The sequence below is a fragment of the Phyllostomus hastatus genome, unplaced genomic scaffold (assembly GCF_019186645.2).
Source record: "Phyllostomus hastatus isolate PE091 unplaced genomic scaffold, TTU_PhHast_1.1 phas_scaffold_760, whole genome shotgun sequence".
Lineage (NCBI taxonomy): Eukaryota > Metazoa > Chordata > Mammalia > Chiroptera > Phyllostomidae > Phyllostomus > Phyllostomus hastatus.
In genome coordinates, this window is record NW_025334040.1 from 600355 (window position 1) to 672045 (window position 71691).

The 71691-nt window shown below is 49.2% G+C and overlaps 1 long non-coding RNA gene and 4 gene segments (V, D, J or C); all 5 read right to left on the reverse strand.

Moving 5' to 3' along the window:
* Positions 1-26368: 26368 nt before the first annotated feature.
* Positions 26369-27036, reverse strand: LOC123810977. The segment is given in 2 exon segments: positions 26369-26798; positions 26918-27036. Coding segments are annotated over 2 exon segments (417 nt in total).
* Positions 27037-29163: 2127 nt separating this feature from the next.
* LOC123811003 lies at positions 29164-30053 on the reverse strand. The segment is given in 2 exon segments: positions 29164-29801; positions 29924-30053. Coding segments are annotated over 2 exon segments (417 nt in total).
* Positions 30054-37859: 7806 nt separating this feature from the next.
* LOC123810849 lies at positions 37860-56540 on the reverse strand. The segment is given in 2 exon segments: positions 37860-38203; positions 56465-56540. Coding segments are annotated over 2 exon segments (390 nt in total).
* On the reverse strand, positions 50669-51073 carry LOC123810970. The gene is made up of 2 exons (XR_006784327.1): positions 50961-51073; positions 50669-50829 (listed from the first exon to the last, which is right to left on the reverse strand). It is a non-coding gene; the product is annotated as an uncharacterized LOC123810970 (long non-coding RNA).
* Positions 56541-68171: 11631 nt separating the features above from the next.
* Positions 68172-68798, reverse strand: LOC123810850. The segment is given in 2 exon segments: positions 68172-68542; positions 68664-68798. Coding segments are annotated over 2 exon segments (417 nt in total).
* Between the last annotated feature and the right edge of the window lie 2893 nt (positions 68799-71691).

Consider the following 71691-nt stretch of genomic DNA (forward strand, 5'->3'; position numbering starts at 1 on the left):
CCACCCTGGGGCTGCCCAGCCCCTTCTTGAGCCCTGGAGCTGGAGCTCAGCTCATGCCCCAGACAAAGGGAGTTGGAGTTTGGTTTCACCCCTTGAGGGAACCCTTGGGGGAAGCACCTGCTCACACCTCACAAAGGTCCTTGCTGAGGCGACTCTACAAGGTCAGAGTGAGAACAGCTGCTGAGTCCCCAGTCAGAAGCACAAGCCACACCCTGAGGCCCAAGCTCCACTGAGTAAATGCTCCTCAGTGAGCAGCTGTGAGGGGGACTCAGGACAGTCCTACAGCGCGTCCTGCTGGTCACAGGGCACACACCTCCCCATGGCCCAAAGTCCTGGGACCACAGCTGGTTTCCATACATCACCAGGTCGCTCTTTCTACACACACCCGTGTTCTGATTCCTAAAAGCGGACCTCACGTATGATGCAGAGCATCCACTTCTGGAATTTATCTGAAGCAAAGGAAAACACTACATCAAAAAGAAACATGCACTCCCAACACCATGCCGGTACTGTTTATAAGAGTAAGGTCATGGGGACAATGTAAATGTTCATCAGTGGGTGAATATATATGAATATTATTCATCGTAAACACAGATAGACCTTCAGGATGATAAGCCAAGTAAAGCAAGGCTGACAGAGGGTGACAAACACCAGATGATCACAGTTACAGGTGGAATTAAAACAAAGCCAATAACCCAAAACAAAAAATGAAAAAAATCCACAACCAAACTGAACTAAAGCGAGCAACCAACCAACCAAACTAACAAACAAGCGAAAAGCTCACAGACACAGAGAATGGACTGGTGTTTGCCAGAGGCTGGGAGTGGGAGGTGGGAGAAACGGGTGCAGAAGGCCAAAGGGCACGGACTCCCAGCTGGAAAAGGTGAGACCGTGAGCAATGGGGACCTGACCGTTTGTGTCCTTTGGTCCATCCTCCTTCCAAATCCCCTGCAGTGAGTGACTGTCACTAGGTGCCCAGGAAGGGAACCACTGTGTCTAATCCTCCAGTGACAAAGGTTTTTCAAATACCATGGATAGCTTCTTCATGTCTATAACAAGCTCAGAGAAGGAGAAAATCGAACCTATGCATCAAACTGTCTAATGATATTGAATTCACTGTTTCACAATAAGATGGCCTATTCCATGGTGGGCAATTAATTCTTGTTTCTGGAAAATAGCAGTGTATCCTTTATTAACAAAAGTTTATGCAAGTGAATTAGATAAATTATGGGGGTTTATCTGCCTTATAGAAATTCTCAGGGAATTAAAAACATCAATCAAGTTTTAAATATATATTTGAAACACATCTAGTATATTAGAAATGCCCATGATTTACCCTGTGAATTATGGAGACAGTTTCTCTGTCCTATGATTTGAATTCCCAAACCCAGAAAATAGGTGACAACCCATGACAGTCCATTTCGTGGCTCAGGAACACCGCACGTGTAGCTCAGAGAAACAGCAATTTTGGCATATAGACACTAAGTACATAGATTTATTAATAGGTTCAAGTAAAGTATTACTAAACTTATACATCTAAAGAGCACACTGCAAATAACCACCATACTATCAAAATCTGTGAAGAACTTAAAAATGTGGTGCAATAGGCCACCTCATACTCTTGAAACTGCAACCCTGTGGCCGAGCCCACACACTGTCCCATGCGCCAGCACAGCCGACATCCGATGGGCGAGGCCCTTCTGAATCCTCTCTGTTTCCAGGCCAGGCCGTCTCTGCTTTATACATGCACTCTGTTTGTTACTAGGTAACTGAGATATCTAAATAACAAAACATAACTTCAAAGCCCCTCTAGTTTCCAGGCAGGAATGTTACTATGTGACAAATGGCTCCTGGTTTTGAGTAGAATTGGTGGCATGCATGAGAGAAGGACACAGGACTTGAGAATACAGACAGAGACGAGTCACTGCATGCAGGCGTCAGCAAGGGAAATGGAGAATCACCTTCAGGCGTGACCAGGGCGCTGTACCTGCGGGTGTGGGCTCTGCTGAGTTCCCTCCCAAATAGCTCGCCAGAGGGCCCAGGCCAAGAAGTGCTCAGACATGGATTTACTTCTTGAAAAAGCAGGTGCTGTTTCTCTCTCAAATCAGGGGGAAGGAAGAAGGAGGTGTAATAAGCAGCACCAGGGATGGAGGAGGAGGGTATATTTGGAGTCATAGGAATCTTTAAAGTGACACAGATGCTGAAAATACACAAAAATATGTTTACTGATGTTTTCTTTTACTGTAGGTTCGTTAGGTGCTAACACACACCAGTGTCACCGTGACCACTTTGTGTTGAGTTTGGCCTCCATGTCCCTGAGACTCTAGAGGTGGGGAGGAAAACTGAGATTAGACCCATTGTAAACCAGAAGGTACCTGAGAGTATATTTACATACACACAAGTTATGTTCATACACACAAAAATGTCAATTGTCTTCAAAGAAAACTCTGCTAGGTTAAGGTTTTTGTCCCACTTCCCCCTCTGTGTGTGTCACTGTGAGGAGTACCACTGTACCCAGTCATACAGTTATAGTCGGCCTCATTCTCAGGCTGCAGCCCAGAGATGGTCAGGAGCCCTGCATTGGCCGAGGCATCTTTGGATACAGAGAAGTGACTGGGGACCTCGGAAGCCTGGTGCTTCTCTGAGTCTGATTTATACCACAGGAGGTACCGGGGAAGGCTCCCTGGGTTCTGCTGCTACCAGTGTATGTAGCTGCCACCAACACTGAAGCCACTGCTGAGGGTGCAGGTGAGTCTGGCTGTGGTTCCCAGAGATGCAGAGAGGGAGGGCGGGTGAGTCAGCACAGCCTGAAAGAGGGAACCTGCAGACACAGACATTCACAGGTGCTGGGGCAGGAAAAATATTTAAGCTGCATGAGGGTCTAAGCCTAAAGGGCTGACAGAGGATTGGTGGGTGACCTTGGGCATCTGAATACTCGCTGTACCTGTTCAGTGGCAGAGAAGCACGAACAGGAGAGGGGTCCAGGCCATGGTGCAGGAAGCCTCCTGTGGCCCCATATGAGGTCTGAGGGGGGCCGGGCCTCTTTTATCTCCCCCATTGGCTGGGAAAAGGAGGAGCTGTTCACTCTTATTTGTTTCCCCCAATGATGATGAACCTTTTCCACCCTGAGAACCAGCCAAGTGAGAGCCTAGCTGATTGGACAGAGGAGCTGGTGGGTGAGACTGGGTTTGCCCCCTGGGAGGGTCCAGGACAGGAGCAGGTGCAGGGACCTTACACAGACCAGTGAGCAGCAGGCTCTGCCCAGCCCAGTCACAGGGTCCCCATCAGTAACCACAGGCCCCAGGGCCCCCGCCTTGGGCAGTCTGGGAGTTCACTCAGTGGGAGGCACCCACTCTCTGACCTGGGGTCCCCACAGCACCCCTGCTGCTCACTGCTCAGAATTAACCTTGGATGGAAATGATGTTGGAGAAACTGCCCTGAGAGTGGTCACTGTCCGTTCACAAATACTCCCGGGGACACCACTTCTATACTGCCAGTCTCTGATATCAATAAACAACATTTTCCACTGTTGGGATCTGGTTTAGGAGGAGAAAGAGACATGGAAATCAGGGCGACTGTAAAGTGTGGGCGAAGCTGTGGGAGGGGAGAGTTCAGACACAGGTGCGGAGGGGCCTCCCTCCCTCTCCTTCAAGGCTGGTGCAGGGAGACCCGGGAGGTCCCTGCTTCCTCAGGGTTCTGCGAGGAGATGGATGTTGGAGGGATGATGAGGGGCAGGGAGCAGAGGCATCATGAGAGCTGAGGGACATGGGCGTGGCACAGACTCATGGCTTTAGGTGAAGATGTAGAGAAATCCCCACAGTGCAATATACCAGGGAAGACAGAGATGAATCACCCACCCCAGGAAAAGTGGACGGTCACACCACCGTCTCACAATTCAGAAATGCAGACACTCCCCAGGCAAGAGTTCAGGACCCAAGAAGATGTGTTGTGGTTGGCCAGGTCACTGAGCTGGCTGGCTGGCTGAGTCTCTGAGAAAAGAAGGCGGGGCAGAGCCATGTGTCAGAGGGGAGAGAAGGGGAGAGAGGCTGAGAGGGTGGGCAGAGGGGGAACCAAGTCCCCTTTAGGAAATACCAGATGGCAAGTCTAAGTTCACATATGAAATCTCGACGTCCTCCTTGGATATTTTCTGTAAGTGGAATCATGTTAATGTGTAGATTTTGGTCACTGGAGAAGAGAAATGCAAAGCTGTTAGTTTTATTACCCTTTCAAACAGGAATTATTTTATCTCCAACACACATACAATTTGCATCATTGGCCACATATTGGTACAATAAATATACTATGTTTTCAAAATATATTTAGCAATTGTTCACATTCCTAGTGGTCCTGTGAGTAAAATATGAGTTACACGTAACTTTAAAAACATGTTCATGCTCCATTTGTATGAGATTCATGGGAGAAACTTTCTCAAGATTATTTTTTTGACATGCTGAGGTAGTCACTGAGATAGTGAAGTGGATTTTCATACATAATCTGTTTACACTGTGGTGACTGAGTTCTGAGTAACAACTCAGTAAATTCCTTTTTCTAGATCCTTGAGTATTTGCCAAAAACACTAAAATTCTTCTTTGCTGAACCTGTATTTCCCCAGAAATACACACAGCACACACACTGTTTTTCTGACAACAGGCTGGAGATAATTCTCATTGGCTGACTGGTGAAAGAAGATGAGAACATGAGGGAGAGTCTTGAACTTGGGACGACGACTGACCTGAGGCCCAAGGACAGAACATGACATGACAGATACAGATGGATGATTCCAGAGTACAGGGACATAGAGAGCCAAGATGGGGGAAACCGGAAGTGTCCAACTATGGCTCTCACAGTGGCTTTCAGTCCTGGAGGGCAGAGTCACAGTGGAATCAGAGTCAGGCCGAGTTCAATGTCACTCTCTGTGACTGGGACCCTGACAGGCAGACATTATCTGTAGTGGGGCAGAAACGTCGGAGGGAGAAGCTGCTTTGTGGTGGGAGCAGGAGGAGCCCCCATATGGAGTGTGTAGACATAATGTCGTTTCGGGTGCTGGCCTCTGTCTGGCCCTGTCCCCCAGAGGGGCAGGAGGAAGAGAGGTGCCCGGGTACAGTGTACAAGTGACTGTGTGTGAGGGTTCTTAAAATTCCTTTACCTTCTTACTGCCTCTGGGAAGAGAAGGCGATCTCGGTCTGTCATCACAATACCTGCATGTCAGTCACACACATCACGGGTGGGCGTGTGGGCGGGCCGGAGTGGCCTGTTATAGGAGTTCTGCATGGTCAGGGAGCTGAGCTGCAGGTTATGAGATGAGAACAGCTGACCTGTGTTCCTACTCAGACCAATCATGGTGTCCTGGTGTGGACCAACCATGAGGGTGCTTAGAAGGGTGAAATTTAGTAAATTTTTCACCATTTTCTTATCCTATTTGGACTCCAAATGCCATCGGTCACTAGAGGAATACAAATTAAACTGCACTAAGAATCCTGACCAGTGTGGCTCAGCTGGTTGGGTGTCGTTCTGCAAAGCAAGAAGGTGGCTGCTGTGATTCCCAGTCAGGAAACATGCCTGGGTTGCAGGTTTGATTCCTGGGTGGGACAGGCACGAGGGCGATCCATTGCTGCTGCTCTTTAAACCTGCGGTGAGGTGTCACTCATCAGGACTAGTAGGGCGGTGATAAAGGAGACAGGTTAGAAGTTGTTGGGGAGATGTGGAGAAATCAGGCCCTGGCATCTTGCTGGTAGAAAACCCAACCATCAAACTGTACTGACCAACATCTAACAGCCTCTCACAATCATAACGGAAGGTTGTCATGTGTCTTGGTAACTCTACTTCGAAGTGTCTCCCCCAGACAAACAAAAGCATTTCCTCTCAAACAAAAAAAATCATAACTTCTACACAGATTTTCCCAGCAGCTCTGTGCACAGCAGCCAAAGATACAAACAACCCCAAGCCCATCAGCAGGTGACGGGCAACAAACACCAGCATGCTCACACATTGCAGTAATATTTGACCAAAAAAAGGGTACTGACCCATGCCTGGCATGCATGGGACCTCAAGGACATTGTTCGAACGAACTTGAAAAGACACAAGATAGCCACCAAGGACCACCTATTTCCTACGTCCATCTACATGAGTGTCCGGAAGAGGGAACGGACATATAAATGCAGAAAGTGGGTCGGCAGTGGCTTGGCACCCACACAGGAGTGATGAGGGGTGATTACTGATGTGTGGGGACTTTCTCTGAGGGGTAATAAAAATGTTCTAAAATTAGAATATGGGATGGTAATACCACTCTGTAAATATGCCAAATGATGTTGTGTTGTACAAATGAACCAGTGAAACTTACGACATGCAAGTTATATCTTAACACAGTTATGATAAACAGTATGAGAAGAATCAGCTGCCACTAACTCTTTAGGTGGGTTTTTATTCACAAAGTCAGACCCTCAGAGTCAGACGTTTTAGGCAGGGGTGTCCAACCCTGGCCTGTGGGCTGCAAGTGGCCAGGATGGCTATCAATGTGGCCCAACTTTAAATTATAAATTTACTTAAAAAGTAAATTTTTTATGAGAATTTTTTTTGTAATTAGGTGTCCCAGTGTATTTAATGTGCAACCCAAGACAACTCTACTTCTTCCAGTGTTGCCCAGAGATGCCAAAATGTGGGACCCCACTCCCTAGGGTCTGCCACACCACCCTCTTTATGAGTCACAGGCACTCAGGGGCTAATCATGGGGACAGGGCAGGTTTTTGTCTCAGTTCCCCATGGGGCTGGAGCACTGTGTGATTGCTACTTAAGTCAAATGATGAACAGTAATAATCAGCCTCATCCTCAGGCTGCAGGCCCGTGATGGTCAGAGAGGCCGTGTTTCCAGACTCAGAGCCAGAGAACCGATCTGGGATTCCTGAGGGCCGATTGCTTCTGAACATCACAGTTTTGGGGGCAGCACCAGGAACCTGTTGGTGCCAGCCTGCACCAAAGAGTCCAACACTGTTGCTGGTTCCAGTGCAGGTGAGGGTGACCTTCTGTCCCACAGACCCTGACACCGAGGCTTGCTGTGTCAGCCCAGACTGTGCCCAGGACCCTGGAACGGAAAAGTGGAGACACAGAGACTTGAGATGAGGCTATTTCTCACAGCGTGTTCTCAGTCGGAGAGAAAAAAGGTGACCCAGGTGTGTCCCAGAGTCACTACTCCAGCTTCCCTCAGTCAGTCACCTGAGCAGTGAGCAAGGAGGGCGAGGAGGAGAGGGGTCCAGGCCATGGTGGAGGTGCCCACAGGCTGCTTCTGAGACCATGAAAGAGAGAACCACGCAAAGTCTCTTATGTTGTCCCCTCCTGGGAGGGCAGAGAGGAGCCTTCATGCAAATTGTTTCCTCCTCCTGGGTCCCTGGGGATAAAGCTGGTGAAAGCTGAGAGGGGGTGGGGCAGCTAGAGCCTCTCTGGGGGTGGGGTCGGGGAGGTCACAGCTGCTGGTCCCCAGTGAGCACAGAGCAGAGGGCACTGGGCCCAGGCCCTGGTTTCCCAGCTGAGATCCCACACAGACCTTCAGGGGTGGGCCCACAGCGCCCCCTGCTGTTTCACAGTCCACACTCACTTAGGACTGGGATGGAGAGGCAGGAGCTTAGGGGAGAAAGAGTGAGGCTTGGACTTGAGTCCTGCCTGGCACCCCAGGCACTCACACAGAATAGGGGCTCCTAGACCCCCTGGCCTCTTCACTGTGTCGCAGGTGTCCCCACACCTGACTCCTTACTGTAAAGAAGTGACCTCCTCTGCATGAGGACTTCCTCCTGTTCTCCCTACTGTTTTGATAACTATGATGTTGGGACCATATAGGTGCCTGAGCCCTCAAAGTGAATGGGTCCTCCCCTCAGGGAACTGATGGGCCAAGGGCATGAAGACCCCTGCACACCCTCTATTTCAGGGAGACTGGTTCCTATCCCTCTCCTCACTCTTTACTTCCCACCATGGGGTCCCAATACTGTAAACCACATCAATTGTCCTGTTGTCACCTGAGATGGGGCCAGGGTCCATTGATAACCAGTCACAGGGGACGTCTTCAGAAAGAGGCCAGAATCATTCAGAACTGAGATCTGCTTTCTTACTGCTTCCCCGAGACAGCATCCACATGACACGGTGACAGCACTTCCCTCCCAGGACAGAGTCAGGTCCCCACAGCCCCTCAGGGGTCCAGCAGGGTAAATGGGTCTCTGTCACCACATGCGGCCTGCATTGGGATGGGGTTGGAGCTTTGGGGATGTGCAGAAGCATTGAAGTTGCTACAAGAGTGTCCAGTATGATGACACTGATGTCCCCGGGGTTCCTGTCTGAGCCTCCCTCACTGTCCACAATGCCTATTCGTTCACTCAACACACCTTCTCCAGACCCTACTGCGTGAGAGACTTGCATTCCACTCATGAACAGAATATCAGCACAGTTGCTTCCCCAGTGTCTTTACCTAATCAATGTCTGTGATAATAATGCTGTTAATATGAATGGTATATATTTCAATATGAAAATGTGTATAAATTTTTTAATCCAGTCACGTCCACTCTCACTTACTAACTTCACAGGTGCATATTGTACTCCTTTGAAGCCTCAATGCTTCCCTCTGAATAAGTCACAGAAACCCCCCCTCCCCGCATCGCACAGGGACCACACGGAAACCAAAGGGTGCCCGTGGCCCTGACAGTTTCTTGTTGGCTTATTGTAACACCGATTGTCTGCAGCATAGTGATATTTATTTGTGGTTCTGTAATTCATATTAATTCCCCAAAAAGAAAGTCAGTGAATAAAAAAGAAAATAAAACACAGATATTCACTGTCCTTAACCCATGGTCCACACATGTTTGCCCCTCTTGCGCACGGCCATGCTCATCCAACCACATCCCAACCAGGAACATGGAGCCGTCCTAAACCCATTGCACCCCCACACTGACCTTCCAAGAAGGCCCTAGGCCTGCATTTCCCCAAGGAAACCATCTGGAATCTTCTCTACTGTCTTCATCTCCACTACACTCACCCAGATGTGGCCACTATCTTCCCCTCCGGGATGGGACAGACTGACCCTAACCTGTCTCTCTGCCCTGCTCACTGTGTTCTCACATCAGCTGGACATGGAGTGAGCAGACACTAATGTGTGCACATCACTCCCCACTGACGGCCCCTCTGTGACTATGCTTTTGCTTCTCAACAGCAGTCATCCCAGCAGTCTGGCCTCTCCTACCTCTTCAGCTCTCCTGCTGCTTCCTAAGGAGCTCCTCCTGGTGCCCCTGCTGACTCCACTAACCCAGTGCGTGGCCTAAAGCAACTTTCCCCTTTTACTGGTGTGGCTGATACCTCCCTGTTTGTGTTCTTACCTGTTATTAGAACATTGTGCCTCTCACCCTTACCTCCTTCTTATTCTCAAAATCCCAGATTGGACACCAGTCCTATCCATTGAGTCTCTTGGGTCCAATGCCCTACCACATTGAACACCCAACCTACACAGGCACCATGTCACTTGGGTGCTGGTGTTTCACTTGATTTTTCTCTCATAGCAAATATTCTGTGGCCAGGAAGAAGCAGATAGAGAACTTTAAGTACACAATTGGCATATTTTTGGTTTGGGTTGTAATTAAGAAGAGATTTAAAAGTCCTTCAGGTAAAAATTTATTTTTATCACATCCCTGGAGCATCCCAGTATTTTTCCCAGATTGAAGAATTCAGACCCCTCTTCTCCTTAGGACAGCCCCACAGCGCCCCCTGCAGGATGCTCATTACAATCTCTCCAGGTCCTGTGACCCCCCGTGAAAAATGGAGATCCTTGATTTGGATTGTTTTATTCATCACTCTGGACCTCACTGGTTAGGGGCCCTGGGAGAGTTGTTCACAGGAAAGAGAAGAGACTGTTCTGTTTTCTCCAGGATGTGCCTGTGGGATCTTTCCAAAACCTTGAGTTTCTGGCATCTTAGATTTTACTACAATGTCAAGTTTTTTAAATGGAATACCTCTCTTCACCTGAGGGAGAAGGTTAAAGCCTGAAAGGAAAGGAGGTGCATCCTAAACGTGCACACAGACCACTGGTTCATAGAGGCTCAGAGTGCCCATGTGAGGGGCTGTGGATCCCCTGACAAGGGGGTGTGACTCCCTGAAACCCACCCTGTCCTTCTTCTAAGACTCTCTTCTTCCTTGGGCTTTGCCTATCAGTGACTGTGATTGGGTCACGTTTTTTAAAGTATTGACTACATTTCCAAGTGTGTATGTAACGCAGAGTGATGACCAGATAAAAGCCACTCTGAGGGTGGTGTTGGGGCTTTTGGTCAAGATCTGCTACAGCTGCTTCACCACCACACTCCCCAGGGATCCCCTGAATGGTCACTGCTCCAGCTGGGAGAACTGAGGCAGGCAGGGGAGGGGTCTGACACTGTCTGTATAAATTTAATACCCAAAAGGTTTGTAATCATTCAGAGCAGTAAAGAGCTCAAATCTCTTCTCCATCCTGTGTCTCCCACCATTACTAAGGGTGCAGGAATCTTGAGATACTGGACATAAGCTCATTACCACACAATCTGTGTCACTTGCTGCCAATACAGTGTCTCTAAGACAAGCAAGTAAATTTCAGCTGCTTCAAGAACCCAAACTCAGAATCCGGAGGAGTATTATTCTCATTTGGCTCCACCTGCAAATGCAAACACTCCAATGTCCTGTGGTGTCCCCCCATCAGGCTTTATTGGAGACATTTATTACAGTGGGCTCGGCATTTCCATAGCCCTTCTACAGTCTCCTGAGCCTCGTGAGTAGCAGACGTGGTCAAAGCCAGGGGCAGCTGGATGGATTTGGGGTCCCGCTCCTGGAGAAGCACTGTAACCCCAACCCCCAGAGAGGTTCTCTCAGTAATAAATGATGTCGGTGAGAGGTGGTGCAGGGACAGATGATGGAGGAGAGTCAGCAGCTGCTCAGGGAGACACAGGGCGGGGACTCCAATCTGTGTCCATGGCACGTGGAGATTCTGTAGAGTGAGATCCCTGGGGGAGGCCCAGATGGCATTCCCAGGGGGTTCAGGTCAGGCTGCACCGAGACACATTTCAGCTACCTACAGAGAGTTGTTTCACACAAGTAGGATCTGAAGCCACACAAATTGCCAAACTGGTCCTAGGGGACGGGAAAGAGGAAAAGGGATGTGCTCCTGAGGGCCCATGTCCAGGATCCCCTGAGCTGCTCACATGTGCAGAGAGAAGGGTGAAGACGGGAAGACTCCAGGCCGGGGCAAGATTGTCCCCAGACAGGAAGAGTGGCTTCCTGAGCCATGGGTATAGGACATAACTCCCCCACACATCTCTGGTCCTCATTCACATGTTTTATTGGATGTGTCTTCTCCAACTGAGTGTCCCCAAATTCTGCATGTCTCCAGCCTCACAGCATCTGGGCATGACCCTTCTTAGGATGGTATGAAGAGAAAGGTGGAGATTAAACATCCTGCCTTAGTGATGAGGGGTCTCCTTTATTCAAATGTGACCTGAGTGTGTTTATTGATTTGACAGACAGAGGAAGGGCACAGGAGAGTGAGAGACGGAGAGAGACACTCATGTGAAGATGAAACGTTTGATTTCTTTTCTCTCATAAAATCAAAACTGCAAACCAAATACGTGTCCTGAGCAGGAATCAGACCTGCAAGCTCTCTGGTGCATGGGATGATGCTCCAACCAACTGAGCCACCTGGTCAGGGCATGAGGAACCTTTTGCTGACATCCTGGTGGGCACAGAGAGGTCACACATAATCATATTTCAATGTGGAGGAAGTTCTGGTGGCTCAGCATGTCTGGAGCCACAGAAACCTGCTTCCCCTGAGCCCTAGGAGGAGAGAACAGACCCCAGAAACAGGCCACAATGGCCAAGGCAGGTGCAACTAACTCACTCTTGCAGCAGTTTCCTGGGAGATGGGCCTACGGCATGATGGGCACACCTACCCACCACTGACCCACCTGAAGCCCTCAGCCCACCCAGGCCTCTGATCTAGGCCTAGACCCTCGTGCACACAGGTGGGTTCAACCCCTTCCTTCCTTGTTTATCCTGCCCCTAGGGAGCTGCGCACCCACGAGTCCTGATTTAGGCCTGTGTAGACATGAGCAGGCTGAAAAGATTAACCAGAGAGAAACAACATTTTTAACTACAGACAATAAGTAAAAACCACACATCCAAGGGTACTGGGAAAAGAGTTGCCCACTGAAGAAGGGACAACAAATGCCACCTGAGTTAGACTTGTTCCCAGGCAGATAAGAAGTGACAGCCACAGGCAGAAATTGCACAGTGAGGGTTTTAGTCTAACTTCCCTGTGACCCTGGAGCACTGTGTAAGTATTACTGTTGCTGTGCCATGTAGCACAGTAATAGTCGGCCTCGTCCTCAGGCTACAGGCCAGAGATGGTCAGGAGCCCTGCATTGGCCGAGGAGTCTTTGGATCCAGAGAAGCGGCTGGGGACCCCGGAGCCCTGGTGCTTGTCTGAGTCGGATTTATACCACAGGAGATACTTGGGAGGGCTCCCTGGGCTCTGCTGGTACCAGTGTATTTAGCTGCCACCAACACTGAAGCCACTACTGAGGGTGCAGGTTAGTCTGGCTGTGGCTCCAGAAGATGCAGACACAGAGGGCGGCTGAGTCAGCACAGGCTGGGAGAGGGAACCTGCAGACACTCAGACACGTGGAGTGAACACAAGGTCAGGGTGCAGGTGCTGTGGGTCTCTGGGGCCCATCCCTACCTGTGCAGTGACAGAGCAGCACGAGGAGCACGGGGGCCCAGGCCATGGTGAGCAGGCTGCTCCTCAGTCCACACAGCTGGGGCTGGGCTGCCCAGGCCTCTCTTATCCCCTCCCAGCTGGCTCCAAGGAGGAGGGGCTGCTCATGCAAATGAGTCCCCATCCCCTGCCTTTTTCCCAGGTTCACCCACAGGGTCTGGAACCCTTACTGGGGGAAGCCAGCCTGGCACATTGGTTTCCCCCTGGGTAAAGCTGGGAGCCAGTCCTTGTGGGATCACACAGAGGGCCACATGCACAGAGCTGAGCCTGGTCCAGAGAGGAAATGCACCATCTTGTCATGACTGAAGTCAAAGTGCCCAGGGCTGAGGGTTCCTGTCCCTGGAGGGCTACCTAGCCAGGAGCTCCTGTTTTGCAGAGAGGTCTCATGGTGCCCTCTGCTGGTCCCCAGGCAAACCACCCTTTTTTCAAGCTGATCCAAAGTCTAGACTCAAGTGTCTCCTTGCCTCCAGTGTTTCTCATACTTAACAGTCATCAGTACAGGGGACCAGAGTCATCGTTACACAGGATCAAGCAGGCACAGTCCTGGTGTGACCATCATGGATTCAGGCACACATGACTGCTGACCCAGGAGAGCCTGGGGACTGCTTCAGACTGAGTTCATGTGAGGGGAACAGAGAACAGAGTTGATGTGGGACAGGGGGCCAGGCCAGAGCCCGGATCAGTGCAGCAGGGGGACCCTGAGAGCCTGGCAGAGGAGCACAGAAGGGGCTCCAGAGGATTCCCGGGCCTGAGGGCTCCCTGATGTCTCCCACAGGAGTCAACGGGTAAGACAGTGGGTGTCTTACAGAGCCTTCCTTTCAAGTATGTGACTAGGGCCGGTGGGCAGTATCTCTGTGGATGCAGGGACCCATGGGAGGAGGAGGGCACAGCCCCTGTCTGTGGGTGGGACACAGCATCACAGTCCCTAGTGGTGGCCTTGGAAGTGCACCACTCAGATCTTCTTCCCAGACACCCTGCAGGGGACAGCAGAGGCCACCTGCAGTGCCACAGCCTCATTGTGGCTTCAGGCAAAGAGGGGCAGCACAGAGGACTAGAGCCCAGCTTTCCTGCCTGAAGCAATGTCCTCTAAGGGGCCTCCCACCTGCAGGAGACTTCCAGGCACTCAGCCTGCCTGAGTCCTCCCAGACCTGGGCTGTGGTCAGAGCTCTTCCTGCCCCACCCCTCCTCCTCTCCCCTTTCTGGGGCAGCGCTGTCCATGATGACTCTGCCTCCTCCATCCCTTCCCGTCTTTCTTGCACCAGCTTTCCCACCTCCAAGCTCAGTTCTCTGCTCATTGTTTGTCCTCTACTTCTCAGAGTGCACAGTAAGGAAATTCCAGGTCAGAGAGAAATCACTCCACAAGAAAAATATGGCTGTGTTGTTAGTTAATATAGTAAATCAATTTGTTTATTCATTCAGTTAAAAGTATGTACTTTAAAATTATCTTATTGGATTACTGTATATGTACACATAATTGTATGTATGTATACACACACATACATGTATATAGTTACGGACATGTACAGATAAATATACACATTCACATACACACAAATGTTTATATTTTATTCCACAGGCCCAGCACTGAGGTGCTGTCCCTTCTACAAACTCCTCTTAGATCAGGTTCAAGCCCAGAGCAGTGACAGTCCCTTGGAGGCCTGTCCCTTCTGTGCAGAACCGGGTTCTCTCCTTGTGTGCAGTTCTCCCCCGGGGGCCCGGCTCTCCTCCTTGTGGATCCCCTGCCAGCCCGAGGTTAGAACTCCTGAGGTAGAACTGAGCACATCTTATTATTCTGTGACACAATTTAACTCATTTTGTTAGGTAAGAATTAACCTTTCTTCCCAAATTGTACCTTTTAAAAATATTATAAAATTTAAGAATATACTCAAGTTGCTTTTAAATAAATCCAAAAAATAAACATTTATAATCTACAAAATATGTTTTCCTTCTCTCTCTTTTTTTTCCTTTCAATTAGTTGAAACTCATGTCACCTCAGACCTTACATTCCATACAGATGTCACTGCTATTTTTGGAACATAAGGTCATTGAATTCTACTCTTCCTGGACAAGGTCCTCCCAAATCATGTGTGATGTTTATTACTGTTCTCACAGGGAATGGGAGACAAGGCTGACCCTGTCTCTCACCGTTTCTTAGTAGAGGGTGGACATCAGGCTGCCTTGAGAGCACAGGAGTCTGGTCATGTGATCCCCATGTCAAGGAACCACATTTGTCCCCAGGCTGGTGACAGCCGGGAGCTATGTCTTGGTTCCCCATCTTGGTCTCTCTGCCCGCCGGGTTCCACTGCAGGGCAGTGAGCAGTAGCTCGGCCTCTCCTTCAGGCTGGGCTCTAGGGAAGGTCAGGGCAGCTTTGCCTCAGAAGTGGGAGTCTGAGAATCAGGCAGGGCTTCAGGGGAGTTTATTGCCTGTGTCATGAATCATTGTTCTGGGGACTTGCACAAACTCCTGTTTGATCATCTAGGAGCAGTTACTATTGATGATGGCTCCTGTGCCGGAGCCACAGGTCATATTGAACATCTTTCCTGGGGACACAGTGAGAGCTGGAGAGTTAACACAGCCTGAGAAGTTTACCTTTAAATGAAAAGAGACACAGGTCAGGAATGAAGGAGAAAAGCACAGGGATCTCGGCAAAGGCTCCCTCCAGCAGTGAGTAGGAAGGGGAGGAGGAGACCACATCCAAGCATGGACTTTAGACAGTCCTTTGCGTCAGGCTGATGCTGGTCTTTTAGGTGTCCTTCTCCCTCCTCCCCCAGCCTCTGGGGTAAAGGGTGTGTTTGGTGAGGCATTATGCAAATATGAGCCCACAAACACCCTCATTCTGGGTCCTCTGCCCAGTTTGTAGCTCACTGTCAGGAGGAAGCTGTGGTGCTTGTGAGCTCTGAGTGTGTCCCTTGAGAGGAAGCACCTGCTGTCACCTCTAACTCAGGCCAGTGAGCATGGCGCAGGGCCCAGCAGTCAGAATCATTGAAGTTGTTTCAGGCCTTGCAGCTCTGAGAACATTCACAGCACCCCCTCTTGACCTTCCAAACAGAATGTTAATTGTAGAAATTCAGCAGAACACAGGGCTGGTCGGACAGGGTTGGGTTTTCTTGAAGTCCATTCCTGTCTTCCCTCCTGCTTTCCTGTCACCCTATGTTCCGGAGGGCCAATTCAATGCCAACTAGGACCCCAGTGTCAGGTACTGACAAGAGGGAAACTTCACTCAGTACCAACAACAGCGATACAGCATGGCTATGGAAACAGCGCTGCTGTGGACCAGCCCAACTGTGATGCAGCAGAGCTGTGGGAACAGTGGGGTATAGATCAGCTCTGCCACCAGGTGGCACTGGACCAGGCCACTCTGGCTAGATAGCTCTGCTGGGTTCCTCTTCGTTGCTGGCTTTGTGCCACCCTGGTTTACTCCACTCTGCTCTGGTCGGCTTCACTCTGCTCTGGGGAGACCACTCGGTGTTTCAGAAGAGCTGTTCAGACAGTCTTTATTCTTCAGTGGCAAGTGCACTCTCTGTGACAAAGGGAATCCAGCTCATCTGAACAGGAGCCTCTGATCCCTGGTGTCTCATTGGTTCATCCACAAGCAAATTCTTGAAGTTGTCTTGGCCCAAAAGGCACTGCCATGACTGGTCAGAAAAGAGCTGCTGTGATTGGATGTAGGAAACCACAATCCTACTGTCTGACACTAGAATTCCAGGAAACCTCCCTAAGGGCTGGCGCAGATGGCAGAAACACAGGGCAGGCAGGCAACTTAGCCCAGAAGCAGGAAGTTCAGTAAAGAGGTAGTTTGTATGAAACGTTGCTACACAGAAAGGCTGCACATTTTTCTGTGTTCACAGTGAAACCAGGAATCCAACTGTGCCATAAACATTACAGAAAGCAAGGATACAGACAAATTCATTATATATATTCCTAACAAAGTATATGTAATGCAGTTTCTCCTTTAAATTTAATTTGTATTGACTTAACCTGAAGTTTCCCAATTGAGACATTTAGGGAGAGGAAAAAATCAGCTAAATCATAGTGTCACATGTCTCCCTCCCCGGGCTCATTGCTGGAAGCCTCGGGGAGTCACGCAGTGACACACCTGCAGCCTCTGACCTGTCCCCGCACTGGGGCAGTCAGCCCAGGTATCAGCGGCTCTGGGAGCCAGTTCTAAATAAGATGTGTTTGTTACAGAAGAACAACAAGGTGGGCTTGGGATGATATATTATTACTGAAAGAAGCCCCCAGGTCCGTTATGTCTGCCATCAAAGGAAAGACGTCTGTCTCTCAATGCCAGAGATTAGTAAAAAAAAAAAAAAAAAGGAAATGTTTATGTAATGCTATACAAACTTAAAGTAGTGACCTAATGTCTTCATCAAAATCCTAAGGTCCCTTAAAACACCCACAAACACACACAGTCCTTCCTTCCCCCCTTTGCCCAGTCCAGAGTACCGTATCTCAGGAAAGGAAATAGAAGTCTGTGGCTCAGGCAGCCCGCAGTTCTTCCCAGTGATCCGTTTTGACTGGGAGACCTCCCTCGGTTCCCGGCACCCTCAGCTGTGTTGACGGGATCTCTGCTAAAGCCAGGTGGTGGTTTCTCCTTCTAAAGCTGCGGGGGCCCCCACTCTGGCAAAGCTGCGTGGTCCTCTCTCCACTGCTCCAGCCATGTGGTCCTCTTGATAGGGGCTTAAGACTTGGGAAAATTTCGCTTAAGATAAATAGTCATAAATCTAGCAAGTAATGTGTATGTTAAGGTTTTGTTTCAGTAACTACAGATAAGGCCTACCTTGGCACCTAAGAATAAGCAGATGACCTCTTGGAGAGGTCTGTACCAGGAAGAAGCAAGCAACTACCCTTCCCCCTTGGAGGCAACTATTGAATTTCAAAGGCTTTCGCTGACACCTTGTTTGCTCTACCCTAACCCCCTTATAAAAGATCTGGCTGGGAAAGAAAGAGGGAGATGATTTGTTAGGGTATGAACCCGCCATCTTCTCAGATCGCCGGCCATCTGAATAAAGCGCCTATAAAAGATTCAATCACTGTCATTGCTTATTGGATTTGGTAGTGACGGGCAGCCGGAACGCCGGTGTCTTTTCTAGTTACACTCTCTCCCAAGGCCAAGGGAGTCCCCACTCAGCCAAAACCATGTGCTTCTCTCTCTGCATAATGGCTGCAAAGGGGGCGGGGTAGCCACTCGGCCAAAGCCGAGTGGCAGTTCTCGGCTAAAGCCGCATGGTGATTCTCTCTCCCAGGGCTGGGGAGTTTCCACTCTGCCAAAGCCACGTGGTTCTCTCTTCTCAATAGCTGTGATCCTCTCTGCAGTGTGTAGCATCCAGCAAACTCAAGAACAACTAACGGAGACCTACAGGGTATCAAAGATGTTACTTTATTGGCCAAGTTTAACCTGCGCAGGGGCGAACTCTCAAAGTGTCCAGCGACACAGTGCCCACAAGGAGCTGCAAATGAGAGCTGCGCCGAGTGCTTACAACTACGTTCTTATATAGGGGCAGGCAAGCAAGCGTTATACAGAAGCAGACGTGGCAGTTAGTAATTCGCTTACAAAGACCGCACGCGGGAATTTCAAACCAAGCATACTTTCATAAGGCAGGAAGGCAGGATGTTTGTTCATTAACCTAGTAATCTCCTGGCTCTAGCTAGCTAGTTTTCTATTTTCTCATTAAAAACTACAAAGCACTGCTTATCTAGCCTACCCAGGGGAGAGCGTCTGCTAGACACAGGATGTTAGCTTTAACTGTACTTTGTCTCTTTTATCATTTCTTTTTAGCTACAATGTGGTTCTTGTCTATTAAGGTTAAATTTAGTTCTTAATTTCCTTGTTCCCAACACACTGCCACAGCCACTTGGTTCTCCCTCAATGGCTGCCAAGTCTGGGTTTAAATCCCCGCACCAATCTTCCTCTGCAGCCCAATTTCCAACTCCTCCTACAATCGGCTACACATGCCAGCACTCATATCTTTCTAGCTTTACTGGGCTGCTATCCTGAGTCTGGGCAGGTGTGGCCCCATGTCATGGAACCAATCACCTCCAAGCTCCCACCCAGGCACTGTAACTCGGGGAACCTGCCCTGCAGTTACATCTTGGTGGGGAAGTTGTTTTCCATCCCCCTGGCCCAAAGCATGGCCACATCTATTTAACATATCTAAGTGACCAGCCAAAGCCTATAGATATGTTAAATGACCACCCCAGAGGTTAACTGCAGGGCTGTGGCTATGTGAAACAGCTCTTGATGGCCCTGCTCCATTTGTCCCTTCCCCCATCCCACACCTTGGGGGTGGGGGTGAGGACATCCTAAAATCTCCTGGACACCTTGAGTTCTGGACCCCATTCCAAATCCCTATTTGCCATCCCCCCCTTGGCTGCACCCTGTAACATGTTCTCATGTATAATCACCCCTGTGAGCCAGAAAATGCACCTTAACATACAGGTACAAAAATTCCTTCCAAGTTCTGGTTGTACTTTGAAATCAAGTCATAATAATAATAGTTTAATATTTTAAATCTGTTTATTACTGTTTCTGGAGTTTTGAATGGTGATTGGAAAGAGATTGTACCCTGAGGCGTGAATCTGACTGAATTTTAGCAGAAATTCTCAGGAAGGATTTTAGACAAATAGCAGAGGAGGCATTTTTCAAACTTTAATAAATATAACAATCTCATGAAGCGCTTGTTAGAACAATCCTCGCAGCAAATACAGGTGTCTGTCTCTGTGGGTCTAGCCTGGGGAACTGCATTCCCAGCCAGCCCGAAGGTGAGGCTTCCACTTGAGAGGGAAGCGACCTATGTATGTGGTCTGAGCGTCAAATCAATGAGAGAAAACCTGTTCCTGCCCTTTAAACAGAAGAGTCTTCGAGGGAGTAGAGGGATCTGAGACTCACTGATGGTTAATATATTTGGGGTCCAGGTCCTCCCCAGCATCACCTTAGGACGGAGGAGAGAGAAAACCCGCCCTTCACGGAGTCACTCGGGGAGAAGGACACACCCTGGGAGTCAGGAGGAGGCACATGGAGATGAGGCACTGGATAGAACAAAAGGCCATGGAGCCAATGCCCATACTGTGAAAACCATTTTTACTCTCTCTCCTTTCTTCTTCCTATCATGGTTCAGGCCTTCTGAATTATGTGCAGGTGTTGAGTGCACTTCCCCATGGGTTCACATCCCTGTGTAAGTACCAACACTAGTACTCACATACAGATCACCATAATAATAGGCCTCGACCTCAGGCTGGGCCCCTGTGATGGTGAGGACGACTTTGTTGCCAGAGAGGGATCCAGAGAAGTGATCAGGGACCCCAGAAGGCCAGGTATGTGTGTGGTAGAGGAGTGTGCAGGGAGCCTCTTCTGGGGTCTGTTGGAACCATCTGGAGTACTTACCACTAGAGACTGACCCAGAGTTAGAGCCCCAGGTGAGTGTGGCTGTCCCTCCTGGAGACAATGACAGTGACCTCTTCTGGGTCACCACAGTCTGAGAATCCACACCTAACACCAACAGCAGAGAAGAAGGGATGCTATTAGACAAAATGGGTGCACCTCTGACCCTGCTTTTATTTGCCCTCCACCTCCAAAATACACATGCCCTTTCTCTCACCTGAGCTGTAATTGAAGAGCCTGAGCAGGAGCACCGTCCAGACCATGGTGGGGACACTCAAAGATTGAGTCTCCTCAGGCTCCTGGGCTGGAGGGTGGTGTCCTTTGGGCCTTTTCATGCCTCCCAGGCCCATGAGGAGGAGGAGGTGCTTCATACAAATCAGCATCCCCTCTCCTGTCCTGCCCCAGTGTCACCCTGATGGCCCCTGGGGGTCATCTTGAAAGAGGCAGATGCTGGCACCACACACAAGCCAATGACCACTCAGTGACTGAGATGCCCTGTATGCTGGGCAGCTGACATCTTCCTCCCAATCAGCTTCCTCATGACTCTAGTGGCCATATTCCTGAGAGTCTTACCTGCAGTGGCTGAGGCTGAATGGTGAGATGTGTGTGTTTACCTTTCGGCCCCAGCAGTCTAGTTCATTTCAAATCTAACCCCCATCCTGAGAACATCTTCTTCCTTCCTCAGTGAGAACTCTTTCTCTCTTACTTGGACAGGCTTAGCACTTACTCCTTTCTCTTGAGTGAGTTCCCAGGACCATCACAGTGCCTGTGTCTGGGGTATAGAAGGAGTTTCTACCTCTGCCAACGTCTTGTAACCTTCTCCAGTAGCAGTGGGGGACCAGGCCTTGGGCTGTGCACTCACAGGGCTGCACCAGCAGCCTGGGGAGGGCAGACCACCTGTGCCCTGGGAAGACACAACTCTATGGGGTCTCTACACTGTAACTGTGGGTTTTGAGGAGCAAAACTCAGAGGGTCACCATGAAATTATGAGACACCTGGCAACATCAGATCTCAAAAAATAAGAAGACACTGTGTCATGATCAGAAATATAAAAAATCCAGCACTCTATTCAAACAAGTTAGAGTTAACATCATAGAACATTGAAACACTCATTTTCTCCACCTTTTGCTGTGGAATAGAAGGAATGGGCAGAGTGGACAGAGAGGTTTGTGATGGAAGAAACATGATCAGGAAGGTGAAGTGTCTCAGGTGACAGGTCCTGGCTGGTGTGGCTCAGTTGGTGGGAACACCGGCCTGTGCTGGGAAGGTTGCGGGTTCCATTGCCCTTCCAGGTGCCAACGGGAGGCAACCAATCGATGTTTCTCTTTCCCATCCATGTTTCTCTCTCTTCCTTCCTATTTCTCAAAGCCCTGAACAATGTCCTGGGATGAAAATAAAAAAAATGAAAAGGTCTCAACTACTCGGAACAGAGGAATTACACAAGTGGTGTTTGGCATCATTGAAATAAAAGTATGATTTGGTATTCATTTGGAAAGTGTTATTAAATTTTGAGTTTAATTAAATTTGTATAATATATTTTCTTTCTCTTTATACTTTATGAGAGTCCCAACTCTGTTAATATTAAATATTCTCACTGAAATGTTTTACAATTATACAACTATAGTTCTGGTAATGTAGAAAAATAAATGATATGATATCTATGAACTATTGACATGAGGAGTATTAACACAAGAGTAAAAGAAAAAGTGACAAAGCTGAAAACACAAACAATATCAGTTTTCCTAAGTCATTAGAATATATTGAAAAACAAGAAATAAAATAATAAGAAGAAAACAACTGATATGATACAAAAAAAAAACCTGGCTATTGAAATTACAACACATTTCATCATGAGTCCATTGGAAGCCATATTAGCAGTAAGGATCCCTGGAATTTGTTGCCCATACAGATGTCTTCAGGCATTTTCCAAACATCAAGGGTCATTTAGTGAGCCCATGAGGCAAATCAATGTGGGAATTAGGAGCACATCGATACTTACGGAGTGAGGAGGTTGTGGTTAGACTGGATGGGAGACACACCAGGGGTGCCCCAGGAGCACTTCACATGCAAGAAGGAGATAGAACAACTCCCCCTGTAGGTCCTTGTTGGGAGATGCCCTGCCTGGTTTCAGGAGCTGTAACCCCTTCCATGGCTAAGGCTGAGTGCGGGACATTTGGACCATAAGCCACTAATGAGACAGAGCTTATCTCCCTGGCAGGAGCGCAGCTTCTGCTTTTCTTTTTTTTCATAACTGACCCCCAATGCTTGGTCAGTTATCCAATGATGGGTAAGATTCCCCAAGGGGGGAACGACCTAAGACAGGCATGATCATGTGGAAGCCCCAGGAAAAACTTGGGAGACTATGGAGAAAGGAAGTGGTTGACCCTTGCCTCTCAACTTTGACAAAGCCTGAGTCCTCATTCTGTCTGGGAGAAGTCTCCTAATCTCTTGGCTGCCTTGCTTCCTCTGCCTGACTTAAGCCTGAAACAATGACAGAGGGCAGTGCAGCCCTGTGCTGGATAGGACGGGCTCGCCGGGTGCTCAGGCCTGAGAAAGAATACACAAATTCCTGTGAAACATGCTTCCCTAAGAATGCTCTCAATTAAATGATAAAGGTCCCATCAGAAAATGAGTTTGTTTCCCAAAGTTTTGTAGTCCTTTAGCTAACAGACCTTGACTCAGAATAAGCCCTCATAGTTCTTTGTATATTATCTATTGTTTGATCCTTACTGCCTGACAATCAATAATGAACTTTACCTGTATTCCTGTACAAATTGAAAGCCAACAAAAACCGGTGAAGGCAAGGATCTGGGCTCTCTCAGAGAGTGGCCAGGCCTCTCTGAGGCACCCTTCCCTTGAGAGGGTAGGTGTGCAGTCCCTTTTCCACCACAGGACTCGGTAGTCTGTGTGAATTTGTCTTGTATCTCATCTGTAATGCCGTGGACACTGTGGGCCGGTGTCTGCGACAGGTCTTAGCAAGCTTTTATCTCTGACAGAACATGCTGGCTTCTTCACAGTCACTCTTCCCCAATTCTATAGCCAAGAGACCCCAGAGAGTTCACATATACCCTCGTCTCAGTCTGAATGTAACCAGGGAGACAAAGTGGGTTTTGTTGATATAGCATAGTTTCTCTTTGCTCACGAGCTGAATCGATTGTGCAACTATCAGCTGTGATCATAAATGACATTTCTTGTTAGGTTGGCATTCTTTGAATAGTAAGATGAGAAAATATGTTGAGGCTACATGCCCTCCATATCATGATACGATTATTTTTAAACAAAGTCTTAGACACTGTGGATGGCAAGGCCAGAAGCATCTGCCCAAGGGCCCTAGAAGGAGGGTTAGAAGGTGGCAGAAAGAATAGATGACAACCACCTGTGCCCAGATACGAGTAACAAAGGTCCCCTTCCCCTAATAATATGCCCCTGTCTCCTAAAGTGAAGGCTTGGTTCATTGACTGGAAAGAGTGAGTCTGGGCCATGCTGGAGGCGCCCCAGAGCTTGGGACTGAGACAGTCCCTGGACCGCTGTCTCCCATCCTGTGTCCAGACAGTGCTGTAGTCAAGGTTTTTCAAGGAAATTTTTTTTTGGTTTCAGATGGAGCTTCTGTCTTTGCCTGTGAATGAGGCCTGGACAATGAGCAGGTGAGGGGATGTGGGTAAAACATGAGGCTAGTGTGTGAGTCAGAGCTGAGTGCTCATGCGGTTTGGGGACCAGTTGCAGGATCGTCACACTTCAGTGGGGACACTGCCTGTCCAAATGTGTAAGAGCCAGTCCAGTATTCTCCTAGACTTCCTGTCCCAGTACTCTGAGCTCCCAGAACCAATCCATAGGCATCCTCTGCTGGTCTCAGATCTAACCCTCGAGCACATTTCGTACTGCTCCGCTGTCCTGGAAAGGCTTTCTGCCGTTTGCAGATGTTTTTTTCAGATGTCCATTTCCAAGGCAGTAGAAAGTGCAGGTCCTCTCTGTGATGTTGGCATTGAGCCATTAATTTATAGTGGTCACTAATGACTTGCAGACAGCTAAGTGACATGCTGTGCTCCCAGATATTTTGGGATATTTGACTTTCCATGGATTCTTCCCAGGGACATACCCACCTTGAAACATGTTAAAGGTCCCCAGACAATCCAGGCGGTCCACACATGGTGAGAATTCCACCCTGGCCCCCTTACAGGAGGACGCATTTGTTAGGTGTGGTTGCCATGTCTCAGGTTAGTTGCCAAAGTCCACCTTGCACAGGTCTTGGCTCTTCAGGTCTCTCTTTCCTTGACCTTTCACTACCCAGGGGCAGGTGTCCTGTGTTCCTGGATACAGGTGTGGGTGCTTCTGTGCCCTTCATTGTTATCCTGACAACATTGACTTTATTTGAATACTCTGAATTTTAGGTATATATTGTAGTCTATCTTTCAATTTCTTCAATATAAGAATTGACATAAATATAAATGGAGCTGTCACTGTTTTTAAGAAGTTCTTCTTTTATATCTGGTGTAAGAAACCCTCTCACCTGTTACCCAGTCTGCCTTGAGCCTGATCAAGTTTATTTGCTAAGAACTTGCATTGAATCAGCATTCACTTTATAGAGTGTAGATCCAAAAGAATTCATATTTAACCAATATTACCTGGAAAAGGAATAGAGAGGGGAGGGTGACATTTAAGTTAAAAACAGAGAAAGCTAACAAGGATGGGTCTAAAAGCCTGCCTTCATGAAGGGATCTCTGTGTAGCTGGAGATCAGGAGGTCCTCCAGGGTGGAATCTCGGGAACAAGAGAGCAACACAGCTTCCTCACAGTGTCAGAGTTCAGGGAAGAGCAGAACAGCCTGATCCAGGAACAGAGGACATGCCAGAAGTTGTTGGGAGGCCCCCAGTCTCCCAGGTCACACAGGCTGGACTTCTGCTTCCTTGTCACAGTCCTGGCAGCTCGAAGGGGTTCTGTGTATTTGGGGACCAAGTGATTCTGTCTGTGTTCGGTACTAGTAAGGAAGGAGACTTTTCACTGAGCATCAAGGATAGATGAAGGTGAGAATCTGAGGCCTCATGGTTTCATAGTACTCATGACACCAGAGGCCAAAACCTCAGCTGGTATATGACAGAGTCAGGGGTACAGCCTTGATGAGACAGGATGCAGAGTGGACAGCAGGCTTTACCTCACTTCTCTGTGGAACTGCAGCCCTTGGGTGACAGGACACTGTTCTGAGCTACATAACAGTGAGCCCATCAGGCTGGAGCCCAGAGCAGGTCCAAGAGGCCGTGTGCACACACCAGAAGGCAGACATGATGGACGAGCCCCTGAGGATCCATCACCTCTGCCCTAGTTCACAAGGTAGAGACTCTTCCTGGGAGCCCTGGGGACCATTCCAAGGTGATACCCAATGTGTCTGTTTTGCCTTGTACAGGAAAAGGAAGCCTCATATCTGGGCTTCTCAAGAGCTTGAAAGGGTAAGTGAAAAATGCAAATATGGAACCTTCTTACTCCTGATATTCCTTATCCCACCCTGAACTGTGGATCTGGGAAAGCTCCAGTGGCGTGTGAGAGGAGAGGAGACCCCAGTCAGTGCCAGTGGGCTCAGGGAAGCTGTTCAGGGATGCCACTCACAGGAGTCCCCATGCTCCTGAGTGGTGTCAGCCATAAGGACATTCATCCATGGATCCACGTCACCCAGTTTTCCATGGGTGGGCTCAGCATTTTTCCAGCAACTGTGGGTCACACCCCACTGATTCATGTTCCATAAAGAAGGGTTTAGCCCCAGCCTGGAATTTTCCTTTCAGAAACCCTCTTCCCATTGACTTCCCAACTAAAGGCTCAAGACCCAGCCAGGGGTCCAGGGCAGCCGTGACTTGCATCCTTGCACAGCGTCTCACAGCTTAGTCCCTCGTCCCTGGGACACTGTGTGCCGTGGGGGCTCTGAGCAGATGGGCCTGAAAGGGACATGCAGGTCCCTGCTCAGAGCCCTGGCCCTGCAGAGTGTGTTCTGTGGAGACTGTCACCTGCCGGGATATCCCCGGATCATAACAAAGACTAAACGCAGAAAAGGCTCCATTGTGTCATTTCATGGGACCAAGGGCAGCTCCACAGGCCCCGGTTCCCACAGTGAACACCAGGCAGCTCTGCAGTGTCACCGTGACCACTGTGTGTTCAGTTGGGCCTCTGGGTCCCTGACACTCTAGACAAGGGATGGGAAACTGGAAGTAGACCCATTAGAAACCAGAAGGTCCCCCGAGTACAGTTTACATACACACAATTACTAAAAAATGTTCCAGTGTCTTGAAAGAAAACTGTGTTAGGCTGAGGTTTTTGTCTCATTTCCCCATCTGTGTGTGTCACTGTGAGGAGTACCACTGTACCAACTCATACAGTGATAGTCGGCCTCGTCCTCAGGCTGCAGCCCAGAGATGGTCAGGAGCCCTGCATTGGCTGAGGTGTCCTTGGATCCAGAGAAGCGGCTGGGGACCCCGGAGCCCTGATGCTTTTTTGAGTCTGAGTAGTAATACAGCAGATACCTGGGAGGGTTCCCTGGCTTCTGCTGGAACCAGTGTATGTAGTAGCTGCCAACACTGGAGCCACTGCTGAGGGTGCAGGTGAGTCTGGCTGTGGCTCCCGGAGATGCAGAGAGGGAGGACGGCTGAGTCACCACAGGCTGGGAGAGGGAACCTGCAGACACACAGACACTTAAGGGTGATGCGACAGACACCAGGGTAAAGTTTATCAAGATTCTGAGCAAGAGGGGTGTAATATTGGGGGATCCCCAGCTATCCCAGGTCCATCCCTACCTGTGCAGTGAGAGAGGAGCACGAGGAGGAGAGGGGTCCAGGCCATGGTGCACACAGCCCCTGAGCCCACAGTGGGGTTGGGCTGCCCAGGCCTCCTTTTCTACCCACGCTCTGCCAGAGGAGGGGAGGTCCATGCAAATGTGTGTCCATTCAGAGGCTGCCCTGCCCCTTTTGACCCCTGGAGCTGGAGCTCAGCTCACACCCCAGACAAAGGGGGATGGAGTTTGGTTTCACCCCTTGGGAGAACCCTGGGGGGAAGCACCTACTCAGACCACTCAAAGGTCCTTGCTCAGGGGACTCTACAAGGTCAGAGGGAGAACAGCTGCTGAGTCCCCAGTCAGAAGCACAAGACACACCCTTAGACCCAAGCTCCATTGAGTGAAGGCTCCTCAGTGAGCAGCTATGAGGGTAACTCAGGACAGTCCTACAGCGCCTCCTGCTGGTCACACACGTCCCCATGGCCCAATGTCCTGGGACCCCAGCTGGTTCCTGCATCTCAGAGGGTTGGTCTTTCTAGTCACACACCCATGGTCAGATTTCTAAGAATGGACCTAACGTATGATGCAGATCATCCACTTCTGGGTATTGATCTGAAGCAAAGGAAAACACTACATCAGAAGGATACATGCACCCCCATGTCCATGTCAGTATGATTTGTAACAGTCAAGTCATGGAAACAACCTAAATGTTCGTCAATGAAAGAACATATATGAATATTATTCATTCTAATAATAGACAGACCTTCAGGATGATAAGCTAAGTGAAGTAAGTCTGACAGAGGGTGACAAATAGCAAACAAATATCACACTTATAGGTGGAATTTAAACAAAACTGAAAACCCTGAAAAACAATGAATCCACAACCAAAATGAACCAAACCAAAACAAACCATCCAACAAACAAACGAAAAGCTCACAGACACAGACAATGGACTGGTGTTAGCCAGAGGCTGGGAGTGGGAGGTGGGAGAAATGGGTGCAGGAGGCCAAAGGGCATGGACTCCCAGCTGGAAAAGGAAAGACCGTGAGCAATGGGGACCTGACCGTTTGTGTCCTTGGGTCCATCCTCCTTCTAAATCCCCTGCAGTGAGTGACTGTCACTAGGTGCCCAGGAAGGGAACTGCTGTGTCTCATCTGTTCATCACAAAGGTTTTTCAAATCTCATGGATAGCTTCTGCATGTGTATAACAAGTAAGTTCGGGGAAGGAGGAAATCCAACCTATGCATCAAACTGTCTAATGATATTGAATTCACTGTTTCCCAATAAGAATGTCTATTCCATGCTTGGGCAACTAATTCTTTTTTCTGAATTATAGAAATTCTCAGGGCATTGAAAACATCAATCAAGTTTTTAAAATACATTTTTGAAGCACATGTATTACATTGAAAATCCCTGTGATTACCCTGTGAATTATGGAGACAGTTTTCTTTCTTATGACTTGAATTCCCAAACCTAGAAAATAGGTGACAACCCATGACAGTCCATTTCACGGCTCAGGGACACGGCACGTGTGGCTCAGAGAGACAGTGATTTTGGCACACAGTCACTAAGTATGGAGATTTATTAATAGATTCAAGTAAAGTATTACTAACCTTATACATCTAAAGAGCACACCGGAAATAACTACCTTACTATCAAAATCTGTGAAGAACTTAAAAATGTGGTGCAATAAACCACCTCATACTTTGAAACTGCGTCCCTGTGGCCAAACCCACACACTGTCCCATGCGCCCGCACAGCCGACATACGATGGGCGAGGCCCTTCTGAATCCTCTCTGTTTCCAGGCCATGCTGTCTCTGCTTTATACATGCAGTCTGTTTCTACTAGGTGACTGAGATATCTAAATAACAAAACATAACTTCAAGGCCCTTCTAGTTTCCAGGCAGGAATGTTACTACGTGACAAATGTCTGCTGGTTTTGAGTAGAATTGGTGGCATGCATGAGAGAAGGACACAGGACTTAAGAATACAAACAGAGACGTGTCACTGTGTGCAGGCGTCAGCAAAGGAAATGGAGAATCGGCCTCAGGCGCGACCAGGGCGGCCGTCACTGCACGTGTGCAGTCTGCGGGAAGTTCCCTCCCAAACAGCTCGCCAGAGGGCACAGGCCAAGAAGCGCTCAGATGTGGATTTATTTCTTGAAAAAGCAGGTGCTGTTTCTCTCTCAAACCAGGGGGAAGGAAGAAGGGTTTTAATAAGCAGCACCAGGGATGGAGGAGGAGGGTATTTTTGAAATTATATGGAATCTTAACTGTCACAGTGAAGATGAAAAATACACAAAAAGGTGTTTATTATGTTTTCTTTTACTGTAGATACGTTAGGTGCTAACATAAACCAGTGTCACCGTGACCACTTTGTATTGAGTTTGGCCTCCGTGTCCCTGAGACTGTAGACGTGGAATGGGAAACTGGGATTAGACGCATTGTAAACCAGAAGGTACCTTAGAGTATATTTACATACACAAAATTATGTTCATACATGCAAAAATTCAACTGTCTTCAAAGAAAACTCTGCTAGGTTGAGGTTTTTGTCCCACTTCCCCCTCTGTGTGTGTCACTGTGAGAAGCATTATTGTACCCGATCATACAGTAATAGACGGCCTCGTCCTCAGGCTGCAGCCCAGAGATGGTCAGGAGCCCTGCATTGGCCGAGGCATCTTTGGATCCTGAGAAGCGGCTGGGGACCCCAGAGCCCTGGTGCTTCTCTGAGTCTGATTTATACCACAGGAGATACCGGGGAGGGCTCCCTGCGTTCTGCTGGTACCAGTTTACGTAGCTGCCACCAACACTGATGCCACTGCTGAGGGTGCAGGTGATTCTGGCTGTGGCTCCCAGAGATGCTGAGAGGGAAGGCGGCTGAGTCAGCACAAGCTGGGAGAGGGAACCTGGAAACACAGACATTCACGGGTGCTGGGGCAGGGATAACATTTAAGCTACAGAAGGATCTAGGTCACAGAGGTGACAGAGGATTGGTGGGTGACCCTGGGAATTTGAAGTCTTGCTGTACCTGTGCAGTGGGAGACAAGCACAAACAGGAGAAGGGTCCAGGCCATGGTGCAGGCAGCTTCCTGTGTCCCCAGATGAGGTCTGAGGTGGGCCAGGCCTCTTTTATGTCCCCCATTGGCTGGGAAGAGGAGGAGCTGTTCACTCTTATTTGTTTCCCCCAATGATGATGAACCTTTTCTACCCTGAGAACCAGCCAAGTGAGAGCCTAGCTGATTGGACAGGGAGCTGGTGGGTGAGACTGGGTTTGTCCCCTGGGAGGGTCCAGGACAGGAGCAGGTGCAGGGACCTTACACAGACCAGTGAGCAGGAGGCTCTGCCCAGCCCAGTCACAGGGTCCCCATCAGTAACCACAGGCCCCAAGTCCCCAGCCCTGGGCTGTTTGGGAGTTCACTCAGTGGGAGGCACCCACTGTCTGACCCTGGGTCCCCACAGCACCCCTGCTGCTCAGTGATCACAATTCATCTGTGGATGCAAATGATGTTGGGGACACTGCCCTGAGACTGGTCACTCTGAGCTCACAAACATCCCCGGGAACACCATTTGTTATACTCTCAGTCTCTGATATAAATAAACTACATTTTCCAGTGTAGAGTTTTGTTGTATAAGGAGACAGAGAAGTGGAAATCATGACGAATGTAACATGTGGCCGAAGCTGTGGGAGAGGAGATTACAGATGCAGGTGCGGAGGGGTCTCTTTTACTCACCTTCAACTCTCGTGCAGGGAGACCAGAGAGTTCCCTGCTGTCCTCAGGGTTCTGCGAGGGGATGCATGTTGGACAGATGATGAGGGAGCAGGGAGTAGAGGCATCATGAGAGCTGAGGGACATGGGCGTGGCACAGACTCATGGCTTTAGGTGAAGATGTAGAGAAATCACCACAGTGAAATAAACTGGGGAAGACAGAGATGCAACGCATGACCCAGGAAAAGTGGACTGTCAGGAAAATGGCTCACAGTTCAGAAATGGAGACTGTAGCTGGGCAAGAGCTTCATGACCCAAGAAGATGTGTTGTGGTTGGTCAGGTCACTGAGCTGGCTGACTGGCTGAGTCTCTGGGAAAAGAAGGTGGGGTGGAGCCATGTGTCAGAAGGGAGAGAAGGGGAGAGAGGATGAGAAGGTGGGCAGAGGGAGAACCGAGTCTCCTTTAGGAAATACCAACTTAGGCAAGTCTAAGCTCACGTCCAAAATCTCGACATCCTCCTTTTGGAGTTTTTCTGTAAGTGGAATCATGTTAATGTGTAGATTTTGGCCACTGGAGAAGACAAATGCAAAACTGTTAGTTTTATTACCCTTTAAAACAGGAATTATTTTATCTCCAACACAGACACACAATTTGCATTATTGGCCATATAATGGTGCAATAAAAATACTACCTCTTAAAATTATTTTTAAAAATATTTTTTAAAATATTTGTTCATACTCTTACTGGTCCTCTCAGTAAAATATGAGTTACATGTAATTTTAAAAACATGTTCATGCTCCATTTGTATGAGAGTCATGGGAGAAACTCTCTCAAGATTATTTTTTGACAGGCTGAGATGGTCGCTAAGATAGTGTGTTGGGAACCGCCCTGACTGGTATCAGAAGCTGAAACCCCCGTCTAGGCTAAGGCTAAGGGAACGCCCTTGGAACCGTAAGCCAGCAAGGAGACAAAAGCTTATCTTCCTGGCAGGAATGCTGCTTCTGCTGCTTTATTCATGACTGAACCCCAAAAAGCTTGGCTAGTTAGCCAAAGAGGGGTAAGATTCCCCACGGGGGGAATGACCTAAGACAGGCACGATCACTTTGGGAGGCCCCCCCAAAAGAAGGACTTGGGGGGCTGCAGCAAAAGGGGGTGATGGACCCTCGCTCCTCGGCTTTGACATAGCCTAAGTTCTCAGTGTCTGGGAGAAAACCTCCTTGTCTCCCAGTTGCCTTAGTTCCCTTGCTCCACCTAAGCCTGAAACAATGACAGGGTGGTGCAGCTCTGTACTGAGAAGTGCGGATTCCCCGGGGTGATCAGGCCTAAGAAAAAACATGTAAATTACTGTGAAACCTTCTTTGTTTAGAGTGCTCTCAGTTGAATGAGAAGGGTCTTAGGGGGAAGTTATTTTGTTCCTCAGTCTTACAGCTCTTTGACCCCGACTCAATAGACCAGCAGAGTTCTTTGTTTTCTATGGTTCCTTACTTCCCCCTAATGAGTACTGTACTTTACCTGAATTATTATGCAGAATGAGCCCAATAAAAGCAGGTAGGGACTGTAAATCGGCATGCTCCCCACTAGGGGGGGTGGCCATTTCATCCCTACTTCCCCACAGAAACTAGTCTGTCTTTGTGCATGTCGTTTTTTCTCGCGTGTTTATCGTCGAGCCATCCACAGCATTCCATGGTCACTGCTGGCCGGTGACCCACGAGCAACAATAGTGAAGAGGATTTTCATACATAATCTGTTTATACTGTGGTGACTGAGTTCTGACTAACAGCTCAGTAAAGTACTTTTTCTAGATCCTTGAGTATTTACCATAAACATCTAAAATTCTTCTTTGCTGAACCTGTATTTCCCCAGAAATACACATGGCACACACAATGTTTTTGTGGCTACAGGCTGGAGATGATTCTCATTGGCTGATTGGTGGAGGAAGATGAGAACATGAGGGAGAGTCTAGACCTTGGGACAACAACTGACCTGAGGCCTGAGGAAAGAACATGACAGGATAGATACAGACCGATGGATCCAGAAGGACAGGGACATAGAGAGCCAAGATGGGGGAAAGCAGCAGAGTCCAACTATGGCTCTCACAGTGGCTTTCAGTCCTGGAGGGCAGAGTCACAGTGGAATCAGAGTCAGGCTGAGTTCAATGTCACTCTCTGTGACTGGGACCCTGACAGGCAGACATTATCTGTAGTGGGGCAGAATTTTCCGAGGGAGAAGCTGCTTTGTGCTGGGAACAGGAGGAGCCCCCATATGGAGTGTGTAGATGGAAGATCGGTTTGGGTGCTGGCCTCTGTCTGGCCCTGTCCTACAGAGGGACAGGCGTCAGAGAGGTGCCCAGGCACAGTGTGCAAGTGACTGTCTGTGAGGGTTCTTAAAATTCCCTTACTATCTTACTGCCTCTGGGAAGAGAAGGCAATCTCGGTCTGTCATCACAATACCTGCATGTCAGTCACACACATCACGGGTGGGCGTGTGGGCCCGGAGTGGCCTTTTATAAGAGTTCTGCATGGTCAGGGAGCTGAGCTGCAGGTTATGAGATGAGAACAGCTGGCCTGTGTTCCTACACAGACCAATCATGGTGTCCTGGTGTGGACCAACCATGAGGGTCCTTGGAAGGGTGAGGAACATGGTGGGGGCATATTTAGTAAATTTTTCACCATTTTCTTATCCCATTTGGACGCCAAATGCCATTGGTCACTACAAGTAGGAATACAAGTTAAAACTGCAGTAAGAATCGTGACCAATGTGGCTCTGTTGGTTGGGCATTGTTCTGCAAAGCAAGAAGGTGGCTGCTGTGATTCCCAGTCAGGGCACATGACTGGGTTGCAGGTTTGATTCCTGGATGGGACAGACACGAGGGCGATCCATCACTGCTGCTCTTTAAAACTGCAGTGAGGTGTCACTCATCAGGACTAGAAGGGCGGTGATAAAGGAGACAGTTGAGCAGTTGTTGGGGAGATGTGGACAAATCAGGCCCTGACGCCTTGTTGGTAGAAAAGCCAACCATGGAGCTGTACTGACTGACATCTAACAGCCTCTCACAATCATAACAGAAGGTTGTCATGTGTCTCGACTACTCCACTTCGAAGTGTCTTTCCAAGACAAACAAAAGCATATCCACTTAAAACAAAACAATTCGTAACGTGTACACAGATGTTCCCAGCAGCTCTGTGCACAGCAGCCAAAGATAAAACAACCCCATGCCTATCAGCAGGTGATGGGCAACAAACACCAAGTTGCTCAGACATTGCTATAATATTTGACCAAAAAAAGGGTACTGATCCATGCTCAGCATCCATGGGACCTCAAGGACATTGTTCACAAGAATTTTAAAGGACACAAGATAGCCACCAAGGACCATCTATTTCCTGCTTCCATCTGTATGAGTGTCCGGGAGAGGGAACGGACATATAAACGCAGAAAGTGGGTCGGCAGTGGCTTGGCACCCACACAGGAGTGATGAGGGGTGATTACTGATGTTAGGGACTTTCTCTGAGGGATAATAAAAATGTTCTAAAATTAGAATATGGGATGGTCATACCACTCTGTAAATATGCCAAATGACGTTGTCTTGTACAAATGAACCAGTGAAACTTACAGTATGAAAGTTATGTTTTAACAAAGCTATGATAAACAGTATGAGAAGAATCAGCTGCCACTAACTCTTTAGGTGGGTTTTTGCTCACAAAATCAGACCCTCGGAGTCAGACCTTCTAGGCAGGGATGTTCAGCCCTGTCCTGTGGGCTGCATGTGGCCAGGATGGCTATCAATGCTGCCCAACACAAATTTGTAAATTTACTTAAAAAGTAAATTTTTTATGATTTTTTTTTTGTAATTAGGTGTCTCAATGTATTTAATGTTAAGCCTAAGATAACTCTACTTCTCCAGTGCTGCCAAAAGATTCCAAAATGTGGGACACCCCTGCCTAGGGTCTGCCACACCACCCTCTTTATGGGTCACAGGCACCCAGGGGGTGATCATGGGGACAGGGCAGGTTTTTGTCTCAGTTCCCCATGGGGCTGGAGCACTGTGTGATTCCTACTTAAGTCAAATGATGAACAGTAATAATCAGCCTCGTCCTCAGGCTGCATGCCCGTGATGGTCAGAGAGGCCGTGTTGCTGGAGTGGGAGCCAGAGAACCGATCTGGGATCCCTGAGGGCCGAGTACTTCCGAGCATCACAGCTTTGGGGGCAGCACCAGGAACCTGTTGGTGCCAGCCTGCACCAAACATTCCAACATTGTTGCTGGTTCCAGTGCACGTGAGGGTGACCTTCTGTCCCACAGATCCTGACACCGAGGCTTGCTGTGTCAGCCCAGACTGTGCCCAGGACCCTGGAACAGAAAAGTAGAGACACATAGAGACATGAGATGAGGCTATTTCTCACAGCGTGTTCTCAGTCAGAGAGAAAAAAGGTGACCCAGGTATGTCCCATAGTCACTACTCCAGCTTCCCTCAGTGAGTCACCTGAGCAGTGAGCAAGGAGGGCGAGGAGGACAGGGGTCCAGGCCATGGTGGAGGTGCCCACACTCTGCTTCTGAGCCCATGAGGGAGAGAAAGGCACAAAGTCTCTCTTATGTTGTCCCCTCCTGGGAGGGCAGAGAGGACCCTTCATGCAAATTGTTTCCTCCTCCTGGGTCCCTGGGGATAAAGCTGGTGAAAGCTGGGTGGGGGTGGGGCATCTGGAGCCTCTCTTAGGGTGGGGCCTGGGAGATCACAGCTGCTGGTCCCCAGTGAGCACAGAGCATAGGGAACTGGGCCCAGGCCCTGGTTTCCCAGCTGAGATCTCCCACAGACCTTCAGGGGTAGGCCCACAGCGCCCCCTGCTGTTTCAGAGTCCACACTCACTTAGGACTTGGATAGAGAGGTGGGAGCTTGCTTGGATGACAGAGAGTGAGGCTTGGACTTGAGTCCTGCCTGGCACATCACCCACCCACACAGGATAGGGGCTCCTAGACCCCCAGGCCTCCTCACTATGTCGCAGGTGTCCCCACACCTGACTCCTTACTCTAAAGAGGTGACCTCCTCTGCATGAGGACTTCCTCCTATTCTTCCTATTGTTTAGATAACTATGATGTTGGCACCATACAGGTGCCTGAGCCCTCAGAGTGAATGGGTCCTCCCCTCAGGGAACCTATGAGCCAAGGGCATGAAGACCCCTGCACACCCTCTATTGCAGGGTGGCTGGTTCCTACCTCTCTCTTCACTCTTTACTTCCCACCATGGTGTCCCAATACCATAAACCACATCAATTGTCCTGTTGTCACCTGGAATGGGGCCAGGGTCCATTGATAACCAGTCATAGGGGACATCTTCAGAAAGAGGCCAGAATCATTCAGAACTGAGATCTGCTTTCTTACTGCTCCCCCGAGACAGCATCCACATGACACGGTCACAGCACTTCTGTCCCAGGACACAGCCACGTCCCCACAGCCCCTCAGGGGTCCAGCAGGGTAAATGGGTCTCTGTCACCACATGCGGACTGCATTGAGATGGGGTTGGAGCTTTGGGGATGTGCAGAAGCATTGAAGTTGCTACAAGAGTGTCCAGTATGATGACACTGATGTCCCCGGGGTTCCTGTGTGAGCCTCCCTCACTGTCCACAATGCCTATTCGTTCACTCAACACACCTTCTCCAGACCCTACTGCGTGAGAGATTTGCATTCCACTCATGAACAGAATATCAGCACAGTTGCTTCCCCAGTGTCTTTACCTAATCAATGTCTGTGATAATAATGCTGTTAATATGAATGGTATATATTTCAATATGAAAACATGTATAAATTTTTTAATCCAGTCACGTCCACTCTCACTTACTAACTTCACAGGTGCATATTGTACTCCTTTGAAGCCTCAATGCTTCCCTCTGAATAAGTCACAGAAACCCCCCCCCTCCCCGCATCGCACAGGGACCACACGGAAACCAAAGGGTGCCCGTGGCCCTCACAGGCTGTTGCTGGCTTATTGTAGAATCAGTTGTCTGGAGCATGGTGATGTTTATTTGTGGTTCTGTAATTTATATTAATTCCCCAAAAAGAAAGTCAGTGAATAAAAAAGAAAACAAAACACAGATATTCACTGTCCTTAACCCATGGTCCACACATGTTTGCCCCTCTTGCATACGACCATGCTCATCCAACCACATCCCAACCAGGAATATGGACCCATTCTAGACCCATCTGCACCCCCACACTGACCTTCCAAGAAGGCCCTAGGCCTGCATTTCCCCAAGGAAACCATCTGGAATCTTCTCTACTGTCTTCATCTCCACTACACTCACCCAGATGTGGCCACTATCTTCCCCTCCGGGATGGTACAGACTGACCCTACCCTGTCTCCCTGCCCTGCTCACTGTGTTCTCACTTCAGCTGGACATGGAGTGAGCAGACACCAATGTGTGCACGTCACTCCCCACTGATGGTCCCTCTGTGACTATGCTTTTCCTTCTCAGCAGCAGTCATCCCAGCAGTCTGGCCTCTCCTGCCTCTTCAGCTCTCCTGCCGCTTCCGAAGGAGCTCCTCCTGGTGCCCCTGCTCACTCCAGTCACCCAATGCATGGCCCAAAGCAACTTTCCCCTTGTATTTGGGTGACTGATACCTCCCTCTTTGTGTTTTTACCTGTTATTAGAACATTGTGCCCCCTCACCCTTAGCTCCATCTCACTCCTTATTCTGAAAATCCCAGATTGGACACCAGTCCTATCCATTGAGTCTTTTAGATCCAATGCCCCACCCACCTTGAACCCCTGGTCTCTGACGAGGTCATGCTCTTTGTGCAGTGAAGACTATTCGGAGGTTTCTCTCTGTGGTTAGCTTTCCCTTTGGACAAACAATGCCAAGCTCGGGGGCTGTGACAATTGTCTGGTCAGTGTCTGTCAGACAGTGTCACACAATCACACTCATACACACTCGCTGGACCACACCATCTTCCCGGAGACACCCTGTGGCACTGTGGATGGCCAAGTGATGGATCTCACCTTCTGTTCCCCGGATCTTTTGCTACTGAAAATGTGTTGTCATTCTGCCTGTTTGGCATTGTCATTGTCTTTATTATGTTGGTATACATTTTAGTTTGTTTAATGTTTGAGGGTCATCATGACCATTTTATATGCAATGGGAAGGGACTATAGTGTGGCCTCATTTAAACCAGGGGCCTAGGTCTACTCTTATTATCAGTAAGTCTTCTACTGCCTCCTGCATGTGTCAGAACCTGGACCGAATGAGGCCCTAGTTTTTGTCACACTCCCTCATGTGTCTCTGTCACTGTGCCAGCCGCTGCTTTCATATACCTGACAGTAATAGTCGGCCTCGTCCTCAGGCTGCAGCCCAGAGATAACCAAATGTGCAGTGTTGGTTGAGGTGTCTTTGGATCCAGAGTCTCGACTGGGGACCCCAGGTCCTAGCTTCTTGTCTGAGTTTGAGTAGTAGTACAGGAAAAACCGGGGAGGGCTCCCTGGCTTCTGCTGGTACCAGTACATATTTTCACTACAAACACTGAGGTCTCTGCTGAGGGTGCAGGTGAGTCTGGCTGTGGCTCCAGGAGATGCAGACACAGAGGGCGGCTGAGTCAGCACAGGCTGGGAGAGGGAACCTGCAGACACACAGGCACATGGAGTGAACAGAAGGTCAGGGTGCAGGTGCTGTGGGTCTCTGGGGCCTGTCCCTACCTGTGCAGTGACAGAGCAGCATGAGGAGGACGGGGTCCCAGGCCATGGTGAGCAGGCTGCTCCTCAGTCCACACAGCTGGGGCTGGGCTGCCCAGGCCTCTCTTATCCCCTCCCACCTGGCTCCATGGAGGAGGGGCTGCTCATGGGAATGAGCCACCCTCCTTTGCATTTTTCGCAGGTTCACCCAAAGGTCTGGAGCCCTAGCTGGAAGAGGCCAGGCTGACAGGCTAGTTCCCCCCTGGATAACGCTGGGAGCAAGCAGTTCTGGAACTACACGGAGAGCCACGTGCAGGAAGCTGATCCGGGTCCAGAAAGGAAATACCCACCCTGTCCCCACAGGAATCAAAGTGTCCAGCGCTGAATGATCCTGGAGAACTGCCTAGACAGGAGCTCCTGTTTTACAGAGACTATCTCATGGCGCCCTCTGTTGGTCCCCAGGCAAACCGTTCTTCTTTCAAGCTGATCCAAAGTCTAGTTTTCACCTGCCTGCTTGGCTCCTGGGTTTTCAACACTTAGGAGTCATTGGTAGAGGGGACAAGAGCCATCCTTACAGGGGATGATGCAGGCACAGTCCTGGTGTGACCCTCCTGTATCCGGCACACATGACTCCTGACCCAACAGAGCCTGAGGACTGCTGGGGAGTGGGGTCACATGAGGGAACAGAGAGCAGAGTGAATATGGGCCAGGGGCCAGGGCACAGCCCGGATGACTGAAGCAGGAGGACCCTGGCCCCTACAACAAAGGAGGGTAGAGGTGGCTAGAGACACACAACCCAAATTCTGGGTCCTCTGCCCAGTTTGTAGCTCACTGTCAGGAGGAGACTGGGGTGGTTTTGATCTCTGAGTCTGTCCCTTGAGAGGAAGCACCTGCTGTCACCTCTAGCTGCCAGTGAGCATGGGTCAGGACCCATCAGTTAGAATCCTTGAGGTTTTTTCAGACCTTGCTGCTCTGAGAAGATCCCCAGCGCCCCCTGGTGACCTTCAAAGAGAATGTTAATAGTACAAATTCAGTAGAACACAGGGCTAGTGGGACAGGGTTGGGTTTTCTTGAAATCTCTTTCCCTCTTCCTTCCTTCCTCAAAACCTGTTAACCCAGGTTCTGAGGACCAATTCAACACTGACAAGGACCCCCAGTTTGGGTGTGGTAAAGCGGAAAACTTGACTCAGTACCAACAACAGCAATACAGCATGGCTATGGACACAGCTCTGCTGTGGGGCAGCCCAACTGTGATGCGGCAGAGCTGTGGGAACAGTGGGGTGCAGAACAGCTCTGGGAACAGGCAGCCCTGTGCCGGGCCACTCTGACTAGATAGCTCTGCTTGTTTCCTCTATGTGCCCTGGTTTGTGCCGCCCTGGTTTAGACCACTCTGCACTGGTCGGCTTTACTCTGCTGCGGGGAGACCACTTCAGTGTTTCAGCTCAGCCATGCTGACAGTCTTCATTCATCAGTGGCAAGTGCACTCTCTGAGCACCAGGGAATCCAGCTCATCTGATCAGGAGCCTCTGATTCCTGGTTCCTGACTGGTTTGTCTTCATGCAAATGAGGGTGCCAAACTCTTGCAGCTTTATTGGCCCAAAAGTCACTGTCCTGACTGGTCTGAATAGACCTGCTGTGATTGGGTGTGGAAAGCCACATTCCTATTGACTGACACAGAATTCCAAGAAACCTCCCTAAGGGCTGGCTCAGATGGCAGAAACACAGGGCAGGCAGGCACATTAGCCCAGAAGCAGGCAGTTCAGTAAAGAGGTCGTTTGTTTGATAGGTCCCTGTGCAGAAGGGCTGCACATTTTTCTGTGTTCACAGCTAATCCAGAAATCTAACTGTGCAGTAATCGTTACAGGAAGCAAGCACACAGAAAACTATATTATATACATTCCTAACATTGTGAATGTAATGTTTTCTTTCCTATATTTATTTTGTATTGATTCAACCTGAAATTGTGTTAATCAGATATTTAGGCAGCTGAGACAAATAAGGTAAATCATGATATCACATGTTTCCCCCTTCACAGCCTAGTGCCAGAAGCCTGAAGGGAAGTCATGTGGTGATATATCTGTGGCTTGTTAGAACGGCAATTCTTGAACCCACAAGTTTCTATCTCTGTGGGTCTAGTCTGGGAATTGCATTTCATGCCATCCCAAAGGTGAGGCTTCCACTTGAGTGGGAAAAGACATATGTATGTGGTTTGAGCATCAAATCAATGAGAGAAAACCTGTTGTTGTGCTTTAAACAGAAGAGTCTTCCAGGGAGTAGAGGGATCTGGGACTCACTGATGGTTAATATATTTTAGGGTCCAGGTCCTCCCCAGCATCACCCTAGAAAGCAGGGGAGACAGAAAACCCAGTCTTCACAGGGTCACACGGGGAGATGGACACACCCTGGGAGACAGGAACAGGTGCATGGAGATGAGGCACTGGATAGAAACCAGGGCCAGGGAGCCAGTCCCCGTACCGTGCAGACCATTTCCACACTCTCTCCTTTCTTCTGCCTCTAATGGTTCAGCCCTTCTGAATTATGTGCAGGTGTTGGGTGCACTCCCCCATGGATTGAATCACTGTGCAATCATCAATATTACTATCCACATACACTGCTCAGTAATAGTTGGCCTCATCCTCAGGCTGGGTCCTCATGATGGTGAAGGGGGCTTTGTTGCCAGAGAGGGATCCAGAGAAGGAATCAGGGACCCCAGAGGGCTGGGTGTTTGTGCTGTAGATGAGTGTGTGGGGAGCATTGCCTGGGGTCTGCAGGAACCAGCTGGGGACTTTAAACCTAGAGAAATACCCAGAACTAAAGCCACAGGTGAGTGTCCCTGTCCCTCCTGAAGACACAGACACTGAAGGATCCAAGGTCACCACAGTCTGAGATCCACACCAAAACCAACGGCAGAAAGACAGATATTGTTAAGGGAGAAAAGGGTCACTCTGAGATGGTGCTTGCATTTGCTCCCAACCCCAAAAATGCAGAGTCCCTTCCTCTGACCTGAGCTGTAAGCCAGAAGACTGAGCAGGAGCACCGTCCAGGCCATGGTGGGGACACTCACAGAACACGGCCTCCTCAGGCTCCTGGGCTGGAGGTGGTGTCCTTGGGGCCTTTTCATGCCTCCCAGGCTCATTAGGAGAAAGAAGTGCTTCATGCAAATCAGCTGCCCCTCTTTTGTCCTGCCCCAGTCTCACCCTGATGTCCCCTGGGGGTCATCTTGAAAGAGGCAGATGCTGGGACCTCTCACAGACCAATGACTGCTCAGTAACTGAGATGCCCTATTTGATGGGCAGCTGACGTCTTCCTCCCAATCAGCTTCCTCATGGCTCTAGTGACCTTATTCCTGAGAGTCTTACCTGCAGTGGCTGAGGCTGAATGGTGAGATGTGTGTGTTTACCTTTCAGCCCCAGCGATCTAGTTCATTTCAAATCTAACCCCAATCCTGAGAACACTTTCTTCCTTTCTCAGTGAAAAGTCTTTCTCAGTGAAAAGTCTTTCTGTCTTCCTTGGAAAGGCTTAGCAGTTACTCCTTTCTCCTGAGCGAGTTCCAGGATCATCACAGTGCCTGAGTCTAGGGTTCAGAAGCAGTTTCTACCTCTGACAACATCTTGTAACCTTCTCCAGTAGCAGTGGGGGATCGGCCTTGGGCTGTGCACTCACAGGGCTGCACCCCCAGCCTGGGGAGGGCAGACCACCTGTGCCCTGGGGAGCTATGACTCTACAAGGTCTCTTCAGTGTAACTGTGAGTTTTGAGGAGCAAAAGTCAGAGGGTCACCATGAAATTATGAGACACCTGGCAACGTCATATGTAACAAAATAAGAAGACACTTGTCTCATGATCAGAAATATAAAAAGCCCAACACTCTGTTGGAACAAGATGGGGTTAACATCATAGAACATTTTAAGGCCTACTTTTTCCACTTGCTGCTGTGGAGCAGAAGAAATGGACACAGTGGACAAGGGGTTTCTGATGGAAGGAAAATGATCAGGAAGGTTAAGTGTCTGAGGTGACAGGTCCTGGCTGGTGTCGCTCAGTTGGAGGGACCGTCGTCCTGTCATGGAAAGGCTGGGGGTTCCATCCCCCTTCCAGGTGCCAACGGGAGGCGACCATTCGATGTTTCTCCCTCTTCTTTCCTCTTTCTTAAAGCCCTGAACAATGTCCTGGAGTGAAGATAAAAACATAATTAAAATCTCTCAAGTACTTGGAAATGAGGAATTACACAACTGGTGTTTAGGATACTTGAAATAAAAATATAACTAGCTATTCATTTAGGAATTGTCATTAAGTTTTGTGTTTAATTAAATGTGTATGACTTTTTTCCCTTTGTATTTTATGAGACTCCCAACTCTCTTAATATTAAATATTCACACTAAAATATTTTACAATTATAAAAGTATAGCTGACAATGTAGAAAAATAGGCAATATCATATCTATGAGATATTGACATGAGGAGCATTAATACCAATGTGAAAGAAAAAATTAAAAGCAGAAAACACAAACAATATCAGTTTCCCTAAGTCATTAGAATATACTGAAAAATAAAAAATAAACTAAGAAGATGAAATCAACTGATATAATAACAAAAAAAACAGGCTAATGAAATTACAACACATTTCATCATGAGTCAATTGGAAGCCATGTCAACAAAAGGGATCCCTGAAATTTGTCACCCATACAGATGTTATCAGGCATTTTCCGGACACCAGAGGTCAGTTAGTGTGTCCCATGAGGCAAGTTGATGTGGGAATTAGGAGCACATTGATTTCTATGGAGTGAGGAGGGGTGGTTAGACTGGACGGGATTCACACCAGGGGTGCCCCAGGAGCTCCTCACATGCAAGAAGGAGACTGAGCAGGTCTCCCTGTAGGTCCTGGGGGCACTTTTCTCTCTGAAAGAACATGCTGGCCTCTTCACAGCTGCTGTCCCCCAAGTTCTAGGTTCAACATCCCCCAGACAGTGCACACATACCCTCGTCTCAGACTGAATGTAACCAGAGAGAAAGTGAGTTTTATTGATAGAACATAGATCCTTCTTGCTCATGTGCTGAATCACTTATCAGCTGTGATCATAAACGCCATTGACTCTAATTGTCAAATATCATACTGTTCCTGTCAGGTTGGCATTCTTTGGTTAGTACAATGACAAAATATGTTGAGGCTACATGCCCTCTATATCATTGTATGATTATTTTTAAACAAAGTCCTAGACACTGTGGATGGTAAAGCCAGAAGCTTCTGCACAAGGGCCCTGGAAGAATGGTTAGAAGGGCGCAGAAAGTTGAATGACAAGCACCTGTGCCCAGATACTAGTAGCAAAGGTCCCCTTCCCGTAATAATATTCCCCTGTCCCCTGAAGTGAAGGCTTGGTTCACTGACTGACAAAGTAAAGAGTGAGTCCAGGCCGTGGTGGAACCACCCCAGAGCTTGGGACTAAGACAGTTCCTGCCCAGCTATCTCCCATCCTGTGTCCAGGCAGCATTGAAGGTCAAGGTTTTGCAAGGAAATTTATTTTTGTTTGCGATTGTGCATCTATCTGTGCCTGTGAATCAGGCCTCGACAATGAGCATGTAAAGCCAGGTGGGTGAAACATGAGGCTAGTGTGTGAGTCAGAGCTGAGTGCTCATGTGGATCCGGGGTCCCAGGTGCAGGACAGTCACACTTCAGTGGGCACACTGCCTGCCCCAGTGTGCAAGAGCCAGTCCAGTATTCTCCTAGCCTGCCTGTCCCAGAACCCTGAGCTCCCAGAACCAATCCACAGGCACCCTCTGCTGGTCCCAGGTCCTAACCCTCCAGCACACTTCCTACTGCTCAGCTGTCCTAGAGAGGCTTTCTGCCTTTTGCAGGTGGTTTTTTCAGATGTCAGTTCCCAGGGCAGCACAATCTGCAAGTCCTCTCTGTGATGTTGACATTCAGCCACTAATTCCTATAGGTCACTAATGACCTGCAGAAAGCTAAGTGACATGCTGTGTTCCCAGATATTTTGGGATATTTGACTTTCTCTGGAATCTTCCCAGGGACATACCCACCTTGAAACACGTTTAAGGTTTAAGGTTCCCCAGAGAATCCAGGTGGTCCACACCTGGTAAGCATTCCACTGTGGCCCCCTTTTAGGAGGATGCATTTGGTTGGTGTGGTTGCCATGTCTCAGGTTAGCTGCCAAAGTCCCCCTTGCACATGTGTTGGCTTTTCATGCCTGTCCTTCCTTTGACCTCACACTACCCGGGGGCAGGTGTCCTATGTTCCTGGTTACAGGTGTGGGCGCTTCTGTGCTCTTGAATGTTACCCTCACAACACTGAGTTTGTTTGGATACTCTGATTTTTATGTATATATTGTAGTCTAACTTGTAATTTCTTCAATATAAGAATTGACATAAAATATTACTATAAATGGAGCTGTCACTGCTTTTAAAAACTTCTTCCTTTATATCTGGTGTAAGAAACCCTCTCACCTGTGACCCAATCTGCCTTCTGCCTGATCGAGTTTATTTGCAATGAACTCCTTGCATTGAATCAGCATTGACTTTATAGGGTGTAGATGCAAGGAATTAATATTTAACCAATATTACCTCAAAAAGGGATAGAGAAAGGAGAACATTAAATGTTTAAGGTAGAAACAGAGAAAGCAAACAAGGATGGGTCTGAAAACCGGTCTTCACGGAGGGATCTCTGTGTAGCTGGAGATCAGGAGCTCCTCCAGGGTGGAATCTCGGGAACAAGAGAGAAACGCAGCTTCCTCAAAGTGTCAGAGTTCAGGGAAGAACAGAAAGGCCTGATCCAGGAAGTGGGGACGTGCCAGAGGTTGGTGGGCAGCCCCCCAGTCTCCCAGGTCACACAGGCTGGACTTCTGCTTCCTTGTCACAGTCCTGGCAGCTCAAAGGGGTTCTGTGTATTTGGGCAACAAGTGATTCTGTTTGTGTTGGGTCCCATTAAGGAAGGAGACATTCACTGAGCACCAACAATAGACAAAGTTGAGAACATCAGGGTTCCCTGGTTTCACAGTACTCATGTCAGGACAAGCCAAAACCTTGGCTGGGGTATGACAGTCAGGGATACAGCTCTGATGAGACAGGATGCAGGTGGACAGCAGGTTTTACCTCATTTCTCTGTGGAACTGCAGCCCTTGGGTGGCAGGTTCCACAGAGAAATTGTCCTGAGGGCAGGGCATTGTCCTGAGCTACATGACAGTGAGTGTCAGCCTCCTCATCAGGCTGGAGCCCATAGCTGGGCCAGGAGGCTGAGTGCACACACCAGAAGGTGAGATGAGAGCCAACCCCTGAGGATTGATCACCTCTGTCCTAGCTCACAAGGTAGGGACTCTGCCTGGGAGCCCTGGGCATCATTTCCATGGTGCCCCCCAATGTGTCTGTTGTTCCCTGTGTTGGAAAAGAAGCCTCACATCTGGGCTCAGCAAGAGCTTGAAAGGGTAAGTGAAAAATGCAAATATGGGAACCTCCTGCTCCTGATATCCCATAACCCACCCCGCACCCTGGGAAAGCTCCAGTGGGGTCTGAGAGGAGAGGAGATCCCAGTCAGTGCCAGGGGGCTCAGGGAAGCTGTTCAGGGATCCCACTGGCAGGAGTCTCTGTTCTCCTGAGTGCTGTCAGCCATAAGGACATTCATCCACAGAGCCAAGTCACCCAATTTTCCTTGGGCAGGCTCAGCACTTTTCCAACAACTGTGGGTCATCCCCGCACTGACTCATGTCTCATAAAGGAGGGTTTGGCCCAGGCCTAGAACTTTCCTTTCAGAAACCCTCTTCCCCCTGACTTCACAACAGAAGGCTCAGGACCCAGTCAGGGGTCCAGGGCAGCTGTATACTGAGCCCTCACATAGCATTTCACCCTTTAGTCCCTCATCCCTGGGACACTGTGTGCCATGGGGATCTTAGTAGCTGGGCCTGAAAGGGACAGGGAGGTCCATGCTCAGAGCCCTGGCCCTGCAGGGTCTGTTCTGTGGAGACAGACTGTCACCTGCCAGGATGTTCCCAGATCATAACAAAGACTAAACAGAGAAAAGCCTCTATTGTCTCATTTCAAGCGGTCAAGGGCAGGTCCCCAGGCCCCGGTTCCCACAGTGAATACCAGGCAGCTCTGCAGTGTCACCGTGACCACTGTGTGTTCAGTTTGACCTCTGGGTCCCTGAGACACTAGATGTGTGATGGAAAACTGCGAGTAGACCCCTTCAACCAGAAGGAACTTCTGAGTATAGTTTACATATGCAGAAATTATTATAAAATATTCCACTGTCTTGGAAGAAACTGTTAGGCTGAAGTTTTTGTCCCACTTCCCCCATCTGTGTGTGTCACTGTGAGAAGCATAGTTGTACCCAGTCATACAGTAATAGTCGGCCTACTCCTCAGGCTGCAGCCCCAAGATGGTCAGGGACTCTGCATTGGCCGAGGTGTCTTTGGATCCAGAGAAGTGGCAGGGGACTCCGGAGCCCTGGTGCTTGTCTGAGTCGTATCTATACTCCAGGATATACCGGGGAGGGCTCCCTGGCTTCTGCTTTCTGCTTGTACCAGTATATCCTATAGCTGCCAACACTGAAGCCACTGCTGAGGGTACACGTGAGTCTGTCTGACCCTCCAGGAGATGCAGAGAGGGAGGGCAGGTGAGTCAGCACAGGCGGGGAGAGGGAACCTGCAGACACAGACATTCACAGGTGCTGGGGCAGGGATAACACTTAAACTGCACAAGAATCTAAGCCTAAACGGCTGACAGAGGATTGGTGGTTGACCGTGGGCATGTGAAGACTCGCTGCACCTGTGCAGTGGGAGAGAAGCATGAGCAGGACATGGGTTCAGGCCATGGTGCAGACAGCTTCCTGTGTCCCCAGATGAGATCAGAGGTGGGCCGGGCCTCTTTTATCTCCCCCATTGGTTGGGAAGAGGAGGAGCTGTTCACTCTTATTTGTTTCCCCCAATGATGATGAACATTTTCTACCCTGAGAACAAGGCAAGTGAGAGCCTAGCTGATTGGACAGGGAGCTGATGGGTGAGACTGGGTTTGCCCCCTGGGAGGGTCCAGGACAGGAGCAGGTTCAGGGACCTTACCCAGACCAGTGAGCAGCAGGCTCTGCCCAGCCCAGTCACAGGGTCCCCATCAGTAACCACAGGCCCCAGGGCCCCAGTCCTGGGCAGTCTGGGAGTTCACTCAGTGGGAGGCACCCACTGTCTGGCCTTGGGGTCCCACAGCACCCCTGCTGCTCACTGCTCAGAATTCATCAGTGGATGGAAATGATGTTGGGGACACTGCCCTGAGACTGGTCACTGTCAGGTCACTAATACTCCCGGGGACACCATTTGTTATACTGCCAGTCTCTGATATAAATAAACAACATTTCCAGTGTTGGGGTCTGGTTTAGGAGGAGAAAGAGACATGGAAATCAGGACGACTGTAAAGTGTGGCCAAAGCTGTGGGAGGGGAGAGTGCAGATGCAGGTGCGGAGGGGCCTCCCTTCCTCACCTTCAATGCTGGTGCAGGGAGACCAGAGAGTTCCCTGCTTCCTCAGGGTCCTGCGAGGGGTGGATGTTGGAGGGATGATGAGGGAGCAGGGAGCAGAGGCATCATGAGAGCTGAGGGACATGGCTTTAGGTGAAGATGTGGTGAAATCCCCACAGTGAAATACACCGGGGAAGACAGAGATGGATCACATGACCCAGGAAAAGTGAATGGTCAGGAAAATGGCTCACAACTTTGACATGCATACTTTCGCCAGACAACAGTTCAAGACCCAACAAGATGTGGTTGGTCAGGTCACTGAGCTGGCTGACTGGCTGAGTCTCTGGGAAAAGAAGGTTGAGCAGAGCCATGTGTCAGAGGGGAGAGAATGGGTGAGAAGGGGAGACAGGGTGAGAAGGTGGGCAGAGGGAGACCGAGTCTCCTTTAGGAAATACCAGATGGCAAGTCCAAGTTCATCTCCAAAATCTCGATGTCCTCCTTTGGATGTTTTCTGTAAGTGGAGTCATGTTAATGTGTAGATTTTGGTCACTGGAGAAGAGATATGCAAAACTATTAGTTTTATTACCCTTTAAAACAGGGATTATTATATCTGCAACACACACACAATTTGCATCATTGGCCACATATTGGTGCAATAAATATACTATGCTTTAAAAATAGTTTTAAAAATAGTTCACAGTCCTACTGGTCCTCTCAGTAAATTATGCGTTACATGTAATTTTAAAAACACATTCGTGCTCCATCTGTATGAGACTCATGGGTGAAACCTTCTAAAGATTATTTTGTGACATGCTGAGGTAGTCACAGAGATAGTGAAGCAGATTTTCATACATAATCTGTTTACACTGTGGTGACTTAGTTCTGAGTAACAACAGCTCAGTAAATGACTTTTCCTAGATCCTTGAGTATTTAGCAAAAGCCACTAAAATTCTTTGTTGAACCTGTATTTCCCCAGAAATACACATGGCACACACACTGCTTTACTGACAACAGGCTGGAGATGATTCTCATTGGCTGACTGGTGGAGGAAGATAAGAACATGAGGGAGGGTCTAGAACTTGGGACAACAACTGGCTTGAGGCCTGAGGACAGAACATCACATGACAGATACAGATGGATGGTTCCAGCAGGACAGGGACATAGAGAGCCAAGGTGGGGGAAAGCAGGAGAGTCCAACTGTGGCTCTCACAGTGGACTTTAAGTCTTAAGGGGCAGAGTCACAGTGGTTTCAGTGTCAGGCCAAGTTCAATGTCACTCTCTGTGACTGGACCCTGACAGGCAGACATTGTCTGCAATGACCCAGAGGTGTCGGAGGGAGAAGTTGCTTTGTGGTGGGAGCAGGAGGAGCCCCCATATGGAGAGTGCAGACAGAACGTCGTTTTGGGTGCTGGCCTCTGTCTGTCCCCTCCCCCAGAGGGGCAGGAGGAAGAGAGGTGCCCAGGGACAGTGTGCAAGTGACTGTCTGGGAGGGTTCTTAAAATTTCTTTACCTTCTTACTGCCTCAGGGAAGAGAATATGCTAAATGATGTTGTGTTGTACAAATGAACCTGTGAAACATGCCATGCAAATTATATCTTAATAAAGTTATGACAAAGAATATGAGAAGAATCAGCTGCCACTAACTCTGGGTGGGTTTTTGCTCACAAAGTCAGACCCTTGGAATCAAGATAAATCTTTGTTTATATCACACCCATTCTACTAGCATGTGGAGATATTTTTGTGTCTATGCTCATAAATGATGATGTCCTACAACTCTGAAACGTCATAGTCTTTGGTTAGGTCAGTTCCCTGCGTTCTCTATAATCAATAAATGAGACAGACTCTGAGCCTCTATTCAAGTCTTTGGAATAGCTGCGTGCATATTTGGGAGAACTGTGTCATTGTACCTTCTGACCCAGACTTATTATTAGAGAAGATCACTACTCACTCATTTTACACACGGACACACTCATGTGCACACACACACCCACACCTGGACAATGTGCATGATGGCAGGGTTAGCACTGTCCAACCGAGGACACTGGAACTGTGGACAGAGGGTGGTAGAATGAATGAGACAACACACTTCCTGTGTCCAAATGACAAAAGTAAAGAGCAGTGTGAGTGTCCCCCATGGCCATCCTTCACTTTCCCCTATAGAAAGCCCTTATCCAGGGAGTGAGGAGGGTAAAGAGTGGTGGGTTAGATGCAGAATCCGCAGCTCTCTGCCTACTCAGGCCTCCTTGTTGGACCTGAGAATGTCTCACCTCCAAAGGCCTGATATCCCGTGTTCAGGAGATGCATAGGGCAATTCATGCAAATTTTCGCCTGAGGTGTGTCTGTACATCTATCTCTACCTGGACAACAGGCTTTAGCAACAGGTCTAGGAAGAGGGGAGAGCAAAATGAAAGGCAAGAGTGTGAGTCACAGCTGAGTGCTCCCATGGCTCCCAGGATTGCTCAGGCCAAGGTGCCCATCACAGGCTGATTCCACATTCCCTTCCTGTCTCCTGCTGCTCACAGGAGAGGGTTGGCCTCATGCTGCCCATTCAGTTCTCAGTAAGTAGGAAAACACTCCTGCACTGTACACATTATCAGTGAAATGTGTGGCATGGGAGTTCTACCTCAATAAACTCATGATAGAACATGTGGGAGGAATCACCTGTCACTATTAAAAGGGGACCTGTGCTCAGAAAGTAAGACCATTAGGGTCAGAAGCTCTATGTTCTGTCTCATCACCCTCTTTATGGGTCACAGGCACCCAGGGGGTGATCATGGGAACAGGGAAGGTTTTTGTCTCAGTTCCCCATGGGGCTGGACAATCACTGTGTGATTGCTACAATCTTCGAATGTTCAACAGTAATAATCAGCCTCGTCCTCGGGCTGCAGGCCAGTGATGGTCAGAGAGGCCGTGTTGCCAGTCCTGGAGCCAGAGAACCGATCTGGGATCCCTGAGGGCCGATTTCTTCCGAGCATCACAGCTTTGGGGGCAGCACCAGGAACCTGTTGGTGCCAGCCTGCACCATAGCTTCCAACATTGTTGCTGCTTCCAGTGCAGGTGAGGGTGACCTTCTGTCCCACAGACCCTGACACTGAGGCTTCCTGTGTCAGCCCAGACTGTGCCCAGGACCCTGGAACAGAAAAGTGGAGACACAGAGATGTGAGATGAGGTTATTTCTCACAGGGTGTTCTCAGTCACAGAGAAAAAGGGTGACCCAGGTGTGTCCCATAGTCACTACTCCAGCTTCCCTCAGTGAGTCACCTGAGCAGTGAGCAAGGAGGGCGAGGAGGACAGGGGTCCAGGCCATGGTGGAGGTGCCCACATGCAGCTTCTGAGCACACGAAGGAGAGAACACCACAAAGTCTCTTATCTTCTCCCCTCCTGGGTGGGTAGAGAAGGACCCTTCATGCAAATTGTTTCCTCCTCCTGAGTCCCTGGGGATAAAGCTGGTGAAATCTGAGTGGAGGTGAGGCGCTAGAGCCTCTAGGGCTGGGGACCCTGGGAGATCACAGCTGCTGGTCCCCAATGAGCGCAGAAAGTAGGGCACTGGACTCAGGCCCTGGTTTCCCAGCTGACTTAACCCGGAGAACCTCAAGAATGGTCCCACAGCGCCCCCTGCTGTTCTAGAATCTGACCCACTTAGGACTGGGATGGAGAGCCAGGAGCTTAGGAGAGAAAGAGTGAGGCTTGGATTTGAGTCCTGCCTGGCACCTCACCCACCCCACACAGGGCAGGGGCTTCCAGGCCCCCAGGGCTCCTTATTGTGCTTCAGGTGTCCCAAGCCTCACTCCTTCCTCTAAAGATGTGACCTGGTCAGCATGAGCTCTTCCTCCTGTTACTCCTACCTTTTAGATAATTACTTGTTGGGACCATTTAGGTACCTGAGCCCTCAGAGTGAATGTGTCCTCTACTCAGAGAACCAACGGGCTAAGGGCATGAAGACCCCAGATCTCCTTTTATTTCAGGGCCTGGGGTGACTGGCTCCTCTCTCTCTCCTCTTACTTAACTTCTCACTGTGTCCTCCCAGTACCATAAACTTCATCAACTGTCCTATAGTCATCTGGAATGGGGCCTGGGTCCATTGATGACCTGGCACAGGGCACGTTCCCAGGAAGAGACCAGAATCATTCAGCAGTGAGATCCAGTTTCTTGTTGCTCGCCCCCTGACAACATCCACATGAGACGGTCACAGCACTTCCATCCCAGGATGCAGCCAGGACCCCACAGCCCCTGAGTAGCCCACCAGGCTGAATAGGACCCTTGTACCAAATTCAGCATGCATCCGGATGGAATTGTATTTTTAAGGATGTGCAAAATCATTGAAGTTGCTACAAGAGTGTACAATATGATGACACTGATGTCCCTGGTGCCCTGTCTATGCCCCCCTCACTGTCCACAATGCCTATTTGTTCACTCATCACAACTTCTCCAGACCCTACTGTGTGAGAGCATCGTATTTCACTCATGTACAGAATATCAGCACAGTTGCTTCCCCAGTGTCTTTACCTAATCAATGTCTGTGGTAATAATACTGTTAATATGAATTATATATATATTAATATATGAACAAGTAAAAAATTTTCCATCCAGTCTTGTCTGCTCTCACTTACTAACTTCACAGGTGCGTATTGTACTCCTGTGAAGCCTCAATGCTTCCCTCTGAATAAGTCACAGAAACCCCCCCTCCCCGCATTGCACAGGGACTACAAGGAAACCAAAGGGTGCCCGTGGCCCTGACAGTTTCTTGTCGGCTTATCACAGCACCAGTTGTCTGGAGCATGGTGATGTTTATTTGTGGCTCAGTAACTCATTTTAATTAAAAAAATAAGTCTGTGAATAGAAACAAAACACAAATATTCCCTGTCCTTAACCCATGGTTCACACATGTTTGCCCCTCTTGCATACGACTATGCTCATCCAACCACATCCCAACCAGGAACATGGACCCATCCTAGACCCATCCAAGACCCATCCACACCCCCCACACTGACCTTCCAAGCAAGGACCTAGGCCAGTGTTTTGACCAGGGAAAACATCTGGAATCTAATCTACTGTCTTCATCTCCACTACACTCACCCTGATCTGGCCACTATCTTCTCCTCCCAGATGCGACAGACTGACCCTCCTCTGTCTCCCTGCCCTGCTCACTGTGTTCTCACATCAGCTGGACATGGAGTGAGCAGACGCCAATGTGTGCACATCACTCCCCACTGACGGTCCCTCTGTGACTATGCTTTTCCTTCTCAGCAGCAGTCATCCCAGCAGTCTGGCCTCTCCTGCCTCTTCAGCTCTCCTGCCTCTTCCTAAGGAGCTCCTCCTGGTGCCCCTGCTCACTCCACTAACCCAATGCGTGGCCCAAAGCAACTTTCCCCTTCTATTTGTGTGACTGATACCTCCCTTTTGGTGTTTTTATCTGTTATTGCAACATTCTTCACCTCACCCATACCACCTTCTCACTCCTACTTATTCTGAAAATTGGACACCGGTCCCATTGATTGGGTCTTTTTGGCCCAATGCCCCACCCACTTTCAACCCCAAACCTACACCAGCACCATGTCATGTGGGTGCTGGTATTTCTCTCTCATAGCACATCTTCTGTGGCCAGAAAGAAGCAGATACAGGACTGTAAGTACACAGTTGGCATATTTTTGGCTTTGGCTGTAATTCAGAAGTGATTTAAAAGTCTTTCAGGTAAAAATTTATTTTATCGCATCCCTGGAGCATTCATGTGTCTTTCCCTGATTGAAGAATTCAGACAGCCCCACAGCACCCCCTGAGGGACCATGTTACAATATCTTCAGGTCTTATGACCCCCCTGAAAAATGAAGAAGATCCATGATTTGGACTGTTTTACTCATCACTCTGGACCTCACTGGTTACGGGCCCTGGAATAGATGTTCACACAGGAAAGAGACGAGACTGTTCTCTCTCCAGGATGCACCTGAGGAATATTTGCAAAACCTTGAGTTTTTGGAATCTTAGATTTCACAACAATGTCTACTTATTTAAATGGAATACGTCTCTTGCCATGAGGGAGAAGGTTACATTTTGAAACAAAAGGAGGTGATGCTAAACGTGCACCCAGACCACAGGCTTATGGAGGTTCAGGGTAGCCCGTGTGAGGGGCTATGGATCCCCTGGCAAGAGGGTGTGACTCCCTGAATCCCACCCCCATTCTTCTTCTAAGACTCTCTCCTTCTTTGGGCTTTGCTTATTGGTGCCTGCGATGGGATCATGTGTTTTAAAGCACTGACTACCCTTCCAAGTATGTATGTCACTCAGAATGATGAACAGTTAAAAGCCACTCTGAGGGTGGTGTTGGGGCTTTTGGTCAAGATCTGTTACACCTGCTTCACCTCCACACTCCCCAGGGATCCCCTGAGCTGGTCACTGCTCCAGCTGGGAGAACTGAGGCAGGCAGGAGAGGGTTCCGTCACTGTCTTTATAAATTTAAAACCCAAAAGGTGTTTCTAATCCTTCAGAGCAGTAAACAGCTCTGTTCTTTGTCCAGTGTCTCTCAGCATTAGTAAGGGTGAGGGACTCTGTGATACTGGATACAGGCTCATTACCCCACAATCTGTGTTAATTGCTGCCAATACAGTGTCTCTAAGACAAGCAACTAAAGCTCAGCTGGTTCAAGCTTCTGGAACTCAGAATCTGGAGAGATGATTATCCTCATTTGGCTCCACCTACAAATGCAAACTCCTCAGTACCCTGTGTTGTCCCCACATCAGGATCTACTGGAGACGTTTACTATAGTGGGGTCAGAAGATCCATAGCCCTTCTACAGTCTCCTGAGCCTCGTGAGTGGCAGATGTGGTCACAGCCAGGGGCAGCTGGATGGATTTGGGGTCCCACTCCTGGAGAAGCACTGTGCCCCCCATGCCCAGAGAGGCTCTCTCAGTAAAAAATGAAGTGGGTGAGAGGTGGTCCAGGGACATGAGATGGAGGAGACTCAGCAGCAACTCCAGAGAGACGCAGGTCAGGGACTCCAATCTGTGTCCATGGCATCTGGAGACTCGAGAGAGTGAGATCACTGAGGGAGGCCCAGAAAGCATTACCAAGCAGTTCAGGTCAGGGTACGCTGACAGGGACATTTGAGCCACTACAGAGAGTTGTTTCACACAAGTAGGATCTGAAGCCACACAAGGAGTCAAACCTTTCTGAGGGTAAGGGAAAGAGGAAGAGGGATGTGCTCCTGAGGGGCCATGTACAGGAAGCCCTGAGCAGCTCACCTGTGCAGAGAAGGGTGAAGACAGGAAGACTCAAAACCAGGAATGGACTGTGCCCAGACAGGAAGAGTTGGCTTCCTGAGCCACTGCAGTGTGACACAACTCCCCACACATCCGTGGTCCTCATTCAAATGTTTTATCAGATGTGTCTTATCCAACTGAGTGTCCAGAAACTCTGCATGTCTCCAGCCTCACAAACCTCTGGGCATGACCCTTCTCATGGTGGGATGAAGAGAAAGGTGGAGATTACAGGTCTTGCTTTAATGATGTTGGAGCCCCCTCTTTTAGTCCTCACCTGAGTGTGTCTATTGATTTGAGAGACAGAGGAAGGGATGGAGAGAGAGAGAGAGAGATGTGAGAAGGAAACACTGCTTGGTTGCCCCCCCCACCACACACATACACTCTTGTAGCCTAATATGTGCCCTGAGCAGGAATCAGACCTGCAAGCTCTCTGCTGCACAGGATGACGCTCCAAACAACTGAACGACCAGGGGAGAGCATGAAGGAGTCTCCTGATCTGCTGGTGTACACAGAGAGGTCACACACAATCATATTTCAGCGAGGACAAGATTCTTGTCTGGCGTGTCTTAGCATGTCTGGAACCAGAGAAACCTGCTTCCCCTGAGCCCCAGGATGAGAGAATAGGTCCCAGAAACAGGCGACAATGGTCACAGGTAGACCGAACTAAACTCACTCTTGCAGCAGTTTCCTGGGAAACGGTCCTGGGGCACACTGGACACAGTGACCCACCACTGACCCACCTGAAGCCATCAGCCCACCCAGGCCTCTGATGCAGGCCTAGACTCTGGTGGGCACAGGTGGGTTCAACCCTTCCTTCCTTGTCTGTCTTGCCCCTGAGGGATTACACAGCCCTGAGACCTGAGTTAGGCCTGTGTAGATATGAGCAGGCTGAAAAGATTAACCAGAGAGAAACAAAATTTTTAACTACGGACAATAAGTAAAAACAGCACATCCATGGGTACTAAGAAAAGAGTTGCCCACTGAAGAAGAAACAACAAATGCCACCTGAGTTAGACTTGGTCCCAGGCAGATAAGAAGTGGCAGCCCCAGGCAGAAAGTGCATAGCAAGGGTTTTAGTCTCACTTCCCCGTGACCCTGGAGCACCGTGTAAGTTTTACTGTTGCTGTGCCATGTAGCACAGTAATAGTCGGCCTCATCCTCAGGCTGCAGCCCAGAGATGGTCAGGAGCCCCGCATTGGCCGAGGAGTCTTTGGATCCAGAGAAGCGGTTGGGGACCCCAGAACCCTGGCCCTTACTTGAGTCTGAGTAGAACCACAGCAGATACCGGGGAGGGCTCCCTGGCTTCTGCTGGAACCAGTTTATGTAGTAGCCACCAACAACAAAACCACTGCTGAGGGTGCAGGTGAGTCTGGCTGTGGCTCCAGGAGATGCAGACACAGAGAGCGGCTGAGTCAGCACAGGCTGGGAGAGGGAACCTGCAGACACACAGACACATGGAGTGAATAGAAGATCAGGGTGCAGGTGCTGTGGGTCTCTGGGGCCCATCCCTACCTGTGCAGTGACAGAGCAGCACGAGGAGCACGGGGGCCCAGGCCATGGTGAGCAGGCTGCTCCTCAGTCCACACAGCTGGGGCTGGGCTGCCCAGGCCTCTCTTATCCCCTCCCACTGGGCCCCATGGAAGAGGGACTGCTCATGCAAATGAGTCCCCACCCCCTGCCTTTTTCCCAGGTTCACCCACAGGGTCTGGAGCCCTTGGTGGGGGAGGCTAGTCTGACACACTGGCTTCCCCCTGGGTAAAGCTGGGACCAAGTCCTTGTGGGACCACAGAGGGCCACGAGCACAGAGATAAGTCTGGTCCAGGGAGGAAATGCCTCACCCTGTCAAAGTGCCCAGGGCTGAGGGCTCCTTTCCCTGGAGGGCTGCCTAGCCAGGAGCTCCTGTTTTGCAGAAAGGGTTTCATGCCACCCTCTGCTGGTCCCCAGGCAAACCACTCTTCTTTCAAGCTGATCCAATGTCTACACTTCATGTGTCTCCATGGCTTCTGTGTCTCCAACACTTAAGAGTCACCAGTACAGGGGACCAGAGTTGTCCTCACACGGGACCATGCAGGTACAGTCCTGGTGTGACCATCATGGATTCAGGCACACATGACTGCTGACCCAGGAGAGCCTGAGGACTGCTTGAGACTGAGTTCACGTGAGGGGAACAGAAAACAGAGTTGATGTGGGACAGGGGGCCAGGCCAGAGCCTGGGTCACTGCAGCAGGGGGACCCTGGAACCCTGGCAGAGGAGGACAGAAGAGGCTCCAGAGGATCCCCAGGCCTGAGGGTTCCCTGATGTCTCCCACAGGAATCAATGGATAAGATAGGTGGTGTCTTACAGAGCCTTCCTTTCAAGTATGTGACTAGGGCCGGTGGGCAGTATCTCTGTGGATGCAGGGACCCATGGGAGGAGGAGGGCACAGCCCCTGTCTGTGGGTGGGACACAGCATCACAGTCTCTAGTGGTGGCCTTGGAAGTGCACCACTCAGACCTCCTTCCCAGACACCCTGCAGGGGAGAGCAGAGGCCACCTGCAGTGCCAGCGCCTCATTGTGGCTTCAGGCAAAGAGGGGCAGCACAGGGAACTAGAGTCTAGCTTTCCTGCTGGAAACAGTGTCCTCTAAGGGGCCCCCCCACCTGCAGGAGACTCCAGGCACTCAGCCTGCCTGAGTCCTCCCAGACCTGCCCTGTGGTCTGAGCTCTTCCTGCCCCACCCCTCCTCCTCTCCCCTTCCTGGGGCAGCCCTGCTCATGATGACTCTCCCTCCCCCATCCCTTCCGGTCTTTCCTGCACCAGCGTTCCCACCTCCAAGCTCACTTTGCTACTCATTGTTTGTCCTCTGCTTCTCAGAGTGCACAATAAAGGAATTCCAGGTCAGAGAGAAAAGCAGTCCATAAGAAACATATGGCTCTCTTGTTATTTAATATAGTAAATCAATTTGTTTATTCATTCAGTTAAAAGTATGTACTTTAAAATTAACTTATTGGATTACTGTATATGTACACATATTTGTATGTATGTACACACACATATACATTACATATACATATATTTATGAACACGTACAGATAAATATACACATTCACATAGACACAAATGCTTATATTTTATACCAGAGGCCCAGCACTGAGTTGCTGTCCCTTCTACAAACTCCTCTTAGATCAGGTTCAAGTCCAGAGCAGTGATAGTCCCTTGGAGGCCTGTCCTTTCTGTGCAGAACGAGGTTCTCTCCTTGTGTGCAGTTCTCCCCTGGGGGCCCGGCTCTCCTCCTTGTGGATCTGCTACCACCCCGAGGAGCAAGCGGGCTCTTCCATCCAGGGACAAGAGGTGGTTTAAAGGAAGGCCCTGTGTGAGTTCCGAGAGGCTGATGTGTGATTCTTTACTGTCTGTCAACGTTCTCATGTCCTTGACCACAACTGTCATTCCCACGGTTCTTGCAGGGTGACTCCTGGGGACCTTTTGTTCAGGCAGAGGAAGCAGCTTTGCAGGGCACCGTGCAAAACATGTTCTCTGGAGCACTTTACTTACAAATTCCTCTTGCTCTGAGCTCTGCTTGCTCCCAGTGGAGACTGATACATGGCAGATAATGGAGAGTTTCACCAATGGAGAGTTTGAAAAAAACACAAGGTTTCTGCTCAACAATGAGTGTTGTGGGGCCTGTTTGATAGAGAAATGTATATGCCCAGTCTACATCATGATTGTCCCAGAAAGGTCAACTCAGGAAATAACAAAAACAGAAGCAAGATAAAATCATGAAATCATTGTATCCACGTACTAAATTAAAAATGAGAACATAAAATAAACTGATTTTATGTGACTAGATGAATTCCGGGATGCTGTGGGCCAGACCCTGAAGTGATCTCAGTCAGGGAAGGGGTATGGTGGGAAGACCACCTGACTGAGTTTGGTGCAGTCTGTGTGTGTGCATATTCCTATGTGGTAGCGTGATTTTGATACTGTACATGCAACAAACCAGAATGTTTAAATGGATTCTCAAAGCTCAGTTCATCACGTATACATAGTCCATGGACTGGCTGTAATTTGGGGCGGTGTGTCCCAAGCCCCACACCAGGGATGAGTTGGTAGCAGGGGCTGCAGCCCCATCAAAGACTACACCCTCTCACAGGGACACGCATTCAACCCACTCCCACAGCCCCCAGCCCTCGCTTGGCCAACCTAGTTTCAATCTAAGTCTCATGTACAGACCACCTGCATTGCTGTGGCTGAGACTCAAGGTGCACTTGGTCCCGAGGCACATTCGTCTCCAGCTGGGACCCTGGGAAACCGACAACCGATGTTCATAGAAAACACAGCCCTGGGCCCTGAGTGGTGCGGCTCTGTCCTGGGTCAGAACTCAACGGATCTTACTCAGGGACACAATTTAACTCATTTTGTTAGGTAAGAATTATCCTTTGTACCCAAATTATATTTTTTCAATATATTAAAAAATCTAAGAATATACTCACATTGTTTTTAAATAAATCTGAAAAATAAGCATCTATAATATACAAAATGTGCTTTTCTTTTCTCTTTTCTTTTTTCCTTTCAATGAGGTGAAACTCATTTCACCTCAGACCTTACATTCCATATAGATGCTACTGCTATTTTTGGAACATAAGGTCACTGAATTCTACTCTTTCTGGACAAGGTCCTCCCAACTCGTCCCTGATGTTTATTACTGTTCTCACAGGGAATGGGACACAAGGCAGACCCTGTCCCTCACCGTTTCTCTGTGGAGGGTGGACATCAGGCTGCCTTGAGAGCGCAGGAGTCTGGTCACGTGATCCCCATGTCAAGGAACCACATTTGTCCCCAGGCTCGTGACAGCAGGGAGCTATGTCTTGGTTCCCCATCTGGGTCTCTCTGCCCGCCGGGCTCTGCTGCAGGGCAGTGAGCAGTAGCTCGGCCTCTCCTTCAGGCTGGGCTCTGGGGAGGGTCAGGGCAGCTTCGCCTCAGAAGTGGGAGTCTGAGAACCAGGCAGGGCTTCAGGGGAGTTTATTGTTTGTGTCATAAATCAATGTTCTGGGGACTTGCCCAAACTCCTGTTTGACCATCTACGAACAGTGACCATTGGTGATGGCTCCTGTGCTGGGGCCACAGGTGAGAGTGACCATCTTTCCTGGGGACACAGTAAGAGCTGGAGGGTTAACACAGCCTGAGAAGTTTACCTATAAATGAAAAGAGACACAGATCAGGAGTGAAGGAGAAAAGCACAGGGATCCCGCCAAAGGCTCCCTCCTGGCAGTGAGTGAGGAAGGGGAGGAGGAGGCCAGGTCCAAGCAAAGACTTCCCACCGTCCTCTGGCCTCAGGCTGATGCTGGTCTCTCAGGTGTCCCTCTCCCTCCTCCCCCAGCCTCTGGGGTGAAGGGTGTGTTTGGTGGGGCATTATGCAAATATGAGCCCACAAACACCCTCATTCTGGGTCCTCTGCCCAGTTTGTAGCTTCACTGTCAGGAGGAGGCTGTGGTGGTTGTGAGCTCTGAGTCTGTCCCTTGAGAGGAAGCACCTGCTGTCACTTCTAACTCAGGCCAGTGAGCATGGGGCAGGGCCCAGCAGTTAGAATCACTGCAGTTATTTCAGGCCTTGCAGCTCTGAGAAGATCCCCAGCGCCCCCTGGTGACCTTCTAAACAGAATGTTAATTGTAGAAATTCAGCAGAACACAGAGCTAGTGGGACAGGGTTGGGTTTTCTTCAAGTCCCTTCCCCTCTTCCCTCCTTCTTTCCTGTCACCCTATGTTCCTGAGGGCCAATTCAATGCCAACAAGGCTCCCCAGTGTCAGGTGCTGTCAAGAGGGAAACTTTACTCGGTACCAACAACAGTGATACAGCATGGCTATGGAAACAGTGCTGCTGTGGACCAGCCCAACTGGGATGCAGCAGAGCTGTGAGAACAGTGGGGTGCAGAACAGCTCTGGGAACAGGGGGCCATGGGCCAGACCACTCTGGCTAGACAGCTCTTCTCGGTTCCTCTACGTTGCCCACTTTGTGCCACCCTTGTTACTCTACTCTGCACTGGTCGGCGTCACTCCGCTCTGGGGAGACTACTTCGGTGTTTCAGCTCAGCCATGCAGACAGTCTTTATTCTTCCGTGGCAAGTGCACTTTCTGAGACACAGGGAATCCAGCTCATCTGAACAGGAGCCTCTGATCCCTGGTCTCTCATTGGTCCATCCTCATGCACATCCTTGCATTTTTCTTGGCCCAAAAGCCACTGCCCTGACTGGTCAGAATAGAGCTGCTGTGATTGGATGTGGAAAGCCTCCATCTTATTGTTTGACACAGAATTCCAGGAAACCTCTCTAAGGGCTGGCTCAGATGGCAGAAACACAGGGAAGGCAGGCAGGCAGGTTAGCCCAGAAGGAGGCAGTTCAGTAAGGAGGTGTTTTGTGTAGAGTTTGCTGCACAGAAAGGCTGCACATTTGTATGCATTCACAGCCAATCCAGGAATCTAACTGTGCCATGAACTTACAGAAAGCAAGCATACAGACAAATACACTATATATATTTCAGAGGAATATATAATCACTGGAGTAACTGTGCAAGTTACTCCAATGGCACATGGAGATGAGGCACTGGTTAGAACCAGGGCCATGGAGCCAATCCCGGTACCTTGCAGACCACTTCCACCCTCTCCCCTTTCTTCTGCTCCTTATTATCATATACATAATGCATTTTCTCCTTTAAACTTAATTTGTATTGACTTAACCTGAAATTTCCCAATTGAGACATTTAGGGAGAGGAAAAAATCAGCTAAATCATAGTGTCACATGTTTCCCTCCCCGGGCTCAGTGCTGGAAGCCTCGGGGAGTCATGCAGTGACACACCCGCAGCCTCTGACCTGTCCCCACACTGGGGCAGCCAGCCCAGGTATCAGCGGTCCTGGGAGCCATTTCTGAATAAGATGTGTTCTCATGTATGATCACCCCTATGAGCTAGAAAAGAGAACATATATTTTTAAAAAATTGCTTCTAAATTCTGGTTGTACTTTGAAATCAAATCATCATAATAATAATTTAATATTTTAAATGTTTATTAGTGTTCCTGTTTTTTTGAATGACTATTGGAAAGAGATTGTGCTCTGAGATGTTAATCTGATTGAATTTAAGCAGAAATTCTCAGGAAGGATTTTAGACAAATAGCAAAGGAGATACTTTTCAAACTTTAATATGTATATAAAAATCTCATGAAGGGCTTGTTAGAGCAATCCTCGCACCAAACACAGGTGTCTGTCTCTGTGGGTCTAGTCTGGGGAACAGCATTCCCAGCCAGCGGGAAGGTGAGGCTTCCACTTGAGTGGGAAATGACCTATGTATGTGGTTTGAGCATCAAATTAATGAGAGAAAACCTGTTCCTGCCCTTTAAACAGAAGAGTCTTCCAGGGAGTAGACAGATCTGAGACTCACTGATGGTTAATGTATTTGGGGGTCCAGCTCCTCTCCAGCATCACCCTAGAAAGAAGGGGAGAGAAAACCCAGGCTTCACGGGTCACATGGGGAGAAGGACACACCCTGGGAGACCGGAGGAGGCACATGGAGATGAGGCACTGGATAGACACCAGGGCCAAGGAGCCAATTCCCGTACTGTGAGGACCATTTCCACCCTCTCTCCTTTCTTCTGCCTCTAAGGATTCAGCCCTTTTGAATTTTGAGGAGGTTTTAGATGCACCTCTCCATGAGTTCACATCACCATGTAAACATCAATATTACTATCCACATACACTGCACAGTAATAGTTGGCCTCATCCTCAGGCTGGGCCCTGGTGGTGGTGACAGGGGCTTTGTTCCCAGACAGGGATGATCCAGTGAGGCGATCAGGGACCCCAGAGGACCAGCTTTTTGTGTTATAGATGAGCATGTGGGGAGCCTTGCCTGGAGTCTGCTGGTACCAAGTGGGGTTGTTAAACCCAGAGAGATGTGTAGAACTAAGGCCACAGGTGAGTGTGACCGTCCCTCCTGAGACACAAACAATGATGGCTCCTTGGTCACCACAGGCCGAGATCCACACCAAAACCAACAATAGCAGACAGACAGTTATTGTTAAGGGAGAGAAGGGTCACTCTGAGATGGTGCTTGTATTTGCTCCCAACTCCTACAGTGCAGAGCCCCTTCCTCTGACCTGAGCTGTAAGCAAGGAGCCTGAGCAGGAGCACCATCTGGGCCATGGTGGGGACACTCACTGGACATGGCCTCCTGGTCCTGGGGTGGAGGGTGGTGTCCTTGAGGCCTTTTCATGCCTCCTGGGCCCATTGGGAGGAGGAAGTGCTTCGTGCAAATCAGGTTCCCCTCTCCTGTCCTGCCCCAGTGTCAGCCTGATGTCCCCTGGGGGTCAACTAAAAAGAGGGAGAATCTGGCACCTCACACAGATCAATGACCACACAGTGACTGAGACGCCCTGTGTGCTAGGCAGCTGACATCTTCCTCCCAATCAGCTTCCTCATGACTCTCGTGACCTTATTCCTGAGAGTTTACCTGCAGTGGCTGAGACTGAATGATGAGATGCATGTGTATACATTTCGGCCCCAGGGATGCAATTCATTTCAAATCTAACCCCGATCCCGAGAACATCTTCTTCCTTCCTCAGTGAGAACTCTTTCTCCCTTCCTTGGAAAGCCTTATCAGTTACTCCTTTTCTACCTCCTGCGACATCTTCTAACCTTCTCCAGTAGCAGCGGGGGACCAGGCCTTGGGCTGTGCACTCACAGGGCTGCACCAGCTGCTTGGGGAGGGCAGACCACCTGTGCCCTGGGAAGACACGACTCTATGGGGTCTCTTCAATGTAACTGTGGGTTTTGAGGAGCAAAGCTCAGAGGGTCACCATGAAATTATGAGACACCTGGCAACATCACATGTAACAAAATAAGAAGATACTTGTCTCATGATCAGAAATTTAAAAAACCCAACACTCTCTTGGAATAAGTTTGGGTTACCATCATAGAACATTGAAACACTCACTTTCCCCATCTGCTGCTGTGGAGCAGAAGGAATGGGCAGAGTGGACAAGGGGTTTGTGATGGAAGAAACATGATCAGGAAGGTGAAGTGTCTCAGGTGACAGGTCCTGGCTGGTGTGGCTCAGTTGGTGGGAACACCAGCCTGTGCTGGAAAGGTTGCGAGTTCCATTCCCCTTCCATGTGCCAACAGGAGGCAACCAATCAAAGTTTCTCTTTCCCATCCATGTTTCTCTCTCTTCCTTATTCTTTATCAAAGGCCTGAACAATATCCTTGGGTGAAGATAAAAACATGTTAAAATCTCTCAAGTATTTGGAAATGAGGAATCACACAACTGGTGTTTAGCGTACTTGAAATAAAAATAAGATTTGTTATTCATTTTGAAATTGTTAATAAGTTTTGAGTTTAATTAAATGTGTATGACTTTTTTCTTTACCTTTGTATTTTAGGAGAGTCCCAACTCAGTTAACATTAAATATTCATACTGAAATATTTCATGATTATAAAACAATAGCTCTGATAGTGTAGATTAGGAGAATTCATACAAAATAAAATAAAAATGACAGGGCTGAAAACACAAACAATGTCAGTTTCCCTAAGTGACTAAAATATAAAAAAATAAAAAATAGAATAATACAAAAAAACTGATGTGATAACAGAAAAAAAATGGGCTAATAATTATGACACATTTTATCATGAGTCAACTGGATGCCATATCACAAAAAGGATCCCTGAAATGTGTCACCCATACAGATGTCTTCAGGCATTTTCCAGACACCACGGGTCAGTGAGTGTGTCCATGAGGCAAATCAGTGTGGGAATTAGGAGCCCATCAATTCCTATGGATTGAGGAGGAGTGTTTGGACTGGATGGGAGACACACCAGAGTTGCCCCAGGAGCCCCTCACATGCAAGAAGGAGACTGAACAGCCTCCCTGTAGGTCCTGGGGGAGCTTTTCTCTCTGAAAGAACATGCTGGCCTTTTCACAGCTGCTGTCCCCAGAGTTCTAGGTCCAACATCCCACAAAGAGTGCACACATACCCTTGTCTCAGTCCGAATATAACCAGGGAGACAAAGTGGGTTTCGTTGATATAACAGATCCTTCTTGCTCATGTGCTGAATCGCTTGTGCAGCTATCAGCTGTGATCATAAATGACATTTTGTTTGGCTGGAGATCTTTGATAGTAAGATGAGAAAATATATTGAGGTGACCTGCTCTCTATATCATTGTATGATTTTTATTAAACAAAGTCCTAGACACTGTGAATAGCAAAGCCAAAAGAATCTGCCCAAGGGCTCTGGGAGGACAGTTAGAAGGAAGAGAAAGTTGAATGAGAACCACCTGTGCCCAGATACTAGTAGCAAAGGTCCCTTTCCTCTAATAATATGCCCCTGTTCCCTGAAGTGAAGGCTTGGTTCACTGACTGAAAAGGTAAAGAGAGGAGTCCAGGCCGTGGTGGAGCCACCCCAGAGCTTGGAACTGAGACAGTCCCTGCCCCACTATCTCCCATATTGTGGCCAGACAGCATTGAAGGTCAAGGTTCTTCAAGGAAATTTATTTTTGTTTGTGATTATGCATCTATCTGTGCCTGTGAACCAGGCCTGGACAATGAGCAGGTGAGGGGACATGGGTGAAACATGAGGCTAGTGTGTGAGTCAGAGCTGAGTGCTCATGTGGCTCCAGGATCCCAGGTGCAGGACAGTCACACTTCAGTGGGCACACTGCCTGCCCCAGTGTGCAAAAGCCAGACCAGTATTCTCCTAGCCTGCCTGTCCCAGAACCCTGAGCTCCCAGAACCAGTCCACTGGCGCCCTCTGCTGGTCACAGGTCCTAACCCTCCAGCACATTTCCTACTGCTCAGCTGTCCTAGCTGTCCTTTCTGCCTTTTGCAGGTGGTTTTTTCAGATGTCAGTTCCCAGGGCAGCACAATCTGCAGGTCCTCTCTGTGATGTTGACATTCAGCCACTAATTCCTATAGGTCACTAATGACCTGCAGAAAGCTAAGTGACATGCTGTGTTCCCAGATATTTTGGGATATTTGACTTTCTCTGGGTTCTTCCCAGGGACATACCCACCTTGAAACACGTTTAAGGCTTAAGGTTCCCCAGAGAATCCAGGTGGTCCACACCTGGTAAGCATTCCACTCTGGCCCCCTTATAGGAGGATGCATTTGGTTGGTGTGGTTGCCATGTCTCAGGTTAGCTGCCAAAGTCCCCCTTGCACATGTGTTGGGTTTTCATGTCTGTCTTTCCCTTGACCTCACACTACCAGGTGGAAGGTGTCCTGCGTTCCTGGTTACAGTTGTGGGTCCTTCTGTGCCCTTGAATGTTACCCTCACAACACTGAGTTTCTTTGGATACTCTGATTTTTATGTATATATTGTAGTCTACCTTGTAATTTCTTCAATATAAGAATTGACATAAAATATTACTATAAATGGAGCTGTCACTGCTTTTAAAAACTTCTTCCTTTATCTCTGGTGTAAGAAACCCTCTCACCTGTGACCCAATCTGCCTTCTGCCTGATCGAATTTATTTGCAATGAACTCTTTGCATTGAATCAGCATTGACTTTATAGGGTATAGATCCAAGGAATTGATATTTAATCAATATTACCTGAAAAAGGGATAGAGAAAGGAGAACATTAAATGTTTAAGGTAAAAATGAAGAAAGCAAACAAGGATGGGTCTGTAAACCTATCTTCATGGAGTGATCTCAGTGTAGCTGGAGATCAGGAGCTCCTCCAGGGTGGAATCTCCAGAGCAAGCTTCCTCAAAGTGTCAGAGTTCAGGGAAGAGCAGAACAGCCTGATCCAGGAAGAGGGGACCTGCCAGAGGTTGGTGGGCGGCCCCCCAGTCTCCCAGGTCACACAGGCTTGACTTCTGCTTTCCTTGTCCGAATCCTGGCCACTCGAAGGGGTTCTGTGTAATTGGGCACAAAGTGCTTCTGTTTGTATTGGGTACCAGGAAAGAAGGAGACATTTCATTTAGCACCAACGATAGACGCAGGTGAGAACATGAGGCCGCTGGTTTCACAGTACTCCTGTCAGCAGAAGTTAATACCTCAGCTGGCTTAGGACAGAGTTGGGAATAGTGCCCTGATGAGACAGGATGCAGGTGAACAGCAGGTTTTACCTCACTTCTCTGTGGAAATTCAGGCCTTGGGTGGCAGGGCATTGTCCTGAGCTACATGACAGTGAGCATCAGCCTCCTCATCAGGCTGGAGCCCAGAGCTGGCCCAGGATGCCATGTCCACACACCAGAAGGCAGAGAAGAAGGCTGAAACCCTGAGGATCTGTCACCTCTGCCCTAGCTCACAAGGTAGGGATACTGCCTGGGAGCCCTGGGCACCATTTCCATGGTGACTCCCAATGTGTCTGTTGCTCCTTGTGCAACAAAAGGAAGTCTCATGTGGGCCTATCAAGAGCTTGAAAGGGTAAGTGAAAAAGGCAAATATTGGAACCTGCTTGGCGCTGATATCCCATATCTCATTCTGAAGACTTGACGAAAAAAGCTCCAGTGGGGTGTGAAAAGAGAGCCCAGTCGGTGCCAGTGGGCTCAGGGAACCTGCTCAGGGATCCCATTCATAGGAACCCCCGTGTTCCTGAGTGGTGTCATCTGCAGGAACATTCATCCATGGACCCACATCACCCAGGTTTCCTTGGGTGGGTTCAGCATTTTTCCAGCAACTGTGGGTCATCCCCCAACTGTTTCAAGTTCCGTAAAGAACGGTTTGGTCCAGGCCTAGAATTTTCCTTTCCCAAACCCTCATCTGCGTGACTTCACAACAAAGACTCAGGACGTAGCCCGGGGACTAGGACAGCTGTGTCCTGTGTACTCACAAAGCGTCTCACAGCTTAGTGCCTCGTCCTTGAGTCACTGTGTGCCACAGGGGCTCTGAGGATGGGCCTGAAAGGCACAGGCAGGTCCTTGTTTGGAGCCCTGGCCCTGCAGAGTCTGTTCTGTGGAGACTGTCACCTGCCAGGATGTCCAGGGAACATAACTAAGACTAAACAAAGAAAAGGCTCCATTGTGTCATTTCAAGAGGCCAAGGGCAGCTCCACAGGCCCCGGTTCCCACAATGAACACCAAGGAGCTCTGCAATGTCACTGTGACCACTGTGTGTTCAGTTTGGCCTCTGGGTCCCTGAGACACTACACATGGGACGGAAAACTGGGAGTAGACCCATGATAAACCAGAAGGAACTTCTGAGTATAGTTTACATGCACACAATTATTAAAAAATACTCCACTGTCTTGAATGAAAACTCTCTTAGTCTGAGGTTTTTGTCCCACTTCCCCATCTGTGTGAGTCACTGTGTGAAGCATTATTGTACCAGATTGCACAGTAGTAGTCGGCCTCGTCCTCAGGCTGCAGCCCAGAGATGAGCAGGAGCCCTGCATTGGCCGAGGTGTCTTTGGATCCAGAGAAGCGACTGGGGACCCCGGAGCCCTGGTGCTTCTCTGAGTCTGATTTATACCACAGGAGATACCTGGGAGGGCTCCCTGGGTTCTGCTGGTACCAGTATATGTAGCTGCCACCAACACTGAAGCCACTGCTGAGGGTGCAGGTGAGTCTGGCTGTGGCTCCCAGAGATGCCGAGAGGGAAGGCGGCTGAGTCAGCACAAGCTGGGAGAGGGAACCTGGAAACACAGACATTCACAGGTGCTGGGGCAGGAATAACATTTAAGCTGCAGAAGGATCTAGGCCACAGAGGTAACAGGGGATTGGGGGTGACCCTGGGCATCCAAAGACTCGCCGTACCTGTGCAGTGGGAGAGAAGCACAAACAGGAGAGGGGTCCAGGCCATGGTGCAGGAAGCTTCCTGTGGCCCCACATGAGGTCTGAGGGGGGCCAGGCCTCTTTTATCTCTCCCATTGGCTGGGAAGAGGAGGAGCTGTTCACTCTTATTTGTTTCTCCCAATGATGATGAACTTTTTCTACCCTGAGAACCAGCCAAGTGAGAGCCTAGCTGATTGGACAGGAAGCTGGTGGGTGAGACTGGGTTTGCCCCCTGGGAGGGTCCAGGGCAGAAGCAGGTGCAGCGACCTTACACAGACCAGTGAGCAGGAGGCTCTGCCCAGCCCAGTGGGTGGGTAGCCATCAGTAACCATAGGCCCCAAGGCCCCAGCCCTGGGCAGTCAGGGAGTACACTCAGTGGGAGGCACCTACTGTCTGTCCTTGGGGTACCACTGCACCCCTGCTGCTCACTGCTCAGAATTCATGTGTGGATGCAAATAATGTTGGGGTCACTGCCCTGAGACTGGTCACTGTCAGTTCACAAACATCCCTGGGCACACCATTTGTTATACTGCCAGTGTCTGATATAAATAAACAACATTTTCCAGTGTAGAGTTTTGGTGTATAAGGAGACAGAGAGGTGGAAATCAGGACGACTGTAAAGTGTGGCCGAAGCTGTGGGAGGGGAGAGTGCAGACGCGGGTGCGGTGGGGCCTCCCTCCCTCACCTTCAACACTGGTGCAGGGAGACCAGAGAGGTCCCTACTGTCCTCAGGGTTCTGTGAGGGGATGGATGTTGGGGGGATGATGAGGGGGCAGGGAGCAGAGGCATCATGAGAGCTGAGGGACATGGGCGTGGCACAGACTCATGGCTTTAGGTGAAGATGTAGAGAACTCCCCACAGTGCAATACACCAGGAAGACAGAGACGGAGCGCATGACCCAGGAAAAGTGGACGGTCAGGAAAATGGCTCACAATTCAGAAATGGAGGCTCTAGCTGGGCAAGAGCTTTATGACCCGAGAAGTTGTGTTGTGCTTGGTCAGGTCACTGAGCTGGCTGACTGGCTGAGTCTCTGGGAAAAGAAGGCGGGGTGGAGCCATGTGTCAGAAGGGAGAGAAGGGGAGAGAAAGGGAGAGAGGATGAGAAGGTGGGCAGAGGGAGAACTGAGTCCCCTTTAGGAAATGCCAACTTAGGCAAGTCCAAGTTCACCTCCAAATTCTCGACATCCTCCTTTGGATGTTTTCTGTAACTGGAATCATGTTAATGTGTAGATTGTGGTCACTGGAGAAGAGAAATGCAAAGCTGTTAGTTTTATTACCCTTTAAAACAGGAATTATTTTATCTCCAACACACATACAATTTGCATCATTGGCCACATATTGGTACAATAAATATACTATGTTTTAAAAATATATTTAACAATTGTTCACATTCCTAGTGGTCCTCTGAGTAAAATATGAGTTACAGGTAACGTTAAAAACATGTTCATGCTCCATGTGTATGAGATTCATGGGAGAAACTTTCTCAAGATTATTTTGTGACATGCTGAGGTAGTCACTGAGATAGGGAAGTGGATTTTCATACATAATCTGTTTACACTGTGGTGACTGAGTTCTGAGTAACAGCTCAGTAAATGACTTTTTCTACATCATTGAGTATTTGCCAAAAACCACTAAAATTCTTCTTTGCTGAACCGGTATTTCCCCAGAAATACAAACAGCACACACACTGCTTTCCTGACAACAGGCTGGAGATGATTCTCATTGGCTGACTGGTGGAGGAAGATGAGAACATGAGGGAGAGTCTAGACCTTGGGACAACAACTGACCTGAGGCCCGAGGACAGAACATGACAGGATAAGTACAGACCGGTGGTTCCAGAAGGACAGGGACATAGAGAGCCAAGATGGAGGAAAGCAGGAGAGTCCAACTGTGGCTCTCACAGTGCCTTTAAGTCTTGAGGGGCAGAGTCACAGTGGTTTCAGTGTCAGGCTGAGTTCAATGTCACTTTCTGTGACCAGACCCTGACAGGCAGACATTGTCTGCAATGACCCAGAAGTGTCAGAGGGAGAAGTTGCTTTGTGGTGGGAGCAGGAGGAGCCCCCTTATGGAGAGTGCAGACAGAATGTCGTTTTGGGTGCTGGCCTCTCTCTGGCCCTATCCCCCACAAGGGCAGGAGGAAGTGAGGTGCCCAGGTACAGTGTGCAAGTGACTGTGAGGGTTCTTAAAATTCCTTTACCTTCTTACTGCCTCTTAGAAGAGAAGGCAATCTCAGCCTGTCATCACAATATCTGCATGTCAGTCACACACATCAGGGGTAGGCATGTGGACCCAGAGTGGCCTGTTATAAGAGTTCTGCAATGTCAGGGAGCTGAGCTGCAGGTTATGCGATGGGAACAGCTGGCCTGTGTTCCTGCCCAGACCAGTGATGGTGTCCCGGAGTGGACCAACCATGAGAGTGCTTAGAAGGGTGAAATTTAGTAAATTTTTCACCATTTTCTTATCCCATTTGGATCCCAAATGCCATTGGTCACTAGAGGAATACAAGTTAAAACTGCAGTGAGGATCCTTACCAGTGTGGCTCAGCTGGTTGGGTGTCGTTCTGCAAAGCAAGAAGGTGGCTGCTGTGATTCCCAGTCAGGGCACATGCCTGGGTTGCAGGTTTGATTCCTGGGTGGAACAGACACGAGGGCGATCCATTGCTGCTGCTCTTTAAACCTGCGGTGAGGTGTCAGTCATCCGGACTAGAAAGGCGGTGATAAAGGAGACAGGTTAGCAGTTTTGGGGAGATGTGGAGAAATCAGGCCCTTAGGTCTTGCTGGTAGAAAAGCCAAACATCAAACTGTACTGAAAGACATCTAACAGCCTCTCACAATCATAACAAAAGGTTGTCACGTGTCTCGGTCACTCCACTTCAAAGTGTCTCCCCAAGACAAACAAAAGCATGTCCACTCAAAAAAATCATAACATGTACACAGATGTTCCCAGCAGCTCTGTGCACAGCAGCCAAAGATAAAAACAACCCCATGCACATCAGCAGGTGACAGGCAACA